The 72089-nt window shown below is 47.9% G+C and overlaps 1 pseudogene; it reads left to right on the top strand.

The window, feature by feature from the left end:
- The first annotated feature begins 11449 nt into the window (after window positions 1-11449).
- LOC125759975 (uncharacterized) lies at window positions 11450-48759 on the top strand (annotated as a pseudogene).
- Window positions 48760-72089: the final 23330 nt, after the last annotated feature.

The raw sequence follows: 72089 nt of genomic DNA on the forward strand, positions 1-72089 counted from the left end.
ACTTGCTAATTTCAGGAAACATTATTACTAATTATTACAGTTGCCTCTTAGTCTGTGCTTATCGTTGCGTTTTCCGCATATTAGGCACTTACAGCTTTTACACTTACGGCCGCTCCATAAGAAAAGCCCATCTAAATTCTCTTTGGCAAAAGAAGATTCGGCGCAGTTGGCTTTGTATTTTTTTCCACTTTGTAGTGCCCGCTGTCTCGTGAAGCTTTACGTAATATACTCATCGCAAAATAATGATTGCGCCAGCAAATATATTTGCCGAACGAACAGCCGCGATCACCAAATAAAACAATGCACCGACGATTACAATACTGCCTAATGTGAATTCCGAGCGCAGCTGTTTACGTGTTTTGATTTTGCGATAAATTGAAGCAAAGAATTTCTGAGAGACAATTATGTATGTACAGTTGCCTACCACGCCGTGAGTAGCGTGACTGGCGCGGACAATTTTGTGGAGCCTATTTCACATGAACCACCACAGACGGAGCGTAGCGCGACTGCCTCGCTAACCGACAGACAGCGGAAGGCAGCGCGTCGGCGCGTTCCACAGCAGCCACCACAGAGACGGCCTCCGTTAATGCAGCGCTTTGTTTTCATATATGGTATCGGTGGACGCCCTTACCGCGTACCTTATTGATGACGTCATCGGCAACCGCACGATGACGGCGCTGGCGGCCGCCGCTGAACCTGTCCTCTCGCCACTGTCGTTTCCTTGTCATCGCGCTCTCCGCTATCACAGTCTTTCATCCTCCGCTGCGCTCCGCGTTCCCTCTGCAGGTTACGATGCCGCTGACGCCGCTCAATGCAGAAACGGGCGCCTGCCTCAGAGCTGCGCTCTAAAAGAGGGGATGCACGTTTCATGCTGGGGCAACGCCAACTGTGTTTGATGCTTTGACTATCCGGAGTTATAGAAATGTAACATTCGCTACATATTGCCATGGAAACCGCCAGCGCTCGAGTGCTACATAAACCACTTTGTGCATTTCAGGTGTCGCGAACCAAGCGAAACGCGCACAGCCCCGTTACGACAAGCGAAGCCAGCCGCAGTGCATCTGCCAGCCCTGCATGCTCACGAGCTCTGGCCGAGAGGACAGCGCGCGTGTTAGAAGAAGCGAGGTTACAGACAGTCTCTCGTGATGTTGACAGACTCCGCGTTCGCTCTCTATCGTCCTCGTTCACTCTGCCGGTTACGACGACGCCAATGTCACTCAACGCAGGGACGGATGCCTAAGAGCTGCGCTCTGAAATGAAATGTGTACTACAACTTAACAAAACAAATAAACAATAAAAATATAGCCGTTTAACAGTCCATGCCACTTGCGTATTCACTATGCACTGACATAAATTAGCGTAGCTCGATCAGTCTACTCATCATCACACACCTCCTTACATTCATGCAGCAGGAGGCCACGGATGGTATTGCACGCCCAGGTGTCACGATGTGCGAACCAGCATTCGAGGAATTTTCTTTTTCCCTGTTTCGTTCAAGGGCCAGTGTCGTCACATTGTTCAGGTTGAAAGTATGCGCCATCTTCGAGCACTGTTCGTCAGAGAGAGAGACGTGTTTTATTCGGAAATACAGACAATACTTTCTGCAACTCTTGCGGGACTTAAAGGTGAAAATTTGGGCAGTGTAAATGTCTGGTCGGGGAGATAAGTTGAGATTGAATAATGCCTCCGACCAAAAAGAAAAAAAAGTTATTTTAGTAACACAACGTTTCGGGGCCTGTTGGGTATTTTTACGAGCACCCCACAATCCACAATGCATCTATAGTAGCCTATTTGTTTAAAAAAATGCCCAAACTCATTGTACTCCGGACGCAGAACAAAACAGAGAAGAATTCTCAATGAACTTAGGAAGAATGGTTATACAAATGTCATGCAAAGCTGTATACGACAGCAGAAACGAAAGAATAAACATTTGAAACACTGGACATCCACTTCCCCCAGCCCCGGAAAATAGTGACTATGCCGCATATCAAGCGTACATCCTAAACCATCAGCAGAATATTCAAAAAAGGAAGGCTTCATTCAAAGTCGCGCACAAACTGATCAACAGTTTGAATGTTCTTCTCCCTAAACCAAAAGGCCGTACACCAAACAAGAAAGTTTGAGGTGTCGTCTACAATGTCACATTCTCTGATTCTACTATGAAGTGTATTGGAAAAACCAAAAAACTAAGAGATAGCAAGTCATCATGAAAATTACTGCAGAACGTTCAACCGAATATGCAGCTGACCCAGAAACTGCCTTCAAGAAAGCTTCAAGCAGAGACGAGCCACTGGGAAAGATCACTACTTAACTCATGGCATATCTACAATAAAGCAAGTAATACAAACAGCGTGAAAGGAAACCTCCACCGCAATATAGGTCCACAGCCTTGGCAACAAGACGGAAAATAGAAAAAAATGCCGCAGCGCACTAGTATTTTGCCTACACAGCAGCAAGAAAAAGGCCTCTAATATCACAAGAAGGTGCCCTCTCCATCTTCTTTCACTACTCTTTTCCCTGCTAGCAACGACGCTGAGCCTTGTCCTCTAATGGATTGCGGAAATATTCGCCTTTATTATCACCATGTGTATAATTCCCGTATTGGCATCCCCGCTTTACCTCAACCTTATTATGAGGCAATATGAGTTGAGTCTAAGAAGCGCTGCTCCGTGCGCAGCAAAACAAGGCACCCGCATCCAGCCGCTGTGCATGCGCGGTGTGCCAAGATGCGCAGCGTGCAGCTGCGCAGGAATATGATCCGCGACATCACATGCTTCAATTATAGGGTCAGTTAGTTTCCTTTCCTTTTTTTTTATCTGCTAGCTGCAAGAATTGACCTACGAGATCTTTGAGTGGCGCCGACTCGCGTGTGACGTAAGAGAGGAGACTCGGGTGCCGCCCTTCGCGCGCGCGTTCGCTACGTGAAGGCTGGTCGACGCTACCGGCCAGTCTCTCCTGCTCGAGTTGTTAAAGCTTTAGTGTGCAAGTTCACAAAGGAATTTGTACTGAATGTTTAGGCAAAATGCCCAGCGAAATCGAGCGGAGTTGCCGTCAGGAGCACGTTCAGTGTCGATTACTCCTGTTATCGTCTGCTAGCCATCAATGTATACATCTGCATGTATGGTGACGACTTCTTATCGCGACTGTCCTATGGCTGTGGCTCACTCAAAATTGCTTTCCGGCCCATTTTCGATCACTGATTGCAGCTTTCGGGCTTCGGCTACCGTGTTGGCGTGAAAGCGCAACATACATACACCGCGTGCTGCGCGTGTTCGGTTGCCAAGCCTGCTCGTTCGATTTAATTGTTTTGTTAGGAGTATTAAGCGCATGACAAGCGACGTGTGATGTCATTCAAATAGATTAAATGGTCGTAACAGGCAAACCCTTTCAATATTCAAAGTTTTCAGCAGTTGCCGTGTAAGCCCGTCGGAAGTACTTGTAGTTTAAACAAGGGATATAGAGTGCCTCGATGCGCGCGCCCCCGCTTAGAGTGGTGTCAGCTTTTGAAAGCGCTGGTGCCGCCTCCTCGGCCTTGGCGGCAGTGTGGCCGCCATTTTGAATCCCTCGCCCGGTCACTTGTGCGTGGCGCGCGTGCTGTTTTTAGGTCGGTGCTCGTTTCCCTCCAGTTTTATGCGCTCGCTAACGTCACCACGGCCGGCTGTTGCGTGCCGCAGTGCACCAACCATTCCAGAAACGCTGGGAGGTGTATCGTTTTCGAAGATACGAAGTTTCTTTGGACAGTAAAAATCAAACGTGACAAGCGGCATCCGAAGAACATATTATGCACTTGCAGCGTAAGCTTCCGGCCGGTATTTCGAATGCACATGCAAGGATAACTTCTGCCGGTGTTAACTGTGCGTAATAAATGGACACACTGATATCAGCTACATGCTTGAAATGCTTTGATTCACGTGTGCATGAATCCTGCATTTTTCTTCGTAAACATTCTTTACTGCACTTGGTTGGTCCTGTATCTGCCTTTCATTTTTGCTTTCGCTATTTTTGTGATTTGAAATGTATCATGGAATATAGTATGCGTGTCTGTCTGCAGATCAGCTCCCTTTTTTATAATAATAATTATTTGTGAGAATTTACGTCCCAAGAACCCCGATATGATTATGAGAGGCGCCGTATATAGTGGAAGGCTCCCGATGTTTTGACCATCTGTTGTTCTTTAACGTACACCTAAATCTAAGTACACGGACCTCTGTCATTTCACCTCAATCGAAATGGGGCGGCTGCGGCCGGGATTCCATCCCGCAACCTTTGGGTCACCAGTCAAGCATAATAACTAAAACCACGGCAGGTTCTTATTTTTTATATTCCTTTCCGTGTTTTAAAGGGGTGGTGCCACCAAATTTGTGGCTTGCGCGTTCTTTGCTGTAAGCGTTTCCTATAGCTCAAGGAAGCATGATGCACACACCAAGATTCATGTATTCTCGCTAAATAATTTAATATCGCCTTTTGGTGTGAACAGCTTTCGGTTTCGGTTTCTGGGCGCCGAGGTTGGGCAGTGAAGTAGAAGTGTAGGAGGCGTGGTCACGTGACCGCACAAGGCTGTGACGCACTTAGCCAGGAAGCAATCGAAACTCGGCGAGTGATGTAGCAACCGATGCTTTGCCGGTACTATAGTGAACTAGAATATATTCTAGTTCACTACAGCCCGTACGTACGTTGCGGAAGTGGCGGAGGTCCGGAGGTCACTCACGTTACTACAGGAGATTTGGTGTGACGTCACTACAACTTTCGTTGCCCATCCTACAGATCTACGTCAGTGTTGGCGCGCTAGCGATGGGTTTCGATCGGGAGAATGGGCATTTAGGTACACTTTGGAAGTGAATTAAAATATATTCTAAACGTTTGCTCTGTCCGACGCTTCGTGTGGAATGTCCTTGCATACAGAGGAAACCGACAACAGGCTTGTTATAGCCTCAAAATTTGATCGCACCACCCCTTTAAGTACGCCTTCTGTGCTCGTCTGATGCCCATGTATGTATGTGTGCAGGTAAATGTTTTTTATCCTTCCCTATTTCTGTGTTTCAAGGTTACATTGCCTTCCTGTCCTAAATATTTACGCCGTTCCTGTTTTTTATTCATTTAAGATCACTGTGAATTAACTAGTGGCAGTTGTGTTTTATTGTGTAATTTGCTTTTTATTTGTGTAATTGCTTCTGTCAGCGCAGCATTAATTCGCACAAATAAATGGCCTGTACACTGGATATTAACGCGCGTGCGCACGCACGCACGCACGCACGCACGCACGCACGCACGCACGCACGCACGCACACACACACACACACACACACACACACACACACACACACACACACACACACACACACACACACACACACACACACACACACACACACACACACACACACATTCAGTATTTTATTTCTTTAAGCAAGCATAATTTATATATTAATCATGTAAGCCCTGAAGGCTCATATAGGAATGCACATACAAACAGTTCTCGCGAAGCGTCTATACAAAGAAGACGCATGAAAACAACAAGAAGACGGGGAAGCATTACGCACAGTAGACACGCTGTCAGTAAAAAAAATACAAGAAACAAAGTCAAGTTGTACAATGAGTACGTCATGCAAAACCAGTTAATGAAATAAAAACTCACAGGCTCCCTTATGCGTTCGATTAAGACGGCTCGAAAGGGAAAGCTATCTTCTTCTCAGTTTTTTTGCGCACAAAGCGCGGTTTTGCATTGCCTCCAAGAACGGAGGCACCTCACCTGGTTTTGCACTGCCTCCGTGATCTGCCCACTTTTGACCAAGCTGCGATGTCATGTGATAACGGCATCATATGACGTCACGCCAAAATTTGTGAAGGCATGATGACGTCATATGGTGACGTCATCACGTGACGACGATTTCTTGCATCCCTCGTCCCCGACGTCGTGGTACGCTGACGCCGTAGACGCGGGACGCCGACGGTCAAATGTCGCGTTTGATCAGGCATGTAAGGCTTTCACCTTGAAAAAATACGTCCGCCACGGTGGTATAGAGGTGACGGAGCTCGGCTGCTGACCCGAAAGTTACGGGTTCGATCCCGGCCGCGGCGGTCGCATTTATGTGGAAGCGAAATGCTAGAGGCCCGTGTACTGTGCGATGTCAGTGCAGGTTAAACAACACCAGATGGTCAAAATTCATGGAGCTCTGCACTACGGCGCGCCTCATAATCATATCAGGATTCTGGCAAGTAAAACCCCAGATATTAATAAAAGACACAAATAAACGGCGCCGTCCACATGCCGCACAAAGTGCAAAACAGTATTGGAAACACTCAATAATATGTGCGTGCAATTGGGCATGCGAGAAAACCCACAGTAAAAGAAACTGCAGATACAAGAAGACGGAAAAACGCACTGATACTGCGCGCATGCAAAGTTTTACGGCATTCTACTCAACAACGTATTCATCGTTTTGATAAGGACTCAAGGTGCAACTCGAGTGCCAATACAGTAGCGGCTACATATTGGGAGCAAGAAATGTCAGCAATAATAATGATAAAGAAGCTTTCGTTTCATTTTAGCAGGATATTTGCACCATACTGCCCCTTGACCCTTTATTCTGTGTACAATATGTATGATGCCATTTATAATAAACGAGGAAATTGTTTGCACACTTAGCAAAATGAGCCGCCTTAATCGCGCTTAGGTAGCTTCGCAACACTAAATTGTGTGTGTTCAGATACATACACTGCTGCTGCTGACATGTATACAAATACATTAAACGATTATTTGCGTATTTGGAATGCAGAGCTTACGAGAAAATTAAGTAAGGCTTCAGACTTTGTCGCTTCCGGCGTAAGGAAGATGATTCATTTTCAACATAACAGAGTCTACGTCTACCTCTATCGCATAACACATGCACAGGCCGTCAGCTTACATGAATTACATGCTTCCTTAATAAACATTTAGGCGACAACAGCAATAAAAGCTGTCCAAGCTTCAAAAAGAACATAAAAAGAGAAAGCTCACTAGCGTGCACTTATTTCCGGACGTATCCATGCAGCGCAAGCGCTTTGTGTAGCGCGTTTCGCATGCTGCCGAGCTGCGGCGGGATTCGCAATGGCGGATGTTGTAGCAGACGACGCGCCTGTCCTCACCCTCAGCGGAGCGCGCGGGCATCAAGGCACCCTAAAGGGATAAAAACCCTTCCGCCACCTTGCGGGATTGCGCAGAACTGATTTGCAAGGAATAAAAAGGTTGAGAGGACGTGTCAAAAGGGGATGCACTACGGTGAAATGAAATATTTCGTAGGCTTCGTGGAGTTGTTCATTTTATTTTATTTTTCTTGCAGCATATTTTATCCCATACCTTAATAAATCAACGTTGCTGGCTCGTCCCCGGTCGTTGGACAGTATGCTGAACAGAATTAGTGTAATCATACTAACGTAGATAAATACAAAGCTTTCGCATGAAAAGTCCTAGTAAGATGTATTGGCAATAAAATGTTGTAAATCGCTCTCACTCGTCGACTCCTGGTAGCGCGTGATGCGGTCACTGTACTAAGGAGACTCGCACGCTCCATTATGCGTTTGCCTAAGAAGACTCGAAGGCAAAATTTCTCTTCTTTTTCTTCATCGATGTGCATTCGATGTTCCCCGCCTTCTTCCGAATGCTTTTTGGACGTTACGTGGTTTTGCACTGCGTCCAGGATCGGAGGCATTCCAAGCTTTTACAAATCGCCTGGTTTTGCATTTCCTCCGTGATCGACCTACCGATCACAGAGGCAATTCAAACCGACAGTGTCATGTCATGACGTCATCATGTGACGTGACCTTATTACGTCACAAATATTGGCGGCCTGTGATGTCATGAGAACGTCATAGGGTGACGCGTTTTGACGCTGCCAACGTGGGACGCCGACAGTTAATTTTCGCGTTTGATCAGGAATCCATAGCTTTCACCGTAAAATATTCAATCTTGCTACAGCGCGGTAAAGAGTAGCAATAACAAGCCAAAGGGGACAATAGAATCGCCGGAATGAGCTCTCTTTCTCCTCTTCTTAGACGTATTCGCCGATTTTTCCTACTGTTTACCAAATGAAACACGAACAGCGGAGCGCGTTTCTCAAGCATTAGGAACTGTATGATACGCGCCGTCCTGTAATCACTATTGACATGCACGCACACCCGATTAGGCAGCACTGCGCAATCGAAAGCATGAATCTAGCTCTCGAGCGGCAAACCGCAAGAAGTATCTATCTCCAATCATAAGGGTGTGAACTCTACCACACGCACCACTTCTGGCGTTTCAATTGGAGCCGATAGTTTTAATGTGCATCCAACTCGCCCAATCAACGCTAGTTGTCCGCAATAGCCAGCTGGTCGATGAAGTTAGCAATTTTATTTTGTCGGTAAACGTTTTTTGTACGTGACTACAATTGGGAGTGGAGTGTGAACTTTCGTTCACGTCTGTTTACATAACGCTAACTTTTGCGAATAGGCCGTAAAATTGATCGCCCTTCGCTTCCAAATCACCGCATACTCTCTTGAACTCTCTTGGCTGAACATTCGCGCTTTAACGTAAGCTATTTCAACGCCATCCAGCCCAGTGAATGACACTACGAACTCGGTGGCTAGATCCTGACCGCGATAGCTCTGTGTATATGCAATATACGTGAAATGTTAACGTTTCTTAACCTCCTGTAATGCTAGAAGCCACCTTAGGAACTATCATTACAAGAAAATACAGCTAGTAGTCGACGAACGCTGCGCGAAGTGAGCGAATTATAAAGAACATGCTGTTGTTCTAACCACAGCCTAGCAGACATCAAAAGCCGAATCTCCGCCTTTGCGTCACCGGAGCGCCATTTGCAGCGCCGCCATAGGGGGCACACAAGGCCAATAGGGAAGGTGTTTGAAGTCCGAAGCCGGCGCACCTTGATGACTCGAGTGCTCAATGTCAGCACGAAGCAAGAGTATTTTTCCGGCGAAGAGGTGGTTTCTTACGCGACCGAGGCGTCTTTCCGGGTCCGACCCCAAGCTCCGCCCTCCTTCTCTTCCAAAGCACCCTATCTTAAACCCTTCCTTGCACAGAGAGCCACCAACTAGTCAATAATACATGGCGAAGCATGGCAGCTTGGACCACGGTCATATGGCGGTTCACACCATTGCTACGAAGAGCACCAACATTTTCATGACGGACATTGCAGTGGGGAAATGATTGTCACAGCAACACACGAGGGGGCACGTTCACGGCGGGACACATGTCATGTCACCTTCCGTTTGGTGGAAAGAACTCGTCGTAATATGGGACCGAGAGCGCTCGCCAAAAGAGACAATCGAGCCCCGAGTGCACTCACACAAACAAATATATTTACAGGTAAAAAATGAAGGACATAGCCTAATAATGCTTAAAAGCGGTCTTAAAAAACGCCAGGCCTGCACGGAAAACGCAGCTCAGTCACAGCGAAAGCTGGAAGAGTGGCATTTCTCGAGCCCGTTTTAAGCTTTCGTGGGGCTGCTAATACAAGTACGTACAGTTGAAACGTACCCACTACGCCATATATCACAACTTTTGTGAAGTTGGGAAGCACCGACTACGCCACTATTTGTCACTTTGCGGAGAAGCGAGGTACCCACTACACATCTGTAAGGCATACTGTGCCCTTTATTGATGCGGCGGCTGATGACGATGAAGATTTATGGCTTAGCCCTTTGTAATGGGTTGAAAGCTTTAAGCCACCCACTAGTTACGTGATTCTCATTGTGTGACGCCCGGTCGCTATTTCACTCTCCTGCCAGGCTATTTAGCATGTGTTAACGTGAGAAAGACAGGGATAGAGAGGGAGAGAACCTTATTAAGGCCCTGAGGAAATGAAACATGGGCGCATTATGGGCTTCCATACAAATAAACTTGCGAGGTACCCTCTACGCTAAAAATCATCATAATTTTTGTGAAGTAGGGAAGCAGCCACAGTGCCATCTTTCGTCATTCTGCGGAGAACCGTGGTACCCGCTATATATAATGGCTTACATCTGTAAGGCATTATGTGAACTCTGTTAGTGCTGTGCCTGATGACAATGATGAATTATGGCTGAGACCTCTGTAATGTGTCGGAAGCATTCAACGATCCACTCGTTGCACAATTCGCATTGTGTGACGCCTGGTTACAGAATTCGCGTCGTGTGACACCTGGCTGTTATTTTGCTCTCCTACTACGCTATATTACTCATCTTAATGCGGTACCTTACTGACATGAAGTCTCTATAGGGTCTTTTTGCAATGAAGTTTCAAGCAACGGCATGGCCTCGTGTTAGAATGCTGAGCTCCCACGCAGACGGCCCAAGCTCGAGCCCCGTTTCATCCTAGAATTTGAGATGCGAAGTATCTTAAGGCGGAGCTCAATCCGGTGGTGGTGGTGGAGTGCGGCGTGACCACCCTTACTGCGCATGCGCATACCCTCTGCACACACCTCCTCTCCACTCCTCACCATTCCCCATTTCCTCTACCCCTCTCCCCGTCCCCTCACCATTCACCCCATCCACTTTCCCTCTCCCCTCTCCACTTTCACTCTCCCCTTCCCCTCTCCCCTCCCCCTTTCCACTCTTCCTCTGAAACGCGGGCTAGACATGCCAAAATTCTCTCCTGCGCAACGTCACGATGAGCTCGAGCGCATGCGCGTCCCCTTCCCTTCTCTCTCCTCTCCTACGCTGCACCCTCTCGCCCGCCTGTCGACCGCGTTCCCCGCTCGCCCTGTGAGAATTAACGGCCAGGCTAGATGGAAGATACGACGCGCGTAGCGTCCCTCTTCGCGTTCCACGACGCGAGGTCGGTAGCATGCCCAACGAACGCCAACGGAACGCTATCGTGCAAGTGCTCTAGCTTCGCATCGCCTCATGGTCCCATTTAGCGGGAGGTGGTGTAATTTTTCTTTACATCATAACATCTGCTGCACTTTCTTTGGCATTCTTGTCTGTCACTTCTAATAAATGTAGTGTAACATCGAAAGCCTCAAATATACGGGTCGAAGGTCGAAACAAAAAAAATTACGCCATCTCCCACTCAAGGGAACCTTAAGGAGATGCGAGGCAGCATTGGGGGCGCACACCAAGTTTCCGTTACGTTCACTCGGCGTTTCCGTTAGTGTGTGAGTTTTTTTTTCTTATTGAATCCTTTTTTTCTTATTTCGCCCAATAGCGGTTACGGACACCGACGGTGGCGGCGGCGGACAACTATGCCGAGAAAAACTGTTGTGATCTCATAACATATTTCGCTGTAAAATGCAGTCCTATTAGCGGCAGCATCAGCGGTACAGGCCCCCCAGGTCACTCAAAGGCAGAGGAGCTTCAGCTACAACGCTCGTCCGGCAGCAGACTGGAGTCGGGCCCGCCCTATGAAATGGAAGCGGAAACAGCGGTCCACAGCACACCGGAACTGAATCATCTGTTATAAACGGCAGCCAGAACAGCGGCACTTCGGCAGATGGCTGGCCTAGTCACCCAGCCAGAATATAGGCCTCGTTCACCGGTTGGACAGCTATCAGGAACGGCAGACGGAACAGCGGCACATCGCCAGATCCCGGGTATAGTCACCCAGCCGGAGAATCTCTCGTTCGCCGCTTGGCGAGCTCGTCAGGAACGGCAGCCAGAACAGCGGCACTTGGCCTCTCCCTGGGTAAGTCACCAAGCAAAAGTCCAGGAACAGTGCAGCGCCAAGAGGACGGCACCTAGCTCCCCGGAGCGGACGTCAATCTGAACCATCTGCCCTCAAACGCTGCGCTGCCTCGAATACTGTCACGCGCTTCCCGCTACGACTGTGTAGGCTCTTGGTTGTCGTCTTTTCCGGTGATCACCCGGTTTCAGTTTCGCTCTTCTACCCTGTATCACACTCCCCTACATTAGACCCCGAGTATGACCACTCGGCACGTAAGGCCACACTCGAGCTCACATTTGTAACGTTTTTCTACACACAGGGCGGCGCACTATACATCTACAAGAAGCCGCCACACCGGTCCAAGGGTGCCTCTATGTGTGCTTTCATGGGCGCCATATTGGTTCAAACGTTCCCGTTCGCTCGCACTCCGTGCATGCATCGATAGAGCGCTTTCAATAAAGTGCGCGGAAATATGGCTCAGCTTATTCGTTCTGGCGGTAGAACTGACTCATATATTGTTATTAACCAATAGGATAGGCATTTATTATTCGGCGTGAAGCATTTCATGTCGAACCAACGTCGTTTTCAGCGTATCTATCTATCTACTGTCAGCCGATGTATTCGTGCTCTCGCGGCCTTCAATTATTTTGATGTATATCAATATTAACATGGCTTAACATGAGCGCATGACGAACATCACTGACTGGTCATAACATGGAAATCATGTCATGGCATACGTGACCCACTCATGATGCTCTGGCGCCGTTTTATTAACTTGATGTATACCAAAATGAGCATGGCATGACAAAAGCGTATGACGAGCATAAATGACAGGTCATAACATGCAAATCATATCATGCATTCCATGTATGTCATGACATACACCACCTGGTCATAGTGCTCTAGTGGTCGTCATGGTGCTATAGGCGTCGAACAGTTTTGGCGGGAAGATTTGGGACACATGGTGTCGTGGTTAGAATGCATGGCTGAGCTTCGCGTTGTTTTAGCGGGTTTGTCAGTGATACGTTGGTCGGGTCAATCCGGATGAGCCTAATTCGCACTAATCTGGATTGTCCTTATCTGGCTATAGTAAGTCAGAAATCTGGCTAAGCAACCTCAACTTGCTAAAATTTGACTTGTTCAGGACTAGATTATTTCGAATTAGCTTAATCCGGCCATTCTCAATCATCGAACTGCCTACGCAATCTCAACTTACTCAAAATTGACTTGTTCAAAATTAGACTAATCTGGATTAGCTCGATCTACCTTTATCTAGATGGGCCCAATGTGGCCATACTCAGTTATCGAACTGGCTATGTAATCTCAACTTTCTCAAAATAACTTGTTGAAGATTAGCTAATCTGGGCTAATCCAGATTGGCTTAGTCTGGTCATACCCAGTCAACTGGCTGGGCAATTTCGAGTTACTCAAAAATGACTTGTTCAAGATTACGGTAATCCATACTGAGTCATGCAACTGGCTAGGCAATCTTGACTTACTCAAAATTAACTTGTTTAGGATTAGATTAATTCAGTTTAGCTTAATCCGGACTGACCTAATGTGTCTATACTCTGTCATAGAACTGACTATGCAATCTCAGCTAACTAAAAACTTGTTGAAGATTAGCTTATTTGGATTAGTTTAATTTTAGCTAATCCGTATTGATCTAGCCTTTTTTTATTTGTAAATACTACAATCCCTGTTTGGGATTTTCGTAGGGCGGGAAGTTCAACAATACATGATATGTTACCACGAGATTCATGAAACAGGTGGTAGGTGCAACCGGCTCACATATTTCGCGCGACCAAAAACAGAAAATGGGTTGATAAGAAAGGAAACGCAGTTACACATCTGTACATATAAGTGCACATGCATATAAAGTATAATACATAGCAATCCTCAATTTAATTACATACACATAGCAACAAAATAGGAAATGTAAGTAAAATAAAATAATAGGTAAATAACAAGGCAAAATGCACACGTAGGCGCTTGAAGATTAAAATATATCGTCGAACTAAATACACATGAAAGCAGGTTCACAAACTAGAAGTAAAACTTTGCAACGAAGGCTGAGACACTTGTTCATTTGTTAGCAAATTCCAGTCATGCACCGTCCTTGGAAAAAAAGAGTATTTATATGAGTTATTTCGTGTGTGATGCGGCGTTAGCGTTCTATCATGCCGTTGCCTTGTGCTGCATCTTGAGGTGAGTGGCGTAACAGAATATGCGTCGACCTTAACATGCCCCATTAATATTTGGTAGAGAAACTTCAAACGTGGATGACGGTTTCTAGTGGAGAGAGGCTGCAGATCAGCTCTGATTAACAGGTCACTTACTGAAGTACGGTTGTAACGATTCTATATAAAACGAACTGCTCTTTTTTGAATCATTTCTAATTTATCAATATTCGTTTTAGTATATGGGTCCCAGATAACGGCAGCATAGTCTAACCTGGGCAGAATAACAGATTTATACGCAAGGATACGCAGAGTAGGGGTGGATAGTTTCAGTGCTCTGCGAAGAAAAAATAGTTTACGTTGTGCGTGTGCTGTGACTTGGTCGATGTGTTTATTACACCGGAGATCACTCGTTATCAAAAGTCCTAAGTATTTGTATTCAGTTACCTCGGTAAGGTAATTGTTGTTGTAGCCGTAATAATAAGTTAGAGGCGTTTTCTTGTGAGTAATTTTCATTGCTACTGTTTTTTCAAGATTAAGACACATCTGCCAACTCTCGCACCATGGCACAACCTTTTCAAAAGCTTGATTTAGAAGCAGTTGGTCAGTCGTGGTTTTGATCTCGCGGTGCAGAATGCAGTCATCGGCGTAAAGTTTAATTTTTACCGGGATGCCATCAACTATGTCATTTATAAAAATAAGGAAGAAAAGTGGTCCAAGGACCGAACCCTGCGGGACACCAGAAGACACGGAAACTCTTCCTGAACAATGTTGGTTAAAAGAAACAATTTGTTGCCGACCAGTTATATACGACGAAATCCAAGATAATAGTTTAGGGTTTTGAAGTACTGAATTTAATTTATACAGTAGTTTGTTATGAGAAACCGTGTCGAAGGCTTTACGAAAGTCTAGAAGGATAGCATCAGTTTGATTGCCGTTGTTAATAGATACTGCAAAATCATGTCAAGTTCCAATGGCTGAAGCCGATCACCAGAAGACTGCGTTTATTACACATGGTGTACTGTTCGAGTTTAGCATCATGCCCTTTGGGTTTGTAACGCGCCTGATACGTTTGAACGACTTATGGATAATACGCGACGTGCTCTAAAGTGGTCTATCTGGCTCTGTTACCTCGACAATGTCGTGGTTTTCTCACATGATTTCCCTACGCACCTCCTTCACCTCTGGCAAGTTCTGACTTGTCTGACCAACGCTGGCCTTCAGCCTACCTTCAAGAAATGCCGCTTCGCTGCCCGGAAGCTCGTCATCTTAGGCCAGATCGTGTCCAAACACGGCGTATTACTTGACCCTGCAAAACTGCCCGCAGTCGCGGAATTTCGCAAGCGCACGACCACGATGGAACTTGGAAGTTGTGTAGGCCTATGCTCATATTTCCGGCGCTTTGTTCGCAATTTTGCATCCAACTTGTCACCGTTAACCCAGCTTCTTCGCGGCGGCGTGAACCTCTCCTCCTGGTCCCCTGCATGTGACGTCGCCTTCGCTACACTGCGCCGCATGCTCACCTCCCAACTAATCTTCGCCACTTCGATCCGACGGCTCCGACCGAAATACGCACACACGCTAGCGGGGTCGGGCTTGGCGCTGTCCTTGCTCAACGAATGCCCGGCTATTCAGAATACGTCGTAGCCTCGCTTGTTGCACGCTGACGAAATCCGAAACTAATTACAGCGTGACTGAAAAATAGTGTTTGGTTCAGGTGTAAGCGCTTGGAAAGATCCGGCCGTAGTTATACGGCCGCCCGTTCGATCTAGTGACCGATCACCACGCAATTTACTCCCTCGCCACGTTGCAAGACCTTCCTGGCCGCCTAGCGCGATGGGCACTCCGCATCCAGGAGTGCCAAATTCGCGTCGTATACCGCTGCGGACGCAAGTACTCTGACGCTGACGCCCTTTCCCGCTCACCTTTACCTCCAGATCCAGCGTGCGGAACCACTTGCGTCTACCCCTTGTCATCTGTCGATCTCGACTCCATTGCCACCGAACAATGTCGTGACCCGTAGATCGCATCTCTTCTTGGTTATCTAACTGGCATATCCACCTTTCCTGTATCTCGATCCCTCCGAAGTCAAGCTTTCCATTTCACCATTCGCAATCAAGTGCTTCATCGCCGCAACTACACTGCCGATGGCCGCCGGTTTGTACTGGTCATTCCACGCAGATTGCGATAGCAAGTATGCGCCTCGCGTCACGACGATCTGCAATGTGGCCACGCCGGGGTGTTCAAGACATACGAACACCTTCGCCATCGCTACTACTGGTGCGACATGTACAATTACGTGCGGAAATTCGTGCAGTGCTGTCCCGACTGCCAACGATGCAAATCAACACATTTACGTGCGACTTGCGCATTGCAGACGCTTCCATGATCTGCCAAGCCATTTGATCGCGTCGGCGTCTACCTGTACGGTCGTCTTCCAATGACACCACATGGCAATCGGTGGATTATAGTGGCTGTCGACCACCTGACACACGACGCCGTAGTGCCGCTTTGCCGAGCGCTAGCGCTCTGGATATCGCCTCTTTCAATTTAAGGGCACTTCACCCTTCGACATGGCACCCCTCGAGAGCTCCTTAATGACAGATGCCGCGCTTTCCTCTCCGAGGTCGTCAAACCTCTGCTCTGGGAATGGCACGTCATTTACCGGACAACCACAGCATACCACCTGCAGACTAACGGGCTCACGGATTGGTTTACCCGCACGCTCGCAGATATGCTCTGAATGTACGTCGCATTTGACCATAGCAACTGGGACCGCGTTCTCCTCTATGTAACATTCGCATACAATACCGCGATACAAACAACTACCGAATTTTCGCCTTTCTTTCTCCTTTGCGGACGCGAGCATTCACATACTATCGACACTCTGCTTGCCCGCCGTCTTAATGCTTCCGAGTGCTCACCTGTCTCCGAAGCTGCTCGACAAGCCAAAGATTGCCGCCAGCTAGCCCGCACATTTACATCGCAAAAGCGGCAACGCCAGAAAGAAAACCGCAGCCACACTTCCAGACCCTAGGTATGCCCCAGGGTCTCTTGAATGGCTATATGTCTCATACCAAACTACGGGACTTTCCTCAAAGCTCGTTCCAAGGTACGTGGGGCCTTACACCGTCTTGGAGAAAAAGTCTCCATTTAGTTTTCTTATCGAGCCATTTTCTCGATCGGATGACATGCGCCGGCGTGGACGTGCCATCGTCCATGTTTCCCGCCTCAAGCAGTACCATGAGGCTCTGCCTGAAACTTAATAGGGTGCCAGGATGGCTCCTTTTTCTGCAGGGGCGAAGTGAAGAAGATGCTCCTCCATCTAGCAGCATCCCAAACTCCGCTCGTGTTTCAGGTCGCTGCCTTATATAACAATCTTTACTAACGTTTCGGCAGGAGGGCCTGCCTTCGTATATATTGTCACGTGGTGTCGTGACGTCGACGGAGGCAGCAGTCAACACGTCCGAGATGAAACTTTATTTGCCCGAACTTGTGGCCGAGAAACTGAAAGTCAAGCTACAGCAATACACTGAGAGCGGCGAACAGAGCGTCGACCGTCGATCAACTGACAAGTGGTGAAGCGCGTCGGCATTTATGCATGTGGCGTCGAATATTCCAGCATTATCGCTGGTTGGCGCGCAAGCGCTAGAATATGCTCGATTGTTCGCGTCTTGCGCGCAATCTTAAGTAAACGATCTACAATAATCGCGAAGCTTCTGGAACAATGAAGCGCGGTTTGCGCTGAGCGTTGCTGACAGTCTTTGTGGGGAAAACCGAATGCAGCAAAAGTGATAAGAAGAAGCGCACGTGGCAATATATACTACGGACATAGTGAGCGACGCCAGCCCCCCACTCGCGAACGAGTTGGCACGCCACTGCATGAGTTAGGTCAGAAGTAAAGGCCGTACGTCTGTCGGTGATGAGGACCTCTGGGGCGCCATGACGAAGGATTATGTTCTCAACTAAGAACTTGGCTACCTCGGCGGCACTGCCTCTAGGTAAGCCCCTTGATTCGGCTTAGGGGGTGGGGTAGTCGGTAGCTACGGTGATCCATTTATTTCCGCACGTCGACATATGGAGCGTCTCTAGTACGTCTATCCCAATTTCCTGGAACGGTCGCCGAGGTGGCTCGATCAGCTGAAGAAAGCCGGCTGGTCTTGTTGTCGGCGTCTTGCGTCGCTGACAGTGTCGGTATGTTTTTTCCTAGCGAGTGACGTCGGCGGCAAACCGCGGGCAGTAGTACTTTTCCTGTATTTTTGCGAGCATGCCGGATACACCGATGTGTCCTGCCGTGAGATCGTCGTGCAGGGCGTGGAGGACTTCTGGTCGCAATGCCGAAGGTATCACGATAAGGTACTTTGTGGCCGTGCTTGTATTCATTGCTTAAATTTGTAAGCATCTGCTCTTTTTTTGTACGCGGAGCTCGGCTACTCCTCGTGCAACGCAAATGTCGCCACTGACCGATACGTGCTGGTCGCCCTGGATGATTGCTTCAAGTCTGTGGTCTCTTCGGTGCCGACGCAAATGATGACACTGGAGAGAGGCGGAACAGTGACCTGCTCGTCAAGCGCATGCAAGGCGTGGTTTCCTGGCGTCGTGTGGGGTGACAGCGCTTCTTCTGAGGTTAGTGTTGTCTACTAAGATCTCAGGTCGATGGTGGCACCATGGTGACTTAGAAAGTCCATCCCAAGTATCACAGCCCTGGAGAAATGCTGCAGGATTACTAAACACACAGATAAGTCCGGTTATTAATGGTGACTCTTGCGGTGCAGATTCCAGTCGCTGTTATTAGATGGCGTCTAGTGGCCCAGATTACGGGGCCTCGCCAAGTTATCTTAACTATCTTCGACCTCGTGGCGAACGGTCCACTGACGACGAAATAGGCGGCTCTACTGTCGACGACGGCAGTGACGTTGTGGCCGTCCAATAGTATGTCGAGGCCACTAGTCCGTCGTCTTGCGTTGCGTTTAGGTCGCGGCGTCACAGTAAGGTCGGTTAGGTCGTGGAGTCACAGTTAGGTCGGATTGTGGGGGCGCCCATCCTGTCCTTGTGTACTCTGGATGATTTGGGTCCCGATGCCTGGGAAATGCTGCTCGTCCTTGAGGTCTGGACTCAATATCATTGATCCGTCACGTCCTTCCGCGGCTGCTCGAGCTTTTCCCATCATCTGCGCCTGACGACACATGGCACTAAGAAACTGGTCGTGCACTCCTTGTCTGCTCTGCGGTGCTGACCGTCGCACGACTTGCATATTGGCTCGCACTGGTGCTGCTCATCTGCGTTCTTCATCTTACAACCTCTGCAGAGGTTTCAGCTGGGCGTCAACAGTTGTCAGCTCAGTCTTCCAGCTTATCACAGACGTAATAAATGTCAACGTGTTGGCGGTAAAGGGAGCATTTCAAACACAAAGGACCATATCTCACGAACATCGGTATTTGTGTCCTTCGAATGCTATGATGATTGTCCCAGTGTCCTTGATTATCTTGGCCTGCAGTGCCAGCGGGTTGTTCGCGTTCACAGAGTTTCGTTACTCAATGTCGTGCGTATCGCTTATGGGGATGCCACGAATCACTCCTTTACAAGTGTCGTGGGGTGCCGTGGCGCACGCGCCATGGCACCAATGTCGGTTTTGCCGCCAATGTCGATATCCTTGACCTTGAGGTATACAACAACCCTTCTTGAAGCTCTATGTTGGCCGGGGTGCTTGCCACCATGATGTTCTCCTGCAAATTGGGACAGATGATATACTGCATGGCATCCTCCTCTTCGACGCCGCACGCCAGTTCTACTGCGTGAGCCGCGGCTCCAGCGCCAATTCTGGAGATGGCTATACTCGGCGACAACTTATCTTGGCATTGGAGCGAATGCTACAGAGGCGGGGCATCCGCACATTTGTGTAACTACGCAAGTAGTTCGGCATCTTCCAGCCGATTTCATTTGCACTTTCGGTTTCGCTTGCTGGCATTGCTAGAGCGTTTAGCACGATGTATACATGCAGAATGGGAACATAGTGACATTGTGATCAGTCTGCGTAGATGCGCCTACCTACAGTACTTTATGTTGTCACGGGGTTGTTACGTCGACGAAGGCAGCAGTGGGCGTGTCGAAGATGAAACACTTTATTTGGCCGAACTTGTGGGCGGGAAACGAGCAGTCACAGTGTCATCCGTCAGTATTTCTGACAAGTGGTAAAGCGCTTCGGCTTTTATACATGTTCTATCGAATGTTCAAGCGTTATCGCTGGTGGCCACGTAATCTCTAGACTAATCGCGTACCGCGCGCAATCTTAACGAAAAGATCTTAAACAATCGTGACGCTTGCGGAACATGCATCGCCGTCTGCGCGGAGCATTCCAAACAGTCCAAGACATCAGGGATAACACACATGGCAATATGATGAACGCCGCCAAGTGCACACTGCAGCCTGAATACGGTGTTTGCTCGATTGTAACGCGATCACGATTTTAACGCGAGGGGCGTCTTTAGTAGCAAAAATTTGAAAAAAAAGCTCGCATTGCATTCGAATAAATGTGAAATGGAAGTACAATGATGCCGCTGAGTTGGGTTTAGATTTAAAAAGAGACTGACGCACATTATTTTATCAAGCTTCGCTGGTCACACACCTTCACAGAGCGTAACGGCCACCAATGTTTTTCCATCTGTACATGCTGTATGTAACAGGTATTGTTCACAATACCCGCTGTCACTGGTAGAAAAAAATAAACCATAAAAACATTCATTTGTTTTAAAAAATAAACCATAAAAAACATTCATTTGTTTTATTAGATTGGATCCGGGCGTGATTTGAAAGAGCAAGAAAGCAAAAGGCAAGTAATTAAATTTTTGCAGCAGAAGGCACATTGCGAACAAAAAGACCAAAGGTTCTTGCTATAAATCAGGATTTTCCAATCGCTTCGTTACCAACTCAGTCTTGTCTAATTCACAAATCAGTTTATATTTTTCAAATTAACCATTGTATCCGACAGCAAAAGCATTTCCACATAGGTATTCAAGAGCAAATAAGAAAGCTTTTCTCCAGTGGGGAATACAATATTTTGGACACCCTATGTCAACATATTAGTTTGCATTTATGGTACAGAACTTCATAACCATAACAAAATTTTACTGACACTCATAACATTATTGCCCTTGTGACATAGAACATGATAACCATTAAAACCTTTTTCTGGCAGTCGATGTCAACATGACATTTTACACATGTGAGTCGTGACACAGAACATAAACATAACAACGTTCAGCTGGAAATCCATGGCAACTGATACATCGAACTTGTGACCATAGGTCGGCAAAAAACAAAAAAACTGGAGCTTACTTAATCAAGAATAATATTTTGCTCCGAGAGCTCACTGCGACTCAGACTCACCAAATTTTCGTCATACGGACTACCTAGACCTTTTCTCGACCAGACTCATTCGAGCTTAAACTTTTTTTATTTACGTAGAATAAACATAACATGAGAAGGTAGGCTACAATAGAGCCGGCTATCTATCCAAGAAGAAGAAAGATGTCACAACAAGAAAAATTTAAAGAAACAAAAAATAGAAAAAGAAAAACAATCAGCTCAACTATGCACATATACAACATACGTCGTAGAACTTACCACTGACGGAGTCCAAGGGCAGAGTCCAGCACATACAGGGTTGTGTCCCATAACACCTAGGATGCAGTCCACACAGCCAGTCTCCCATACAAGGACATATGACATGACCTAAGAGTATTCTCAATAATACAATCCTATGAAAGTAAAAAAAAATGACAATCGTAAGCAGTTCAATAAGTATGTACCAATTAAATATCCCAAAGAGCACTCATAGCTCGACTTTGATTGTCAGAATTTGCCCATGGTTCAAAATAAGAGTGGTCGCTTGTCAAGTCTCTTGAGTCGATCACTAAGTCGAACACGCTGTCCTTCATATTTCGGGCATTCTATAAGGAGATTCTCCACTGATGCATCAGAATTATCACAATGGTCGGTGGTATTGCTCAGCAGAATAACTATTTTTTATAAGCAAATCTAAACACGCAAGAGTAGGAACACATTGATAACAAGGAAAGCCAGGGTAGAATAACTAAGTAAATGAGTAAATAAAACACAAATCTGACAAGTGGTTTCACAATTTCAGGTCCCCATTGCGACACAAATGAAACAAGGCAGCAAGCGCCATTGACATGAGATCAAAAAGAAAAGGGAACCTTATTTTGAACATTGAAGTCTCAACTAAGCAATGTGGTTCTCGCTGATGCAGCAGATAATGTCAACGTTCACGACCAAGATAATCATATGTCAGCTACCATGACGGTACAGCGCTTACAGTAAACAACCCCAGAGGTTAAAATCTCTACAACCTCAAGCACAGCATGCCTCATAATCACAACGTGGTTTTGGCACACAAAATCCCAGCAGTCATTGTAACATCACGATAACGTAACCAGAACATGCAGGAAGTGCAACAAAAGAGATCAGCAGCGGAAATCACAAAGAAGTGAATGAGCGATAAAGATATAAAGAAACAGGATTTAACGATAGTCCTCAAAAACACAATGACAGTTTCTGGTTGGGTACATGTGCAATCATTTGCTCGAAGCATTGGCAAGGCACACATGGAGATGTCACGGCAGTTCATCAATTCCTCTCATATCGGAGCTGCTCGACTCATCTGAAAAACTTCAGTCTGTGCACAATGACATGATGAGACTTTCTGTTTGGCTGTGTATAATGTCATCACGCTCCCATGCCTCATCCTCAAGCCTCATCACGTGAGTGCAGTCATGAAGCCAGTTCTGTTAGGTCACACTTGCGATTACTTCCTGCAGCAGCTTCTCGACAGATTCAATCTTGAAACCTGTGTCCCTTGAAGCAACATAGCCTTTGACTTGGCACCATACAAGCTCTATAGGACTTAGCTCTTAGTGGTAAGGAGGCAAGCGCGCAACCTCATGCCCGGCAGCACTGGCAAGTTTGTCAACCTGCTAAGCAAGGAAAAGATGCTTAATCTGCTTAACGAGCTGCAGCAGTTGGACTGGATTTCCGCTTTTCTGGATGATAAGCTTGGTAGCTTCTCATCCTGCGCACTGTGATACGGCACATTATCCATCACGATCACACTGCGTGGCTTGATGTTCGGTAGCAGCTCTTCAACAAATCATTTCTGGAAACGCGAAGCATCTATTTCTGTGTTGTAATCACAAGCGCCCTTCTTGGCACGGCACACTAGGGCGGCTCCATCAACAAAGCCTTCTGCACTTACAGCATGCAAAAAGATAAGGCGTCCTCCTTTACCAATCGGTGCACGGAGGCCAGTTTAGAGCCCTTGACGAAATGCGTCTTGCCGAGTCATAGCGCTGGTGTCTGCCCAAACTCTCCCCCTTGTATGGCCGGCGTTTACCTAGGTCTCATCAAGGTAGTAGAGGGTCCTGCAAAAGAGACAGCAGTCTTATTGTTAATAGCGCACTTTCACTGCCAAGAGCCCATTAACAAAGCAGACAGCCTTAATCCGAGGTTATGCCTCTGTTTAAGGGCCAAACAAAGTACACTGACAAAACCTATGTGAATACATATGACATAAATAATCTGGCAAAACTCTCTGTGAAAGACTGAAACCAATGTTTAGGAAAGTTGTTTCAAGCTGCCAGAAGCGTAGACAGAGGGTGGCACTCCAGGCCTGTGCCTTCCTACCCCCCCCCCCCCCCCCGATTTTTTCCCCACGGAATACAGATCACAATACAGCACTCGACCACATAGTCCAGCCCGGTGCCAGCTCAGACGAAAGTGGTACCCCCCGCCGTAAAAAGTTTCTGCCTACACCCGTGCAGGCTGTACAAAAAAGCTGATGCAACCACGTCCCCAATCCCCAAATACGCGCGCAGCGTATTCGCTCAATAAAATCTACAATTCAGAGGGTCATCACTAGCTATTCCTTTCTCCAAGCCATTGAGATTCCTTGCCCGTACGCGAAAAAAAAACGGCAGCAAGTCTTCTCAAACGATGCAACGGGAAATGCTGCAATACACAACGCTCAGTTAAGCCTAGACCACATGCAACGGAATCCTCGGCGAATACTATTATTAATCGTACAAGCGCAAGCATGAACAGCCACCCTATCTTAATGGGGAATTTCGCTGCTACTTATCAGGATTATGTAAGGCTTTCGATCACTCACGTCAATAGCACAGGTTTGGCGATCAAAAATGCATAGCATACCTATCGTTTTCGCTAACCAGTAGGTACACACGCATGCTCACCATTCGCGTCAACCTTTTTACCAACAATCACACGTAGTGAACAGAACGTTTGCAGAAATAAAAAGCCGGCAGATCCCACGCATTGTGGCAATCGATGCAATGCGAAGCAGCCAGCAAAGACCTGCATAAATCGTCTTGTATGTCATTGAGGAAAATGAGTGTCAAGGTTTTCATGTTAACTCCTATTGTTTATGTTCTTCACACAGTAACGTCGCGCAATACCAACTTCGGGGTCGATCAAGCTAGAGAAACGGCCGCCAGCGCCCCATGAGCGTTTGCACGTAAGTCATGCTATACATGACATACGTGTCACGACTTTCATGTTAACTCGTGTTATTACGTTCGTCACATAGTCAAGTCGCGCAATACCAATTTCGGGGTAGATCAAGCTAGCGAACGGCCGCCAGCACCCCATGAACGTGGCACCTAAGTCATGCTGTACATGACATGCGTGTCATGATTTTCATGTTAACTTGTGTTTTTATGTTCGCCACACAGTCACGTCGCGCAATACCAATTTCGGGGTAGATCAAGCTAGCGAAACGGCCGCCAGCACCCCATGAACGTGGCACCTAAGTTATGCTGTACATGACATGCGTGTCATGATTTTCATGTTAACTTGTGTTTTTATGTTCGCCACACAGTCACGTCGCGCAATGCCAATTTCGGGGTAGATCAAGCTAGCGAAATGGCCGCCAGCGCTCCATGAGCGTGGCACGTAAGTCATGCTGTACATGACATGCGTGTCATGATTTTCATGTTAACGCGTGTTGTTATGTTCCTCACACAGTCACGTCACAAGATACCAATTTTGGTGTATATAAATCTAGCGAAACCGCCGCCAGCGCCCCATGAGCGTGGCACGTAAGTCATGCTGTACATGACATGTGTGTCATGATTGTCATATTAACTCGTGTTTTTATGTTCGTCACACAGTCACGTCGCGCAATACCAATTTCGGGGTAGATCAAGCTAGCGAAACGGCCGCCAGCGCTCCATGAGCGTAACACGGAAGTCATGCTGTACATGACATGCGTGTCATGATTTTCATGTTAACTCGTCTTCTTATGTTCTTCACACAGTCACGTCGCGCAATACCAATTTCGGGGTAGATCAACCTAGCGAAACTGCCGCCAGCGCTCCATGAGCGTGGCACGTAAGACATGCTGTACATAACATGCGTGTCATGACTTTCATGTTAACTTGTGTTATTTATGTTCGTCACACAGTCACGTCGCAAGATACCAATTTTGGTGTATATCAAGCTAGCGAACGGCCGCCAGCGCACCATGAGCGTAGCATGTAAATCATGCTGTACATGACATGCGTGTCATGATTTTCATGTTATGACTTGTCATTTATGTTCGTCATAGAGTCATGTTACGCCATACCAATTTTGGTGCACATTCGATGAACCAAGCGACCAGGAGAGCACAAAGTCGTAGGCGGCTAGATAGATAGATAGATAGATACGCTCAAAGTCGCAGAAGTTCGCTAAGAAATGCTTCGCATTTAAAAAGAACGTAAGAACTTACCGCCGCTGCCTCTGCATTTCTCGGATGGTCCGGAGGCACTCTCGACGCCAAGCAACGATGTTCTGTCTCTCAAGAAACGCGGAATTCCTTGTTCTGTTTCGGAAGGCGATTCCGAAGTCGTTCAGCATTCTTTGATTCGTACGAGTGCTGACGCTGGGCATGTTCATATCAGGATCGCTGATCACGTCGTTGCGTAGCTTCTCGGCCGTACGTATTTCAGTGCGCATGAAGTAGCTGTGCACTCTGCGCCGCAGTGCTGCCAACGAAAACGTGTCATAGCGCAGCGGCCGCGTCTTGCCGGTGATGCGCTTCTCAGCTTGGCCCGAGAAATTGAATTTCTTTTGACCTTTGGGGAGGCAAGTGGGGCCAGCAGAGCTTCACCCTTGATTCGCTTAACTGTTCCCTCGCTCACTTCGGTGAGCTCGGCGACATTCCGGCACGCTTCGTTTGTAGTCAAGTCAGGCTGATGGCCCCTCACTCCAGCGTAGACATTGCAGATAACTTGCTTGGTCTGTTTTGATTGCCACTTTCTATCACATTTAGAGCACAGCTTCTTTGGAGAACGAAACGGCGAGCTTGCGGCGGCACACGGTTCAGGCGGCAAAGCTTGGACGCCATGTTTACCGAGCGAGCAAGCGTGAGGGAAACGTGGTGCTGTCGAAGAAATAAAAAAGAGAGAAACAAAATTGAAGTTTAAAATACCTTTTCTTTACGAGTTTCGGAGCCGGCTGGGGAAACGCCAGAATCACTATCGCAGAAAGTGATTGATGATATATTTCGAGATACATTAGGAGTGAAGGTATCCTCTATAGAAAGAATTCATAGAGTTGGCCGTCCGCGTACTAACAAGCCGGGCCCTGTGATTTTAATGTTGTTTGACCATCGCGAAAAAAATTCCATTGTGAGCAACTGCTTCAAATTAAAGGGAAAGCACATATCAGTCTCTAAGGATTTCTCGACCGCCACTAGAGAAGTTGACTGATATCAGGCGAGATGGGACTAAGGTAAAACTAATCTACAATAAAATGAAAATAAGCAGTGAATTGTACGACTGGGATGAAACTAAAAAACACGACTACCGAGTAATTAACGCCGCGGTAACGGCGAACAACGGGCCGTCAGCTTCGGGCAGGCGTGAGAACCGCGGAATGAAATAAAGGCCTCAAAAATACTTTGCGATGTCTTAACCTAAATGCCCGAAGTATAATAAAGAAAACAGCTGACATAGAAAGCGTAGTTGCCGCTTACAGCCCCCATGTGATAGTTATTACGGAAACGTCGCTGCAAGGCGACATAAGTGACTCAGAAATCGTACCGCACGGATACCGTATCTACCGCAATGACCGTGACTCCCGCGGTGGCGGTGTTGCTATTTTGTACATGGACTCGTTGCGTGTTGCAAGACTGCCAGATATTACCAGCATTGAATGCGTATTGGTGAAAGTTCACTTCGAGGTCTTTCATTTGGTAATTGCCGGACTTTACCGCCCGCCGAACAGTGACGGCACATTTTTTGAGGCGCATAACGAATCCGTGAGCATGAACTGTGCTTCTAGCCTTGTACTAACTGGAGATTTTAACAGTCCACTAATTACTTTGACGGTGATTTTCCTGAAGCACTCTGTGCTTCCGCTAAGCCACTCGTAGACATTGTTTATTACACGGTGTATCACAGTTAGTAAAAAAAATTACACCATCTCCCGCTAAAGAGGACCATGAGGCGATGGGAAGCCGGAGCACTTGCACGATCGCGTTCCGTTGGCGTTCGCTGGGCAAGCTACCGACCTCGCGTCGTGGAACGCGAAGAGGAACACTACGCGCGTCGTGTCTTCCCTCTAGCCTGGCCGTTCATTCTCACAGGGCGTGCGGGGGACGTCGACAGGCGCGCGAGAGGGAGGCAGCGTAGGAGAGGAGAGAGAGGGGGAGGGGACGTGAATGCGCTGTCCCTCATCGCGGCGCTGCGCAGGAAAGAATTTCGGCATGTCGAGCCTGCATTTCAGAGGAGCCAACCGAGGCAAGCGCTGTACTGATCGCGCGCGGCGCCCTGCCCTTTGTAGGAGAGGAGACTAGAGGAGGAGAGTAGCGTATGCGCCGTGAGAGCAGAAGCGAGAACGCAGGAGAAGCGCAAGCAGGTGCTGGTACAGTAGTGGAGAGAGGAACGCGCAGCTGTTGGAGAGAGGGAAGGAGGAGAGTCGCGCATGCGTAGTGTGAGTGCGGACCACAACGCTGCGTGCGGATGACAAACCCCCGAGCAAGAGATGCTTCGCATCTAAAACGCCTACAAGAATAAAAGGTGATAGTTGATCAATTTTGGATCTCTTTATAATTAGTGACAGTGTTCTTGATCGTGACCAGAGTGTGGACATATTTAAAGGTATCTCAGACCACAAGCTGCTGTGCTTACATCTCGAGGTGAAATTCCGATCAAGGCTGGCAAAAAAAAGAGTCTATTCCGGTGTTTTCACGTGCTAGTGATGTTAATATTTTGGATGTTCTAGGTAGTTTTTTTTACCTCGTTTTAGGAATCAGATGCGTCTAGTGTTGAACATATGTGGTGCTTTTTTAAAAACCTAGTATTGACTTGTGTAAAAAAGTTTATCCCACCAAACGACACTTGCAGAGTACACCTAATCCATGGATGACGAAAGAGATTGCACGTCACCAACGTATGTTAAACAGAGCGGAAAGGCAATACAGACGGTATCCATGCTCAAGTGGTTCAGATAAGATATCGCAGTTACGCGAACAACCAAAGAACAGCAATAAAAAGGCGAAGGATTTTTACGGACACCTTCGTCCTAAAAACTTCCTTAAAACTTCACCAGAAATATTTTGGCGACACTTTTCGCCAAAGAAGAAAGACCCGGCTTCTCTATCGGTCGATGGTGTCCCTGCGACAGATAACGCATCAATTGCCGAAGCGCTTTATGCTTATTTTGTTTCCGTGTTTCTCGCTGACGACGGTCGTGCACCGAAATTTAGCAAATTTGATCACAGTGAACCTATTGATAATGTGTCTATATCTGAAGAAGGCATACTAGCACTACTGCTAAAATTAGATGACAAGAAATGACCAGGCATATACGGTATACCAAATGCATTTTTAAAGCGTTATGCGCAATGGTGTTCGAAATATCTATGTCTGTTATTCAAGAAATCATTGTCTAATGCGGATCTTTCGTGTGACTGGAAGTACGCAAAAATCACGCCAATCCCTAAAACAAGCGCACCATCAAATCCGTCATCATACAGACCGATCTCCTTATTATGGACATGCGCGAAGGTACTAGAGTACATAATTTTTAAACATATTTCACGTGTTCTTGAAAACAAATGCTTAATTTGTTCGTTCCAGCATGTCTTTCGCCGTGGTTACTCTACAGTCACCCAGCTCATCGAAACTGTCCATGACTTAGCTGCAGCCCTAGACAGACATAACCAGGTCGACATTATATTTCTCGACTTCAAAAGCATTTGACCTAGTCTCTCATCGAAAATTATTGCTTAAGTTAGAGCGACTACTCATATTACTAGCTTGTATAGAAGCCTACCTCTCATGTAGACGTCAAGTCGTGGCCATTGACAACGTAACTTCACGCGCCATTTCAGTCCTTTCAGGTATCCCACAAGGGTCTGTTCTTGGTCCCCTATATTTCTCGTATACATCAATGACATGGTTCGGATAATTCCCTTTAAAATCAGGCTTTTTGCGGATGACTGTATTATATACCGCGAAATTACCACACCCCATGACCAGGTTACATTAAATAAATCTTTGGACCTAATTCAAACACGGTGCAGAGACTGGCTAATGACCATAAACAAAAAACTGTGGTATTGACAATCAGTCGCAAAAAGAACCCTATAACGTTTTGCTTACTCTTTTGATAATGAACCTCTTGCAGTAGCATCTGGGAGTCATCATCTTTCACGATCTCAGATGGAACGACCACATTGACTAGATACTTCGGAAGGCGATGAAAAAACTCGGATATTTAAGGAGGCGTTTGAGTAAGTCTCCAACAGAAGCTAAGCTATTAGCCTATAAACATTTATTCGGGCACTTCTGGAATACTGTGCAGCTGTTTGGGATCCATACACAAAAAGAAACATTTCAATATAAAAACATACAGAGGGAATCAGTTAGGCTAATCTTTAACAAGTACAGCTGGGAGGCATCAGTAACATCTCTTCTAGAAACGGCTTAGCACGACAAATTCGCAATTAGGCGTTACCGTGAGCGAATGAAACTCCTTTATCTCCTTTATCATGGACAGCTAGGTATAAAAAAGGATACATATCTAAAAGACGCTCACTGGCGGCCTACTCCGTCCCATCATTCTAAAAAAGTGTCCGAGTTTTCTAGTCACATCAAAATGTTGCAATATTCTTTTTCCCGAGAACAGCAACCAATTGGAATTCCCTCCCCTTAACTGTGGTAGAATTTCCGTCGCTATCATCATATTACCACGCCCGCTTCTTCTTTTATTTTGATGTGTTCGAGTTTGACCAGCAAGGACGGTTATCAACGCTCGACGCTGGCCGCAAAGCAGTGTTCGAGAAGCTTCACGATTTTAGTAGATTGTTTTGTTAAGATTGCACGCCGCACGTGAATGTTCCAGCTTTGTCGAGAGATAACGCCGCCACCAGCGATATTGCTGGAAAGTTCCATAGCGCCTGTATAAAAGCCGACGCGCTTGACCGCTTGTCAGTTCATCGACGGACGACGCCCTGTTCGCCGCTATCTTTGTACAGCGTGTATTGCTGTAGTACTAGTTCTCATTTTCCGGCCACAAGTTCGGCCAAATAAACAGTTTCATCTTGCAAACGCCGACTGCTGTCTTCGTCGACGTCACGACCACGTGACATCTGGTGGAGGTGCTGCTTCTTCCATGATCCGGACGCCCCCGCGAAGCGCTGACCCAAGCCCAAGCCGCGAGGAGGACGACAGCAAAGAAAACCCGGACCGTCGAACAAGCCGCAGGCAGAAGGGACTGCAGCCAGAGCACGGGCTCCTTCCCGAACAAACCAGGCAGCCCAAGGTCCCAACACCCACCGCAGCGACGATGACCGACCCCGTGGAGCCTGCGCCGATCCTACTTCGGCAGATCCCCGTGGCAAAACATCGCATCATAACAGAGGGAAATGCCAGACCACTCCGTCAGAGCCCGTACAGAGTTTCGACGTGAGAACGGGAGGCCATGATGAAACAGGTCGACGAAATGCTACGCGACGACATCATCCAGCCGTCGAAGAGTCCGTGGGCATCCCCGGTGGTGCTAGTGACGAAGAAGGCTGGGACTCTACGTTTTTGCGTCGATTATCGTCGCCTGAACAAAGTCACGAAGAAGGACGTGTATCCCCTTCCCCGTATAGACGACACCCTGGATCGATTACACAACGCAAAGTACTTTTCGTCGATGGACCTCAAGACCGGTTACTGGCAAATAGAAGTCGACGAGAGAGACCGAGAGAAGACTGGCTTTATAACACCAGACGGCCTGTTCGAGTTCAAGGTCATGTCCTTTGGTCTTTGCTCGGCACCTGCGACTTTTCAACGGGTTATGGATACAGTACTGGCCGGCTTGAAGTGGCAGACATGCCTCGTGTACTTGGACGACGTCGTTGTGTTTTCCTCAAACTTCGACGAACACCTTCGGCGCCTTGAAGTTGTACTTCAAGCAATCAAGACCTCCAGACTCACTTTGAAGCCTGAAAAGTGCCGCTTCGCGTACGAGGAGCTCTTGTTCTTGGGTCACGTGATCAGCAAGGATGGTGTTCGCCCGGACCCGCGGAAAACAGCTGCCATCGCTGACTTCCCGACGCCCACCGACAAGAAGGCCGTACGCCATTTTCTCGGCTTGGTCGCCTATTACAGACGTTTCGTCAAGGAATTCTCACGGATCGCCGAGCCACTGACGCAACTCACGAAGGCCGACGTCGAATTCAGGTGGGAGACGTCGCAAGTTCAAGCATTTCAAGAATTGAAACGACGCCTGCAGCGCCTCCCATACTTGCGCATTTTGACGAATACGCCGATACGGAAATCCACACCGACGCAAGCAGCGTAGGACTCGGCGCCGTCCTTGTGCAAAAGACCGACGGATTCGAAAGGGTCATCAATTCTGCTAGCCGGTCGCTATCAAAGGCAGAAATCAACTACTCCACAACAGAAAAGGAGTGCCTGGCCATCATCTGGGCTACATCGAAGTTTCGCCCCTACCTCTACGGCCGGCACTTCAAAGTTGTGAGCGACCACCACGCCTTGTGTTGGCTAGCTAACTTGAAGGACCCTTCAGGTCGCCTCGCACGATGGAGCCTACAACGTCAAGAATTTGACATAACCGTCGTTTACAAGTCCGGAAGAAAACACTCCGACGCTGACTGCATGTCCCGCGCCCCCGTCGACCCACCGCCGCAGGACGACCAGGATGATGACTGTTTCTTGGGAACAATAAGCGCCGACGACTTCGCCGAACGACAGCGAGCACACCCAGGACTCAGGGGCCTTGTGGAATACCTTGAAGGCAGGACCACCGTTGTTCCGAAGGTATTCACGCGAGGGCTGACGTCGTTTTTCTTGCGCGACGGTGTTCTCCTTAAGAAGAACTTCTCGCCGCTTCGAGCCAATTCTCTTCTCGTAGTGCCCTCGACACTGCGACCAGAGGTCCTCCAGGCTCTGCACGACGACCCGACGTCGGGACACCTGGGTGTTTCTCGCACGCTCGCAAGAATACAGGAAAAGTACTACTGGCCGCGCCTTGCCGAAGACGTAACTCGCTACGTCAAGACCTGCCGGGACTCTCAGCGACGCAAGACACTGCCGACTAGGCCAGCCGGACTTCTGTAGCCTATTGAGCCACCTCAACGGCCGTTCCAGCAAATTGGGATGGACTTACTGGGGCCGTTCCCGACGTCCAATCCCGGAAACAAATGGATCGTCGTAGCTACTGACTACCTCACCCGCTACGCCGAGACAAGGGCCCTGCCTAGAGGCAGTGCCGCCGAGGTAGCGAAGTTCTTCGTTGAGAACATCGTACTGCGTCATGGCGCCCCAAAAGTCCTCATCACCGACAGAGGTACGGCGTTTACTGCTGACCTAACTCAGGCAATACTGAGATACAGCCAAACAAGCCACCGCCGGACCACAGCGTACCACCCACAGACCAATGGCCTCACCGAGCGGCTAAACAAGACCATCGCCGACATGCTGGCCATGTATGTCGACGTCGAACACAAGACGTGGGATGCCATCCTTCCGTATGTGACCTTCGCATACAACACGGCCATGCAAGAAACGACGCAAATGACGCCGTACAAGCTGGTATACGGAAGGAGCCCGGCAACGACGCTCGACGCAATACTACCAACCGCCACCGACGAAGACGATCTCGACGTTGCCGCCTATTTGCAACGCGCCGAAGAAGCTCGACAGCTCGCCCGCCTGCGCATCAAGAACCAGCAGAGGGTCGACAGCCGTCACTATAATCTTCGACGACGCCACATGGAGTACCAACCCGGTGACGGTGTGTGGGTCTGGACGCCGATACGCCGACGTGGGCTCAGTGAAAAACTTCTTCGACGATACTTCGGCCCATACAAGGTGCTTCGACGTCACGGCGCTCTTGACTACGAGGTCGTCCCGGACGGCATTACGAACTCCCAGCGACGCCGCGCACGACCTGAAGTCGTCCATGTCGTGCGCCTTAAGCTGTTTTTTGCGCGTTAGCGAACCTGGGGACTGTACTTTTTCCTTTGTTATTGTAATTTATTTGTGTATGCACTTGTTTTTTTTTCCTTTCCATGTTCTGTTGCAAGCATCGGGACGATGCTTTTTCAAAGGGGGGCAATGCCACGCGCGCTTCTTTTATTTTGATGTGTTCGAGTTTGACAAGCAAGGACGGTTATCAACGCTCGACACTGGCCGCAAAGCAGTGTTCGAGAAGCTTCACGATTTTAGTAGATCGTTTTGTTAAGATTGCACGCCGCACGCGAATGTTCCAGCTTTGTCGAGAGATAACGCCGCCACCAGCGATATTGCTGGAAAGTTCCATAGCGCCTGTATAAAAGCCGACGCGCTTGACCGCTTGTCAGTTGTTCGACGGACGACGCCCTGTTCGCCGCTATCTTTGTACAGCGTGTATTGCTGTAGTACTAGTTCTCATTTTCCGGCCACAAGTTCGGCCAAATAAACAGTTTCATCTTGCAAACGCCGACTGCTGTCTTCGTCGACGTCACGACCACGTGACAATATCTACAGGTTCTTCAATCCATAATAAATACCTCTGACGTAGTTTTACATGAACCCTGATGCTTTTTTTTCCAAATGTCTTTGCCTGACATCAAGCTTTTCCGTATGTTTTTGCATCCACGTTTTCCCAAGTTATTTCAACTTCAGTTGTTAGTAGTGTGCCGTTCCGTCCCCTTTGTTACTGTGTGTCGTGGTTTCGTTTTCGCGTTTTCCTTACCTATGAACTTAACTCCTGACTGTGTAACAGCATCTATACATTTGTGGTCAGTTTTTATTCATCCTCGTGGCATATCGTTTTCCTATTATTTTATTTCATTGTTTCTTTATTGATGTTCAGTTGTGGCATTTTCTCTACATGTATGCGCTAACACAGGTTTTTTTTTTATTATTGCCGCAATGTGTTTATATGTGTTTATTGTACCAATTTCTTTTTTTATTTACTTGTACTAACTCTTGCCTAATGTCTGAAGATCAGACCGACAGTATTGTAATAAATAAATAAATAAATAAATAAATAAATAAATAAAATACTACACAGCACGAAAAAATTACAAGAGTAAACAATGACACATCCACAGAAAGAGCATGAATATGACTAAATAAGCCAAGCACATTTTCAACTTCAGTTGTTAGTAGTGTGCCGTTCCGTCCCCTTTGTTACTGTGTGTCGTGGTTTCGTTTTCGCGTTTTCCTTACCTATGAACTTAACTCCTGACTGTTTAACAGCATCTATACATTTGTGGTCAGTTTTTATTCATCCCCGTGGCATATCGAGTCCTAGGATCCAATGTGCAAAGCGACCAGTCCCTATTTATAGGAATTTTTTTATTTAGCGCATGTGATTGCTTAATTCCAAGGTGCCGTTGCAGCCATGTGTTTAGAGTATTTTCAATGTGGTAATTATGCATAAGACATCAAGTGAGGAATTAAGGACGAGAACTGTTGAGTTACAGATGGCACTAGCTGGCATGAAAAGATTAAAACATAGCTTTACTGGTTATGCAAGTGAGAAGTATCGGTACATTGCAGTCACGTGATTTTGCCGAGAAGTTCCCAAGCACACTTCCAGATATTTGCGATGGCTTCCAGGTATCTATAAGAAAGACTATCGTCTTTAAAATCAAGGAAGCTACGGCGTGGGGACACCTTTGTTGCGCGCTGGTTCGGGAGTGTTTTTTTTTTAAAAACGATAGTCTCTCTTGGGGAACTTAGACCCAGAAATTTTGGTCTGTCTGTCTGTCTTTCTGTTTGTCTGTGGAAACGATGGGAGTTTCTGGTAGAACGGAGTTCTGGACGAGTGGTCAGTGCTGAAATGGCGACGGCGCAGCGTGAACAAATTTCGCATCTGAAACCAATCAAGGGTTTCGCGGGCCAAAGTAGGAAAGTTTTTGGCGCTTGCGGCATAAGCGGCCGAACTATGCAAGAAGTCCGTACCCTCGTTCCGGAAGCGAAGTTGACGAAGGCTTGCCACTTTCCTCGTGTCTTTTTGTTTTTACTTGCTGAAATGACATAATCTCCCCTCAAGTAAACAAACGCTTGTTGTTGAACCAGGAAATCGGGGAAAGTTTTAACCAAAGACCACTGTAACGACGTTAGCGTTAGTTTTAGCCAGCCCACCTTCACCAAATTGCACCATTGGTCTTTGTCACGTTTTCGATATTCGTCCTGTCGAATTATTCGAACGTTCGAATACTAGCTATTCGAAAGTCGAATCGAATTATACGATTAGGCAGTATTCGATTCGAATTCGCAACTCGAATATTCACACACTCCTACTGTTTAAAGATACACCTCAACGGAGCGCAGTCCGTTATATAGTCACTGAATTATGGCGGACCATGGTGGCACAAGAGATGCGTCATTTTTTAACCCTTTACCATTTCATGGTTGCATTGCAATATACGCAGATATTATGAAATTGTACAAATGGCCTAGCCAAGCGCAGCAGTTATTCTAAAGCCACATAACAATGAACGATATATTTACAGGGTTGTTTAAGTTAATGCAAAAACGACCATATCGAGAACCGTTCACACCATTCCGACAACATTTTCAAGTAGCGCCATCTTTCGACAGCGGCCACAGATATAATGTTCCTCTCCGATTTCTTTATTTTTTATAGTTACTGTGGGAGGGCGCAGCCTGCAGGCCAGATTCTCTCGCCTTCGTCGCGTCGCCTTTCTTGAGTGGTTTGGCGTTAACCCCAGTTCACATTGTATTTAAGCGTTGACCACAGGTATGACGATGAGCCTGAATTCGTTCAACTGCTAGCCCTTCAGTGAGAATGCTTTTGATGCGGTATCGGGCGTCTCGGTTCTGTATACTTACGTTACAATTCAGGTCGTGCGAAGAAGAGAAGATGGCCTCGCACCTCACTGTGGTCTTTCCACAGCGATGTCAGTGGCTCTTGGCGTCTCGTCAGCTCCATTATGAGTAGAGAAACTAGCGCTACACCGTGGGAACTATGAAACTGAACGCTACCCACACAACGTGCTCTGCAATATTTTAGTACGCTGTACCTACATACTACTCTGGTACAGTTACGTCACAGTATTCGCCTGGCGTGTCAAATTGTGGCCGTTGTGCAACAACCGTCTGGGATCCTCACACCAACCACAATACTAACGCACTTGAAATGGTTCAGCGCACAGCTGTCAGATTTATTTTTTTAAATACAGTACGACCGAGTCGCCAACAGCGCTCATGCACACTCCTACAATACAAACATTGAAATCACGACGTAAAATACTCAGGCTTAAATTACTTTTTCTCCAGAAAAATATTAAAATCTGTTTTCATCCTCGTCCTTATCTACGCTCGTTATCAACAGGACTAACCAGACATCATCATCCTGAATCTTTAACTCGATATCCTACAAGAACTAAGACCTTCAAATTTTCTTTTTTTTTTCTCGCACTATTAACGAATGGAACACACTGTCATTATCATGATTCAGTTGAGTCGATTGACCTGATTGATTTCTGATAACCTAACATTGAAATTGAAATGTAAGCGTTTATTTGTTTGTTTTTCGCCTTTTGGAATGCTGTGTTTTCGTTTAGCATTTTACCCCTCCTGCCTGGGCCCATGTGGGTCCGCAGTATGTTGTAAATAAATAAATAAACTGGGTAGTTGTTGTTGTGGCGGTGGTTAGTCTTGCGTTCAATTTGGAATACTCTTTTCACAACGGTTAGTGAGAGTGTTAGTGATTACCTACTGTGCACAACTGTCATTGGAAGCGCATTTTGTGTTTGAGTAGCGCAAGCCAAAGCAAAATCTTGAGGAGGAGAGATACATACTGCACGCGTGCACAAGTCCGTCCTAATTCTCAGTGATGGCATGCGTAATCCAAAACGCATGTGATTGAGAATTTTGGCTTAATTGACAGAAGTCATTGACTTATTTTTCATTGAAAAGCCATTGACTTATTTTTCAGATATGTGCATTTATGATGCAGTTTAACGTTAAAATGCGGCCTCGGCGGTCGCATTTCGATGGGGTCGAAAGGCATAGATCACCAATGCGCTTATGTTCACGTGCACGTTAAAGAACCCCAGTTGATCGAAATTAATCCGTAGTCCCACACTACGGCGTGCCTCATAATCATATGGTGGTTTCGAGACGTAAAACTGCAGCAACTATATATTACCGTACTTTCACGCATGCGCTGTCCAGTGGTGTGGTGTTTCCTAAATTGTTCAAAAAAATTACCTTCCTTGCTTCTTTATATTGCTTGTTGTATGGATAAATGCTGTAAGTGCTGCGCAAAACTAAAAACGCGTGCGCTTTCCAAGTATGTTAACGCCGAAAAAAAATCAAATTATTGGTGTACAGTCTAAGGTGTTCAATAAAACAATACTGTTTTGTGAAGCAGGGCCTACTGTATTTATGACAAGCAGATTGTGAGCAAACTTGTACAAAGAACACAAGACACACGAAAGTATCCGGAACATCGCGCTCACGCCGAGCGAGAAAAAAACGGAAAAAGAGAAAACAAGCGCCACAGACGTTACTCAACACAGAGAACAACAATGAACGTCAATCGTGTATTGCTCGCATCAATCCTATGTACAAGTAATCGCACGCGATTGGTCAAGGTCCGGTAGTGTTGGATGGTCTCAGGCAGCCGAGTGAGCGAGAAAGGGCAGCCGCTCTCCTTAGCATGGAATCACGGAATCACGCCGTAACTCGACGTGCGCGTTCGCGCGCGCGCAAGACCACGTGGTGGAGGAGTAAAGTTTCTCCGCCGACGATTGCCGCAAAAGGGCGCGACGAGTAAGGCGTCCGCAAAGGAGCAAGTCGCTGCTTCGAAGGGGGAACGCAGCCCGTTGCTCCATTCTCGCTCCCGTTCTAGATTCGAAGCATCTTTCAGCGAAGCTCAAACCGGTGGTGGTGGACTGCGGCGTGACCACCATCACTGCGTATGCGCCAACCCTGTCTACATACCTCATCTCCACGCACTTCCACCCCGCCCCCTCTCCAATACCCCTCTCCCACTTTCCTCTCGCTACTTCCCTTCGCCACTTCGCTTCTCCACTTCCCCTCTCCCCTCCCTCTCCCAATGTACCCCTCTCCACGCCCACTCCCCCTCTGAAACGCGGGCTCGACATGCCGAGACGCTGCTTCGCATCGCCCCTCTCCTGCGCAACGCCGCGATGAGCGCCAGCGCATGCGCGTCCCCTCCCCCTCTCTCTCCTCTCCTACGATCCCCCCTCGCGCGATGATGACCGCGTTCTCCGCTCGCCTTGTGAGAATTACCGGCAAGGCTAGAGGGAAGACACGACGCGCGTAGCATTCCTCTTCGCGTTCGACGACGCGAGGTCGGTAGCATGCCCAACGAAAGCCAACAGAACGCGATCGTGCAAGTGCTCCGGTTTCGCAGCGCCTCATGGTCCCATTTAGCGGGAGATGGTGTAATGTTTTTTAGAGTGTTCTAGTAGTGAAAGTTCGCATCAAGGAATGTTGATTTTAACAGCGAGACAGAGGAAGCGTGTCTTCGATTGACATAGCTAACTATTCTCATGGGACGACTGCGACCGACCATTTACGCCTACTGATATTGTAGTTTCTTGCTGGAAATCATTGAAAGCGGGTGCGTGGAGACCTTATGCGAGTGTTGCTGTAGCCAGTAATGCGGCAAATACTGTTTGCCTTCGCCATTTCTAGGAACTAGTGATGTGTATTCACAGCGGACGCCAAGCGAACAGCTTTTGCCAATTGCGTCCGCTTCGCCTTGCAGACAGCGTCTCCCGCCAAGTGTGCGTTAGTGGCCGCTAAAGTTCTTCGATCAATGGACAAATTACGTCCACTGCGGACCCATACAACGTCATACTCTTCGTGTAAAAACTGCTCGTTCATATTTATCAAGACATAAATAACTGGTAACGCAGATAATAGAGATATATTGCATTTTTCGGCTATTATAGGCATTGCTGCGCGCTTTGATGAATCGTAAGACTTTTTTTACTCGAGCAACAGTGTTATCCAGGGACGTTCGACAAATAAACGACATGATGAAATGTCGCTTGGAAAAATACGCTTGAAATTCTCGAACTTCACATTAGATTTGATGAAGAAATCATTTGCTGCGAAATACTGAAGCGGTGTGAAAGTGCTTTCATTGCTCTTCCACGCAGGATCTCATTATACCTGCCCTTATTGTGATGGACATAGGCGCGTACGCCGTATACGAAGGAATCTATTCTGGTTCTGATCCGTAAGTGTCACGTTTTTCTTCATTATGGAAAATGCGCTGAAAGTGGTGAATAACTGACAAAAAAATACTTAGCAGCGTAAAAATCAATCAGTGATCTATGGTTTGGAAGTTACTTTATTTAGAAAAAAATCACGGCCCAAACACTCTCTACTGATGGTTAACGAGCGAAGCTGAAACGCTCGGCGCAAGTATTTATCGCTGGGTTAATGCCGACAGCTCAATTAAATCTTTCTCAATTAATGGTTGCATCTTGCCAGAAACCCTACTTGGTGTTGGCCGGCCTTTTGCTCCCTTCTTCATTCTTAGTGGGGCAGGGGCTAGTGTAGAATGAATTACCGAATTTCTCTGGCACATGCGTTTTGGCCCGTCCAAGACTTGCTCATTTCTAATAGATCGGTGGTAATTAGTGGAGCTTGCCCAATTTGTGTGGAACATACACGCTAGTATTTTTTGCGTACAGAGTATGCACGAATTGGGCTTTCGCCTAGCCATATACAGCTTATCTGTAAAAGGTTGCCCAAGAAAACATCAGAAAGGTAAGAAAGCCTTACAGGGCGCCCGCCTTCCGAAAAGCCCAAACCCACCCCTCAAATTATGACACAAATCTTAGTGTTTGCAACAGTTACAATGGTCGCTACGTTAACGCTTTTATACGTAAGTATAAAAGTATTATAGAAAACGTATGCAAATGAAAACCAAGCAGATGGCAATGATAATTCAGGCAGCTGGCAGCGAGAGCTGAAGTTTCGCTGTCCACTCTGTGTGCCTGGTCTCCAAATGACAACGAGAAGGCATTGTAGTATCACTGTGGCACCAACTACACGCGTACACACATCCACGGTTGAGCCTGCACCACGCTATACACCGTACAAATAAGTTGTAGTTGTATGAATACCCTTAGTGCTAAAGAACCTGGTTGATCCCTCCGTCATAGCAATCGGCATATATAACATGAAAGTGAGCCGTGTCTTCACAGGAGTATAGTTGATTGTTTATTATACATTCATGTATGGGAGCTTGCGCAATATGTAGTGCTGTTTTGCAGCTATAGCGCCATTCGGCGCAGATGAAACCATGCTCACGCCTAGTGGTGCATATCTGTCTTAGCGACTAACGCAAAAAATCATTATTTAACCTGGTGGTAGTTGAAGTAGTTAACATACGGCTGGACACAGCACATGCTGAATTTCGCGCAAGGATAGCATCATCAAGCACAAAACATTGATACTCGATATCATGGAGGCTGTCATTCAAGGTGTCGTCATTTGAGGGTATAAACGATAAGGTGCGTGCTCCTTAGTAATAGGGTAACCTACGCCTGTGCTAATGCATATACCACACAGCTTTTCAGGCACTCGAGCGGCAGAGTTGGTAGCTTGAGCCGTGAAAGCGAAAGGGCGTTCCGCTTTCTGAGTTTTAGGGTGAGGACATGAGCGGCGTCTACTACTGCGCCGCTATGGTGGCTTGAGGGGGAGGTGTCAGCCATAGAGTTTCATAAAATTAACTGGAGGGGACTCTGGCCTTGCAATTGTTCAGCAACCATTGGAATGATGGGTAGTACGCGGATTTGCCTAGTCTTCGTGCTTACAGCTTCGAATGCACTTGTGGCCTTGTTTGTTCACCGTTGTGAACTTCGTGGCCAGATTTCAATTAGTGAGCCTAAATAGGATAAAGTGGTGAAGTCGAACTGCTGACTTTTGCTGAACTTCGTTTTGCGACAATGCGGATGCAGGTGACGAGGAACCAAACGGAGCCGAAAGAACGAACTTTATACAAATCCGTGTACTACCCATCATTCCCATGCTGGCTGAAGCACCATGCGTTGCAACTCTCATAACCACTAGCACCAGAGTTTCTTCTAGTAAGTATTGTAGGAAACTCTATGGTGTCGGCATGGCCTCCGAGATGGCGGGCGCGCGACGTGTTTCTCTCCGGCCGTGTCAATCGCCGCGCTCCCCAGCATAACCAACGTGTTCGCCTCGCGCGCCTGGCTACGGCGAGAGGGCGCATTCGCTGTGCATTCCGGCTTTTGTCAAGCAAGTAAAACTCGTTGAACAGTCATTACCAGCATTAATGTATGCAGATGATATAGTATAAGTGGTCCACAATAAAGAATATTTGCAGGGATTGATATCCATCTGCGGTAATGAGGGAGATAAGTTAAATTTCAAGTTCAGTAAGGAAAAATCGGCAGTCATGGTTTTTAATGATAACCAAGGCAGTGATAATAGTGTCACGTGGTCGTGACGTCGACGAAGACAGCAGTCGGCGTTGGCAGAATGAAACTGTTTATTTGGGCCGAACTTGTGGCCGGGAAAATGAGAACTAGAACTACAGCAATACACGCTGTACAATGATAGCGGCGAACAGGGCGTCGTCCGTCGATCAACTGACAAGCGGTCACGCGCGTCGGCTTTTATACAGGCGCTATCGAACTTTCCAGCAATATCGCTGGTGGCGGCGTAATCTCTAGACAAAGCTGGAACATTCGCGTGCGGGGCGCAATCTTAACAAACCGATCTACTACAATCGCGACGCTTCTAGAACACTACTTCGCGGACAGCGTCGAGCGTTGGTAACCGTCCCTGCCGGTCAAACCCGAATACATCAAAACAAGACAAGAAGTGGGCGTGGCATTGCCCCCCTCTGAAAAGCATCGTCCCAATGCTTGTGAAAGAACATAGAAGAGAAAAAAAAACAAGTGCATACACAAATAAATTACAATAACAAAGGGAAAAAAAATAGAGTCCCCAGGCTCGCTAACGCGCAAAAAACGGCTTAAGGCGCACGACATGGACGACTTCAGGTCGCACACGGCGCCGCTGAGAGTTCGTAATGCCGTCAGGGACAACCTCATAGTCGAGTGCGCCGAGGCGTCGAAGTACCCTGTACGGTCCGAAGTAAAGTCGAAGAAGCTTCTCACTAAGTCCTCGTCGGCGTATTGGCGTCCATACCCACACACGGTCACCGGGTTGGTATTCCATGTGGCGTCGGCGAAGGTTGTAGCGGCGGCTGTCAGTCGTCTGCTGGTTCTTGATCCGTAAGCGGGCGAGCTGTCGTGCTTCTTCGGCGCGCAGTAGGTAGGTGGTCACGTCGATGTTTTCCTCGTCGGTCACGTTTGGTAGCATGGCGTCGAGCGTCGTTGCCGGGCTCCGTCCGTAGACCAGCTTGTATGGCGTCATCTGCGTCGTTTCCTGTACGGCCGTGTTGTACGCGAAGGTCACGTACGGAAGGATGGCGTCCCACGTCTTGTGTTCGACGTCGACGTACATGGCCAGCATGTCGGCGATGGTCTTATTTAGACGCTCGGTGAGGCCGTTGGTCTGTGGGTGGTACGCGGTGGTGCGGCGGTGGCATGTGTGGCTGTATTCCAAGATCGCCTGAGTCAGGTCAGCCGTGAACGCCGTACCTCTGTCGGTGATGAGAACCTCTGGGGCGCCGTGTCGAAGGACGATGTTCTCAACGAAGAACTTCGCTACCTCAGCGGCACTGCCTTTGGGCAGGGCTTTTGTTTCGGCGTAGCGGGTGAGGTAGTCGGTAGCCACGACGATCCATTTATTTCCACAAGTCGACGTTGGGAACGGCCCCAGGAGGTCCATCCCGATCTGCTGGAATGGTCGCCGAGGAGGCTCGATCGGCTGAAGGAAGCCTGCTGGTCTTGTGGGCGGTGTCTTCCGTCGCTGACAGTCTCGGCACGTCCTTACGTAGCGAGTGACGTCGGCGGCAAGGCGCGGCCAGTAGTACTTTTCTTGTACTCGTGCGAGCGTTCGGGAAAGTCCAAGGCGTCCAGCCGTTGGATCGTCGTGCAGGGCATGCAAAATTTCTGGTCGCAGTCCCGAAGGTACAACGATAAGGTAGCTGGCTCGGGCCGGAGTGAAGTTCTTCTTTACGAGGACGTTGTTTTTCATGGAAAATGATGCCAATCCTCGCCTGAATACTTTTGGGACAACGATGGTCCTGCCCTCCAGGTATTCTACTAGACCCTTCAGTTCCGGGTCGGCTCGCTGTCGTTCGGCGAAGTCTTCGGTACTTATGGCTCCCAAGAAGCTGTCATCATCCTGGACGTCGGGCGTTGGTGGGTCGACGGGGGCACGAGACAAGCAGTCGGCGTCGGAGTGTTTCCTTCCGGACTTGTACACGACAGTAATGTCAAATTCTTGAAGTCTTAGGCTCCACCGTGCGAGGCGACCAGAAGGGTCCTTCAAGTTAGCTAGCCAACACAAGGCGTGATGGTCGCTCACAACTTTGAAGGGCCTGCCGTAGAGGTAGGGGCGAAACTTTGACGTAGCCCAGATGATGGCGAGGCACTCCTTTTCTGTTGTGGAATAGTTCACCTCTGCTTTAGACAGCGACCGGCTAGCATAACTGATAACCCTTTCCAGTCCGCCCGTCCGCTGCACAAGGACGGCGCCGAGTCCTATGCTGCTTGCATCGGTGTGAATCTCCGTATCGGCGTATTCATCGAAATGCGCAAGTATCGGTGGTGTCTGCAGGCGTCGTTTCAGTTCATGAAATGCGTCGACTTGCGCTGTTTGCCACCGGAATTCGACGTCGGTCTTCGTGAGCTGCGTTAGTGGCTCGGCGATACGTGAAAAATCTTTGACAAAGCGTCTGTAATAGGCGCACAAGCCGAGAAATCGGCGCACGGCCTTCTTGTCGGTGGGTGGCGGGAAAGCGGCGATGGCAGCTGTTTTCTGCGGGTCTGGGAGCACTCCAGTCTTGCTGATCACGTGACCCAAAAACAAGAGCTCCTCGTACGCGAAGCGGCACTTTTCTGGCTTCAGGGTGAGCCCGGAGTTCTTGATTGCTTGAAGTACGGATTGAAGTCGCTGGAGGTGTTCGTCGAAGTTCGAGGAATACACAACGACGTCGTCCAAGTAAACAAGGCAAGTCTGCCACTTCAAGCCAGCTAATACAGTATCCATGACTCGTTGGAAAGTCGCAGGTGCCGAGCAAAGACCGAAAGGCATGACCTTGAACTCGAACAGGCCGTCCGGTGTTATAAAGGCGGTCTTTTCTCGGTCTCTCTCGTCGACTTCAATTTGCCAGTAGCCGGTCTTGAGGTCCATCGACGAAAAGTAATTCGCGTTGTGGAGTCGATCCAGGGTGTCGTCTATCCGTGGGAGAGGGTACACGTCCTTCTTTGTGATTTTGTTCAGGCGACGATAATCGACGCAGAAACGTAGGGTCCCATCCTTCTTCTTCACTAACACCACGGGAGACGCCCACGGGCTGTTGGACGGCTGGATGATGTCGTCGTGCAGCATTTCATCGACTTGTTTCTTAACGGCCTCCCGTTCCCGCGTCGAAACCCGGTAGGGACTCTGACGGAGTGGTCGAGCATTTTCTTCTGTTATGATGCGGTGCTTAGCAAGGGGCGTTTGTCGGACCCGCGATGACGACGAGAAACAGTCCCTGTATTCCTGCAGAAGGCGTCGAAGCTGTTGCTGTTGGCGAGCGGGAAGACTTGGGTTTACGTCGAAGGGTGGCTCAGGGATCGTCGTCGTAGCTTCGTCAGAATCTGAAAATGCAAACGCATCGCTGACGGCCGAGATTTCTTCGATGTATGCAATCGTCGTGCCCCTGCTCAGGTGTCTGTATTCCTGGCTGAAGTTCGTTAGCATCACGCTTCCTTTTCCTTCATGCAACGCTTATCGCTCTCGATGACACCTTCGATGTCTTCAGCTTTTTCGGTGCCGACGGAAATAATGACGCTGGAACGCGGCGGAATGGTCACCTGCTCTTCTATCACATTCAATGCATGGTTCCCTGGCGTCACGCGGGGCGGGAGCGCTTTATCTGAGGTTAGTGTTATCGACTCGGACCTCAGGTCGATGACGGCGCCGTGTTCACTTAGGAAGTCCATTCCAAGTATTGCATGCCTGGAGCAGTTTTGTAGGATTACAAAGCTCGTAGGATAAGTCCGGTTATTGATGGTGACTCTCGCCGTGCAGACACCAATCGGCGTTATCAGATGGCCTCCAGCGGTGCGGATTTCTGGGCCTTCCCAAGCGGTCTTAACCTTCTTCAGCTTCGCGGCGAACGGTCCACTGATGACAGAATAGTCGGCTCCGGTGTCGACGAGAGCTGTGACGTTGTGGCAGTCGATAAGGACGTCGAGGTCGCTAGTTCGTCGTCTTGCATTGCAGTTAGGTCGTGGCGTCGGGTCACGGCTACGTCGGTTTGTTCCGCTGCTTCCCCGTTGCGTTGTCAGGTCCACTTCGGTCCGCGAGGCTTGGTCGTCAGGGCTCTGTCTGGTTCGCGTCGGGTCTTCAAGGTTTCGTCGTGGCGTCGTCGTCGGCGGCGGAGGATCTTCGATGTTTCGTCGTACAGCAACCGCACCTCCATCGGTTGCTGCCCTTAGTTTTCCGGATACGGGCTAGGTGACCGGCCCCGGAACGGGCCAGTGTACTGGCGGCGTTGGGGAGAGGCGTAGCGGCCTGGCGACGGCGATCGGGAAGATCCTCGGGGGGTCCAATGCGCTCCTGCCAGATAGTCGGCGATGTCACGTGGTCGTTCACCCTGCTGTGGACGCGGCGCGTCGATGGCGAACCCACGCAGTCCCATCCGTCGATACTGGCAGCGGCGGTAGGTGTGGCCAGCTTCTCCGCAGTGGTAGCAGAGTGGACGATGGTCTGGTGCGCGCCAAACGTCGGTCTTCCTCGGCGTGTATCGCTGGCCGGTTGGCGGGCGGTATGGCGTCGGTGGTGGCGGCGGTGGTGCCTGGCGGCGGAACTGCTGGGGCGGCGCGGCGTCATGACGCGGGCGAGGAGAGGGGGCGTTGCGTCGGGCTGCAGCAGCATAACTCATTGCTTGAAGCTGCGGCGGTGCCGGCTGAGGAACACCCAGTGACTCTTTGATTTCCTCGCGGACAATGTCTGCGATGGAATCCACTTGAGGCTGCGGCGAAGGTAACAGCTTGCGCAACTCCTCCCGCACGATCGCTCGGATGGTTTCGCGCAAGTCGTCGGTGGCTAGTGAGTGCACTTCGGAATATGTTGCAGACAGCGGCGAGCGGTTGTACTGTTTCGTCCGCATGTCCAATGTCTTCTCGATTGTTGTAGCCTCGATGAGGAATTCGGCGACCGTCGAGGGCGGGTTGCGGACAAGTCCCGCGAAAAGTTCTTGTTTGACACCCCGCATGAGCAGACGAACTTTTTTGTCTTCCGCCATCGCAGCGTCGGCCTGACGGAAAAGCCGAGTCATCTCTTCCGTGAAGATGGTGACGTTTTCGTTTGGCAGCTGCACCCGGGTCTCCAGCAAAGCAGCGGCCTTTTCCTTGCGGACGATGCTCGCGAAGGTATTGAGGAACGTCGTCCGAAAGAGGTCCCAGGATTGAAGGCTCGATTCATCGTTCTCGAACCACGTCTTCGCGGCGTCTTCTAAGTAGAAGTAGACGTGGTGCAGCTTCTCTTCAGTGTCCCAGTGGTTGAAGGCGGCGACTCGCTCGTACGTCTCCAGCCAGCTCTCCGGGTCTTCAAAAGAAGATCCACGGAAAGTTGGTGGCTCCCTTGGCTGTTGCATCACTACCGTTGTAGGTGGCAGTTGGTCTGTCATCGTCTCGGCGGTAGATGTGACGGTCTTCGGCTGCCTGGCGTTTTCGGGAAGGAGCCCGTACTCTGGTTGTAGTCCCTTCTGCCGGCGGCTGGTTCGAGGATCCGGGTTGACCTTAGAGTCGTCTTCTTCGCGGCTTGGGCTTGGGTCAGCGCTCCGCGGTGGCGTCCGGATCATGAAGCAGCACCTCCACCAGATGTCACGTGGTCGTGACGTCGACGAAGACAGCAGTCGGCGTTGGCAGAATGAAACTGTTTATTTGGGCCGAACTTGTGGCCGGGAAAATGAGAACTAGAACTACAGCAATACACGCTGTACAATGATAGCGGCGAACAGGGCGTCGTCCGTCGATCAACTGACAAGCGGTCACGCGCGTCGGCTTTTATACAGGCGCTATCGAACTTTCCAGCAATATCGCTGGTGGCGGCGTAATCTCTAGACAAAGCTGGAACATTCGCGTGCGGGGCGCAATCTTAACAAACCGATCTACTACAATCGCGACGCTACTAGAACACTACTTCGCGGACAGCGTCGAGCGTTGATAACCGTCCCTGCCGGTCAAACCCGAATACATCAAAACAAGACAAGAAGTGGGCTTGGCAATAGAATAGATGTGATCACGCTGGAAATAGTGGATAAGTACAAATATCTTGGTGTATGGATAAGCAACAGGGCTCAGTATCTATGGGAGCAGGAAAGATACGTGGCGATTAAAGGTAACAGGAATACAGCTGTAATGTAAAGTAGGACACTGTGGCATTACAGTAGGTACGACATTGTGAGAGAGATCTGGAAAGAGGTCATGGTTCCTGGTCTGACGTTTGGCAATGCGGTCTCGCGTATGAGATCCGAGGTTCACGCAAGATTAGAAGTTAAGCAAAGTGGCATAGGTAGGCTTACTTTGGGAGAACAGGGGAATACACCAAATCAGGGGGTACAAGGTGACATGGGATGGACATCATTTGAAGGCAGGGAGGCTAGCAGCAAGATAAAATTTGAGGAGCGATTGAGAGAAATTGGAGAGGATCGTTGGGCTACGAAAGTTTTCAGCTACTTCTATATGAGGAATGTCGATACAAAATGGAGGAAGCGGACCAGAAAAGTGACCAGTAAATACTTAGAAAACGGCAGGAGACCGAACCAAAGGGAACTATCGGTTAAGAAGGTGAAGGAAACGGAGACGAACATGCACATATTAGGGATGAGTACGAAATCAGCACTGCAGACCTACTAAACTTTCAAGCAGGAAATTTCCAAGGAAAATATCTACGAAAATTCTCGGGGTAGTTCTCTGCTGTTTTAGGCCAGGACGGGAAATTTCGGAACAATACTTACCGAGCCAAATACGAAGGAACAGACACGTTATGTAGTGCGTGTGGAGAGGAGGAGGTAAACTGGTCGGTCTGTAAAGGGCTTCTGGCGCTGAGCCGTGCTCCCAATTAGGGTTGCAGAAGTTGCGCCTTTTCCTTTCCTCAACCTCTCCTCCTCAAAGGGTTTCACCCTATAGTTCAAGAAAATGGCAAAGAATTGTTCAAAGGATTGGGGTTTAAGGACAGTGAAGGTGAAGTAGACTTTAGGTGGGAAGAAATAACCAAGAGGAGGTTATCTGATTGGTGGCTACAATCAAGGCACGAGTGAAAATTCGTTCACCTACGTGGTGCTAGTACCCAACTGTAATACGGCTAGATGGTGTTAGCCGCCGCCCGATCTAAAGGGCACAGCCTTCATCCATCAATCCATCCAATCATCCGACGGCGACGTAGACCGCGGCAGAAAGCACAGCGCACGGGATCCCAGCGTGCGCATGCTTTTTTTTCGCGTACGAGCAAGAATCACCGCCTGAATCTTTTCGCTGCACTGAAGGCAATATTTTATTTTCTGTTACTGCATTTATTTTGGTCCAATTTACGAAGAAAAGCATGGCAACTGCTGAATTTTCCTGATATAGATCATTGTTAAGAGGTAATCAATTCGTCTGTGGCAGAATTACTTTTTTTCATTACGGTCCGTTTTGTCTCGGTGCTAAATACCTCGATTTGAGAAATATAAAGGCATTCTAGCATTCCTCCTTTCTGGAGACGTGTATGGGTGAAAACTGGGGTAATTATCGTCGTTGAACTATATGGCCCTCCTACAGTGACACATCGTTTTACTATTTTATCGTGTACGGATATTTATGAGGTGGTCAACCAAAGCACAGTTACGCTCTAGATAACTGAGTGTCCTAGTCATGTCGCTCTGGTAAGGTTATAAGTAATTTTACCGGAGTATTGAGAAGGCTTCGATTAGACGACCTACATTTACTCCCCACGTCTTTCAAAGTGAAAGTGCCTGAGTTGTCGTCTCATTTTTCGTCATCTGTATTTTGATTAAGTTTTGGTAGCACAATGACAATATCACTATTTTGTTAATTTACTGTACTCTCGACTGCATCCAAATCAAAGGGTCGCACATGCAGCAGAACGGCGTCTTTCTGAAGAAAACTAAGTATTCGTCGAGGTAGGCTACGGAAGAAAGAAAAAGTGCAAATCGCCACTGCTATGCAAGCGCAGTGTTTCACACCAGCTACAGCAAACGCTGAACGCGTGTTGCGTTCGTCTTGAACAAGCACAAGATTTCAATGTTCGTTCTTACATAGCCCAACATATCCACTGAACACTGTAAAACTCACAGTGCGAACGTGTGACCCTAAATGACCAAAACGCGCTTGGAACCATCCCGTGGTCGTCGCAGAACCGGCGACGTTCAGTCTAGACGTATGGCGACCGCGTGCACCCTCCTCCCCGTCTCCTGCTTCTACAGCGCGACGGGAGGTAGTTGGAAAGGGAAACTGGGGAAGCCTAGCATAGATAAGGTACGTTCAGTGGGATTGCCCAACGCACGAGGGATAAATGAAAACTTACCGCCCAATCCGCAAGCGAAATCAGAATGCCACATTCTACGTCCACGGGTTATACCCCTGTCACACGAGGCAACCTAAGTGCACTTTGCGGGAGTGCACTTGGCCGCTAGTGTCATTCACATGATGTCACACAGGAACGCTCAGTGGCACTCGCTGCAAAGCGCATTTGCCGGCGAGTGCGTTGGCCAAACTTACATCGCCAAGACGGAGTGTGTAGCCTCGGTACCAGTGGCTCGAGAATAAATAAGTTATCATCCGAAGTCGAGTTCATAGCTTTTTTTAACCTATTGTTTTCGTTATTAGCGATATTATTATGCGTTAAAACATACTTTACCACAAAAAACCACTCTGCTATTCTCGCTCTGAGGTGGTTTACAGCCACGGCCACCAGGGGCATGCCCAGCCCATCGCTGTTCAATGGCCGCAGCCGCCGCGTTTCTACGTAAAGTTTATTTTAATGGCTGCCTATAGCTCCAAGACATTATTACTTAGGAAACATTGCCTGCAATAACAAATATCTGTTGTTCTACTTAAGTGCCCATCACCATAACCATCATTTCCAAAGTACGCACTTCCCTTTCTCGTGTAGGAGCGCGCCGCTAGAGTGACATTCTAGTGACATTCTAGAGGCGCAGAACCGGCGACGTTCAGTCTAGACGTATGGCGACCGCCTGCACCCTCCTCCCTGTCTCCTGCTTCTGCGGCGCGACGGGAGGTAGTCACTAGAATGTCACTAGAATGTCATTCGCTCAAAATGACACTAAATTTGCCAGTGTGACCGGGGTACTACACACGATTAAACGGGTTCCTTTCTCTTTACTTTCGTGGAACTGCCCCTGATTTACATTAAAACGCTCTTTCGAGAATTATTACAGGCGCGCTCACGTAATCACAGCTGCAAGGCGCAGCGCGACACGGTTTTATTGCTTTTTTATTTGTCCCTCGCGCGCCGAGCAGCATTTTGCTCCTCATTGAGCAATCCCACATAACGCGCCTTAGAACGCGGCACTCTTCTCACTTCACTTGCGGATCGGCTGTCATATTTTGGGAGGCAATGGCTGTCTTTGATAGTGCCCCCCATACTATACAGCCCGCAAACTTCGAATGAATGAATGAATGCACTACATTATTTGTCCCTGATTAATGGGAAGGGGGAAATGGGACAGAGGGAGGGGGAGGACCTACTTGAAGTAAGCCCCCTCTACCCTCTCAGACCACGCCAGGATGGCCTCCTGAATGTCCGGCCTCGAGCTGCGCAAGGCAGCCTCCCGCTGTTCCTCACTAGAAATTAGGCGTGCCAGGAAAGGGGGAAGAGGGTTCTTAGGGCAGCGCCACATGATGTGGTTTAATGGCTCATTCACACCTGCGACTAGCAGCGGTCGCGCGACTGTTTGCGACTGGCGGTCAAAAAGTGACTCAAAGCGACCAATGTTCACACCTGCGTGCGACCTATGTGCGTCGCCACAGAGAATTTATGTCTGCTCGTATACAGCTCGCAGTTCCGTTGCCCCGTAAAATAGGCTGACGTCCTGTTCTTGCGCATCTGATTGGTTCAGAGGTTTGCGACTGCAGTCGCGCGACCGAAAAATGGAGCAGCGAGCGACTGAGCCAAAGTAGTCGCTTTGCGACTAAAACAGCCATTTGCGACCATTTGCGACCAGTCTCTTTGCGACTAGCTTAGTCGCACGACCGTTGCTAGTCGCCGGTGTGAACGAGCCTTAAGTCTGCTGTAGAAGCGGCGCAGGATTTGCAAGAGGGAGAAGGGGAACTGGAGGGATAAACGCGGTGAAGGAGGTAAGAGGGAGGAAAGGTGCGAGTCTGAAGCTGTCGCCACACAATTTCTCACCTGCGCGGAGATTTGCGAATCAGTGGCGGAAAGGTTAAACGTTCTAATCGCTGTAGTGTGCAGATGTCGTGGAATGAAACAAGCCGATCCCGCGCAGTAAACGGTGCCTCCTCCGTGGTAAACGGTGCCTCCTCCGTGGTAAACGGTGCCTCCTCCGCAGTAAACGGTGCCGCCTGCGACATGTCGGATGCTTGTGCCCAGACTGTAAATCCTCGGGCACTGGCATGAGCCGCCACGTTTCCGGCAAGGCCCGCATGCGCGGGAGTCCAGATTAGTGCTACAATTTGATCGAGGGGATGGGCCAAGCGCAGGGAGAGGGCTGGCTTAGACACCCTGCCCGCTCCGAAATTATATATGGCTGTTTTGGAGCCCCTTGCTACAACAGATGTATTAGGGATTGTGAGGGCCAGAGCTATGGCCGCCTTTTCGGCCTCCTCCGACGAAAAGGCAGGAATGGAGGCGGCCGCAGCGACGTGGCCGTGAGAGCGCATGACTGGTATTGCATAATAATTCCTGTTCCCGTAATCGGCGGCATCCACATCGAGCACATCATGTGTGGAGGAAAACTGTTTTTTGAGGGCCTTTGGCGCTGCCGCCTGCGCTGTTTGCGGTGCACATGGTGCATGTTTCTGGGAAGTGGGGAAATGCAGAGGTTCTCGTGTATGTGGCGTGGAATGGTGTACTTGGCCTTGGTGATGGGTACCGGACTGAGAAAAAGTGTTTGTAAAATGTGTCGGCCTGTCACGGTGTCCGAAAGTCTGTTATGTTGCGATGCAAGATGTGCTTCTGTATATTCAGCAAGGGTCTTGAAAGTATAGTAAGTTTACAACACATGCGGATCTCTTGCAGAGGCATCGCAATGAAAAGTGCTCTAATATGGGCGGCGCAAATCTATAGCAAAAAAGAAGCCTATTTGAGAATACATACGCCCCAGCAGTGACTTTGCCTGTGGTAAATCTTGACCCGACATTTCCAAATGAGCGCGAGGTTATATAAAAGCGCAAAGTCACTTTTTTCTCGCCACATGCTAGCTGCGCCAACAGCCCTGCAGCCTTTTCGATCCTCTGTGGGAGCGCTGCGGTGCGGAGAAAAGAGTGGGCGACGGCCACCTCCGGAAACACGCTCTCTCCGTGCGATTGGGGCGGCGGGAAAGAAACACGCCGCGCCCGCCATCTCGGAGGCCATGGTGTCAGCAACAGCGCGCCAGAGACGCAGCATTTTTTCTTGACGATGCAATGACGCGTGCGGCATCTCGGAGCCGACAGCAGCACCACCACATCGGCGCGTCTTTGCGCGCGTCTGTCGGCTCCAAGATTCAATCCCCGCGCTGGCTTATGCTCGCGGGGGTGTTTGGTACCGACGCGAGGCGCTTTTCCTGGCCACGACCTCTTACGGCACACACTAACCTTATAAAAAAGTAATTGTAGAGATTAGACAAACATATCAATGAAGCTGGCCCAACAAGGGCGTTGGTAATTGCTTCGTACTGCTGTACCTTTGTGTGCAGCGTAACGATTGGAAAACACTGCAACTCTAATTGTGCAGTGGGTGGTCGTTCACGGGGGGCGATTTCCCCCGTCTCGTGGCAACTTCTTGGAAAGGTACACAGCGATGTTGGGGAACAAAGCTGGAACCGCACCTGGTGTATCCATCGTCGCCCTTCCCTAGGGCGACCACGGGGAATTTCCACTGTTTCACTGTTGATCACGTGTGCAGCTGCGAACTATAACCCTCTCGTCAAAGTGACGTTCACAGACAACGCATTTCTTGCCCAGCGGCTTATAAGCTCGTGGAACGGAACTTTCCCAAGCCTTGCGATGTTCATCATCGGCGGGACCAGCGAAGAGAGAGATATTTCTATCTTTTTAACACGAAAGTGTTTTATGCCGGGGTCCACCAAGTACATCGTTACGAATATGACGGTAATATTATGGGCGTCAACGGGTGAGAAAGAAAAAAAACCCGGAAAAAGATCCGCCGCAGGTAATCGAACCCATGACCTTGCGGCCGGGACGGTAAGCTCTCGGTGCTAAACCAACCAAGCTACCTTAGCAGGGACTGGGCGCTTCACAAACACGCCTCATATCTTTCACACGTTCTCTCTCGCACGCTGCTCTCTGTTGGCAGTGTAGGTAGGCTGGGCGGTCTAATAAACATGACATTTGTACTCCTATGATTCAACAAGCTATATTGAAGCATTGCTTGACCCCGGAGGAATACATTAACGAAAGTTGCGTATGATATAAACATCACTGCACCATAAATCGCACTTAGTTTCGATAATACTGATGTATGTACTGTAACGCGAGGGCTACGTCGTACCATAAGTTCCCTTTAAACGCCAGCGCTGTCGACGGGCCTGGTAAGCCCACAATGTGCACACTGCTACTACACTTACAAAAACACGTCAATCAACCTAGTAACGCTTCGCTCAACGCGATAAAATACAGCATAGAAGTACTCGCTCACTGCTTCTCATGGAAGCGATTCCCACAACGCGTGGGATCTGCCGAATTTCGTTGCTTACTGTCTGTGAAACAGACCATGTTGCCTACACCATGTGCTACTTCTCAGATTCCACTCAGACTTCTTGCAGACTATAGTCGAAGGCCAGCGGCTCATTCCAACTAACTTCATACCAGCTGGTTGGCACAAACGCAGCATTTTGATACCATGGTTACACAGGCACGCTAATCTCAGTTACAACAAACCTCAGTTTCTCTAAACCGCAGTTACATTCAGACAGAAAGCCTAATCGCAGTTATCCCACTAACCGTGGCCACTACGGACCGGGGTCGAACAGCTCACTTAAGGAAGCTAACTAACAAAACGGTAGCACCCATGTTGGCAGTCGAAGGCAGCGTGGCTGCAACGGAGGCTGAAACGACTTCCTAAAAGCGAGTCAACTGGCCTTTCTCAACAACAGAAATGCTCACATGTGAAACAGTCCGCCAAAACAAACCAAACGAAACATGATACCAAACGTATCAAGCAACGGATTGTCTTGGCTTTCGCAGCAACCTCTAGGTGCCTTCACCCATGGTTAGAGACCAACCTTTCCTTTTTCAGGACCAATCAACTTTGGGCAATGCATGTTCTCTTCAGATGTTGCACGTTTCTCAGCTATTTGAACTTGCTTTATGCCAACCACTGAACACGCTTTTCTCCTGCCTGCACAGTATGAAAGGTATTTTAATTCCAGTTACATGCAGGAACACATATGTGAGGCACACAGGCAGCAACTTAAGTGAACAGCTATGTGAGCACTTCAACAATGCGTACAATGCCGTGCAGGGCCATCGTGGCATCCATTGTTGTGATTGTGGGTGTTGCCTTTTCCGTGATCAGTGTTGCACTTTGGCCAACCATAGGTACTGATTGCAATATAACTGAGGCTGAAACATTCTGTAATCACACCTCCATACTGCGAGCGTGGTTAGCTGGCTGGAATTTAGGGCACTATAGTCGGATACAACTTAAGAAGACAGGAGAGGCCCCGCCCACACGACCTAAGCGCGGCAACTAGTAGCCATAGCGATTTACTAAATAGTCCCGCTCATGCACGCGCTGATGTTCTCCGGAGGCGGAGTCACCGACCGTCCCGCTAATGATGTCAGTCCGGCGTGCGCGCCCATTGGTGCAGGCTTGTGTTCATCCGCTTTGAGGAGCAAATGCTGCTAAAGTTACTGCCTTCTAAAGTTGTATCCAACTATAGTAGGCACATGCTTGTTTCTGTATGATTGTGGTGTCTTACCAATGTGGTGCTGCATGATTGTGCTGCAATTGGTGCTGCAAATGTAAATATAAGATAAGCTCTCAGTACAACGAACAGGCATACAACAGACTTTCAGATATAAGCGACTGTATACTTCAACCTCAGTTTGGTCAGCCTACTTTCTTCATGCAAATTAATTCACTCTGAAAAAACCACACTAGGATGAACTATCAACTATAGCAAACAAAATTACATATTTTTTTGTCTTTAGGTTTTAAAACGTACTTTCTCTGCAGCGACAAGAGCTGTCAATAAACTTGACCCTGCCAACATCTGCCCCCTTTGCCCTTTGATGGTCCTTTTTTTGCCAAATGTGAAACCACAGTCACATTATCTTTTATTGCAGATTTACAATCTGCGCATTCCGACTTCTTTTGAAATAAACTAGCCTTAGTTTTGAAAATGACCACAACGTGAGAAAAAATATTTTTCATTGGTACAGATGCAATGTTTATTCACAAACATGTTCCACGGCCTTCGAATAATTACCAGACTACTGTCACCTATAGATCAGTCAGAATCATCATTTCCTGGACACCTCTGAGAAGATGCTCCTTGGTCAGATTTCAATTTTGAACTGGTTAATCAATACTGGTCCCTACGGCTAACATCCAATGAATATGATTGTAATTTGGCAGTAGCCTGAATGAAACGAATTAGTGCTTGACTCGTTTGCAGCAGAGCAACCATTGTGCACATTCACATTGTAATCGCAGGGTATGTGAGCATACGCAAAAAAGCGCTATGGTCATGCGCCTGTCAGTAAAATCAAATGAGTGAGGAAATTCTGGTAACTATTCACCTTGTTGCTACCGGAAGGCAATCGATTTTTATGCATCTTAAAGAAAATTCACAACCATGGCAGCACTGTCGTTGTGCATACCAGCGTTTGGCTGTGAGCTGCGTAAATCACAACCCGATGAACCAAAATTCCGACAGATCCCTCAAACTCTGGGAGTTGATGTCATGCGAAGCAGTAGGCGAGTCGCAGCCTATATCACTTTTTTATGCTTTGCGCCAAATGTTGCGAGGTGGACGACATCTTTGTGGACTTTCATTAGTTATCAGTATATTGGGGGCTTACCAGTCACGTCGGCTACGCTGGCACCCAGTCGTCATGTCAGTACTCACGTTAAAGCACAGATGTCAATTTTGTCGAAATGAACTTCATGCTATGGTGCGGTGATGTACTCATCATAAGCAGCAGCTGTTCGCAAAGACCTCCGGGGTCGAGCAACTGTTGACTATGGCCTCCAGGGTCATAGGTCTTCGTATGTAATGTTTATTCCATTGTTATGAAAACGGATAGCCAACACTGCAACCACTATTAATTTTTTCGATGCAGCTCTAAGCACTGGCATAGCTCTATGGTAGAATACTTGACTGCCACACAGAATTCCAGGGGTCGATTCCGTTTTGAAACATGATTTTTATTCATTGTGCACGTCTATTTTTTCGCTCGCTGGCTTAGCTGTCCACGCCGCCACCAGATTTCCTGCAACACAGGTTCTTCAACACTATCACATTAAGATTTCCAGAATGCGTCATTGCCATTATTGGGTTGATGCAGACTGTGAATAGCTTGTGACTCATAACGACATCCTATGGGCTGTGGTATACGAGTTTGCGCAACACATGACTGAGGAAAAGGGTTTCATGACGCATGCGACAAGCATATCACGCTATTCATGTCACGACCTCTTAATAGTGTTCGTCATACACTGGCCTCCCATGCAAATTTTGGTTTGTGTCAAGCATAGCTTGGCAAAAAGTGGACCTCACTCAGACTCACTCAAGAAATATATCTTGTCTTTTGGGCTCACTCTGACTCAAACTCACCAACAATTTACGCAGGCGCACTCGCTCCGGCTCAGACTTGCCAAAATATTACTCGCCCATACTCAATCAGACTCTAGGCTTGATCGGAGTGTGATCCAGTCTGACTGAGTCGGCTTATGGCTGAGTTCATAGCTAAACAGATATGGTCAAAGTGCTTTTGGTTCGCTAAAAATGATCCGCATTTAAAAAGGAAGCAACTATTGAGGGCTCAACCTTTCAGGGAACCATCACTTGGACACAGTCACATGGCCAGTGGGGGCGGCACACCGAGCCCGCCCCCGAATTTTTTTTTGGCCATGGCGGTTAAACCATAGCAAGGTTAAATCACTGCTGGCAACTGGGCAACTTTTAGCCGAGCCTCTAGCCAAGCCAGGTTTCATGCGATGTGTTGCAGCTTAACGCCATTGCGGTATTATTTTTCTGTGGCCTCCAGAAAATGAGCAAGTTTCGCTGAGCGACAGGATCGAGATCCTTAAAAGAGCTGTGTGCCAAGGAAAGCAGGCGGATGTCGCAGAAACGATGGGACTGTCGAAGCAGGCCGAGAATTCAACTGTGAAGAGCAAAGGAATTGCCACAGGCAAGTCTCGCAGAAAATTCGTCCAATGCGATCAGGCTCCATGACGCAGCATTCCCAAAGTTTGAGTCAGGACTTCTGATGTGGCTCCAAGATGCATAAGCTTACAACATTCCATTGAATGGAGAATTGTTGAGGGAGTAAGAGGAATAACTAGCTAATGTCCCTTGACACAAATGCTTGACAATCATCCAAAGATTGCTGTATCTATTGCCACCCCCACTTCTTGTTTTATTTTGATGTATTTGGGTTTGACCAGCAAACGCTTAACAACGCTCCACGCTGTCCGCGAAGCAGTGTTCGAGAAGCTTCGCGATTGCATTGGATTGTTTTGTTGTTTTGTGCAAGCGAATGTTCCCGCTTTGTCGAGAGATAAGGCCGCCACCAGCGATATTGCTAGAAAGTTCGATAGCGCCTGTATAAATGCCGACGCGCTTGACCGCTTGTCAGTTTTGTCGACGGCTGACGCCCAATCCGCCGCTATCAGTGTACAGCGTATTGCTGTAGTTTGAATTTCATTTCCCGGCCACAAGTTCGGCCAAATAAACGGTTTTATCTTGAACTCGCCGGCTGGTGTCTTCGTCGACGTCACGACCACGTGACAGTATGCCAGGCGAGGCATAGAGTGAAATTCTTGCAAACCTGAGGTGATTGTGACATAACCAGTGTGGATGCTGTGTCAGAGTGGAAAGAAAATTAGCTTCTGATACTTCTTGCGAGGCACAAGAATCAGGGTGTGCTTAGTGCCGATGAAAGTGTACTTCTTTTTAGGTGAAACCTCGCACACTCCTTCAGGCAACCGATGTAACAGAAATGCTCCAAGAAGGGTTCGACCAGGTACTTCGTTGCCTTATGGACTGCACATGAAAAAAAAAATACTGCTGTTTACTGGGAAGTACAAGCAGCCTCCCACCTATGCTCCGTTTCACACATCAGGTGCGACGCTGTGGAAGCTATGCAAGAAGTTTGGCCAGCAAAATGTGCAAATCCGCTTGTCTTGTGCTTGACCCCCGCGATTAGTTCCAGCTGCGCGCTGCCAGTACTAATCGCGGAGGCCACAATATAAAAAAGAAAGGGATGTTAAGCTATCCAGAACTATCGACAGCACTGTAAATAACGGGCTACGTTTAATTCTTGGGCACAAATGGCCTTCTTTTATTATACAGTCTGAGGAAGAAAAAAGATCACATTACGGGTGAGTGAGTGAGTGAGTGAGTGAAACAACTTTATTCGGTCCACAATAGACGCGAGTAAACTCAACGTCACCTACGGGTGGTCACATTACAACGTCACATTACGGGTGGTAAATTCATTGAAATATTTTTTTGGTGCGAACGCATCTACTGCAAGAAGTCTCGCTAGCTTCCATAGCGTTGCACCTGATATATGAAACGGAGTATAGCAGCACATAAATGTGACAGTTGACTGCACTGCCAACGCAAAGGCATGGATGAACGAAAACGTTTCAAATACCTGGCTGCTGTACTTTGGCGGGCAAAAGATCAGGCCGAAGCTGGCGCTCCTCTTCTTGAACAGGTACTGAAGTCACAGGAATCTAGCCCATCTAGAAGCAATTGAGCTGGCTTACTTTCCCCCAAGTACGACATCCGTACTCCTGCCAAATGATCAAGCTATCGGGCCCTTTGTGAATGCTACTCACCGCACACACCTTGTTGAATGCCTGTAGCCAAACTCCTCTAAATGCAGAGGAATGGGGAATCCAAAATGGACATCGAATTCCTATCACAATGTTGACAGGCACATTGGAAAAGCTGATAACATGTGCTAAAGAACCCCTGACAGCAAAACTTTTGTTTGAGACTATTTTACAGCAATTTGTATCTTTGTGTCTGGTAATCCTGATATTCAATCATAAGTGATATAACGTACCATATAATTAATGCTGGCATTGTTAATTGTGACTATTTTAGCGTCGCTTTCAAACGGCTGCCTAAAATTGTAAGCAACTATAGTTGGATACAACGTGAGAAGTCAGGACAAACCCCGCCCAGACGACCGAAGCGCGGCAGCCGATCGCCTCCGCGAATAAAGAAATAGTCCTGCTCATGCACGCGCCGATGTTCTCCGAAGGCGGAGCCACTGGCCGTCCCCGCTCATGACGTCATTCCAAGTGCGCGCCCACTGGTGCAGGCTTGTGTTCATCCGCATTTGAGGAGGAAAGGCCGCTGACTTCTAAAGTTGTATCCGACTCTAGTGCCTGACTGGGGGGAGCACTTAAGGACACGTCCGCCCAAGCTGCGGTGACATTGCAGGTGCAGTTTTGAAATCGGGGCTTCGCACACGGTAGGGAATGAATCGATGTGGTTTCTTCAGTATGAGTTATGCGTGTTAAGTGCGTGTCCTCTCACGAAAAAGAAAATGATTCCTGGCCTAAGCAGCCCGACAACCGAGCGCGAGGGGTGAGTAAAAATAGCCCGTGCCGGCCGCCAGTCATGGTATTGTGTACGACCCGCAAATATCCTGTGGCATCGACTATACTCACTGCACTCGTGGGACGTCAAAAAGAGTGGCAATGTTGGGAGGCGCTGCAAAGTAATATGAGCACTCACGCTTACACTAAAACGAAGTTAAAATATCTTAAAGGCAATGTACACCACTAATAAAAGGTCAGAAGTGCCCATATATACAGGACAATCAAATTACACAAACATGTCGAAGTTTCAATTTTGATGTCAGGGGTTCTTTGATAAGAACTGCTTGAAAGGCTGGTCTCAGGAAAAACAACAACCCTGACAGTGAGGAATTGTTCGACCTGAATGGTGAGCCGTAGGACCTGTCAGTGTGGCTCTATTTCAAGGAGGCATTCAAGCAGATAGCTTCCCTGACTTAGTCACAATTGACAATCGTGTTCTCGACTCTGAGCAGCAGACAGACAAGGAGGCGAGAGCCATTGCTGAAGACCGTGCTGAGCTTTCATCCAATGGCTATCAAGAAAATGATCCGCCTGCAGTCAAGGTAACTTCACTGCAAGTAATAGACCATAATAAAGAAGGGAAGGAGTACTTTCAGCAGCAGTGAGACGGCTGTCACGTTTTTAGTGTTGCCACTGGGAAATACAGCGCAGCGAGTGCATCTGCTTTGAAAATGACCCGCAATCTCTTATCACGAAGTCCAGGACTTCAAATCACTCTCAGACCAATTATCTTTGGTCGTGTTTTGCCATTTGACGCTGAATCATTGCAACCCACACAGGTTATGATCCTGTAAATTTATTGTGCCCATGATGGCGTGGGTACAAGCAGCAGCACACCACATGAACTTCTTCCACCAAACTTGGAAGTCGCATGCATCACTTGGTGGACCTTTACTTTTTTTAAAGCACAAACTTTAGCACTGCTCTGGTAAAACACAACTGCTAATTGTGAATGAGGAACTGAGGGTCTTGGTTTTTGTTATTAAAGCCACATGAAGCTGACAGACAAAGCAAACGTAAGCATTTGGGAAAAGCGTAACTGGTAATTTTATATTTTTTTCCTCACATTTGACACCAGTGAATTTTTGGAACGGACTGTAAAGAAGTGTTGTACTTACAAAGCAACGAAAAAAAAGTGTTAGTAAGCCCACCTTTCGTAGCGAAGTAATTGATTGATACATATGTTAGGTGCCACTTTTATTTACTCGTATTGATGCAAGCCGCCTCATTACTTGTGACAAAGCTATTGAACGTCGCTGCACATTATATCTGATGCAGCTGGCAGGTCACGTAAACCCTGTCTAGCGTACTGACCTACAACACAGAACTGCCACACGCTACAATGGGGCGTGCTGCACATAATTACTGTGCTGGGGTCACGGCAGATTCCAGTAGTTGGCCGAGTCTTAGATGTGCAGAAAAGATGTAGTTTTGCAAAAGGGTGCTTCACGTGCTCTGCTATGTGCATGCACCATTTGGCTCACACTGTCGATCCACTGCCCAAGTTTGACATGTAAGCAGATAAAATTAGCCTTAGTAACACGCATGTATATTGTAGCACGTCGCTCGTACTACTAGTCTCACTTAGAGGGAAAACTTAGCACAAGTTGGTAAGCTTCATCAGAATTGAAAATACCAGGCCACCGCGGATTATCTTTGAACGAAATGGCTGACTAATGAGCCACAATCGCCGTGAGTGGACCCCTCATCCCAATTTTACCAGATACGGCTTACGCGACGGCATTGAGATTCAGAAATGCTTGTTTGCAAAGCGAAATAGGCAAAATCTCATTGGATAAATTTAAAGACTTCGCACATCTAAGATATGGCTGGAATAAACAATGGTGTTTATCTCGCCAATTAGAAGTTTCATACACCAGATTACATTGTAGAATTCCGCAATTGAATTATTACCTACATAAAGCTGGCCTCATGGCGTCCTCGTTATGAATGTCTTGCAATGAAATGGAAACAATAGATCATTTCTTTTTATTTTGTCGCCGCTACTCTAATCAGAGGAAAAGATACCTTGTAGCGCCATTTAAGAAGTTAGGATTAGCATTGAATGTTCCAGAAATTTTATCATTTGGCGGCACTTTGTTAGGGCATAGCCACAGGGATGTCTGCTCTGCTGTGTTCGGTTGCATCAATGAAACAAAACAAAGTACCATGTTAGTCTATTTATCTCTGTCCATAATCTCGATTCGAACTCTGTTAATATTTATCTTAGAAACTACCGAAACGATAGTCTGTCTGCTTGCTGCTTCAACAATTAATTTTTTTAACCTAAATTTAACGATTTTTAGCATAATTGGGGATTACCTTAAGCATCCTGCCGCCCGGTTCTTGGCACATCCCCCTTAGTGAGTGAGCGCCATCAAGACGAGGACATCATCATCATTAAGGCAGCAGCACAGGGTAGATTGTGACACAAGAATGAATGCCAGCTTACTGCCGGGGAAGATGTGACTAAAGAAAGAAGAACAGCATAAAAAGCATTCTCCTCGTTCTTGTGTACTCAGGTTTACTGTGCTACTCCAGTGTAGGGCAAATTTTTAAAAAGATTACAATTTTTTCCTTTGCTATTTGGGCAGTGTATCCATTTGTGGATATTTTGTGTACTCGTTCTTTTCTGAGAAAGTCGCGTTTTCTGGCTGAAGAACATTTTTAGAAAAATAGCGCTTTTGTGTGTATCATTTTTAGAAAATTATGCACACATTAAGTTGATACCTCTTTTCTTTACTTAGAAAACGGTTGGTCAACTTGTTAAAAAATGCACAGGAAGTATAGAGCTTACCCTGCGCCCTTAATATGAGAACCCAGCCAGCCCATGAACTCATGATCACTAAAATTTGAAGAACGCTAGGTTGAAGCGTGGTGGTGCATTGTGACACCACTTTCTCGCACCAATCGCGCAGGACGAAATGTACCGTTTGACCAGAGTGAACACCAAAACAGCCTATTACGTTTCTTTTTCAGGTTTGTTACTGTTCACGTCGAATTCACACGGCATTCTTCACTGCACTGTCGAAAGCGTGACACCGAAATTTGTTGCGCGAGAGGCTCACTAATTTTGTGGTTATTTTGTAAACAATGCCCGAGACACCGGCAGGCACATAGGCTGTTGTCATCTAACTGTGCGTTCACGGAAGTAGCAAGTTACGAGTACGCTAGTTGCACACGAAATCCCTCAATAGAGCGCCCTACAGTGTACCCTCCGCTCAACATAACAAAGGTCGATCACTCGGATCGCACGTACGTGACTGATGGCCTAGGCGGAACTGTTCGCCCTACTAACTAGCCAAACTCTGGCACACGATGGTGACCAGTTCATTAAGATACACGTGACAGGTGTGAACAACAAGAAAACACTCGTAGGGAAGAATAATAACTTACACTCACAAGTTAACGCCAGCGGACTTGCTGTTGCTGATGCGCCGGACGATTCCCAGATGACAAAAGCAGGGTTGTCAGGTCTTCGTGCAGAAAGGTCACCGAAATATCTGAAATATCCCGAAATATAGCCAGAGGAGTGTCCACACATAACAAAAGCAAAGAGGCCTTCAAGCCTCTCTAACAAAAGTGCTATTTAGCCATATTTAGCAGTCTGCTCTACTCTACTCTAAATGCCAAACCCGCTTGTCGCTCAGCTGGGCGAGTTGGTATGATGCCACAGAGCGGCAACAGAACGGCGCTCTGACTCTCAAATGGACTTTTATAAAAAATAACACGAAATTGAAACGTTTCATACAGCGTCAGCTGAAAAAACAAGCGAACCACGACTGTGCTAAATACAGGTGTCACACGGGCTCTTTTGATAGCGGTGGCATGAAGACGGTCGCGATTATTGATTACCAGATTGTGATTTGGCTGGCGTCTGGCACGAGACACAACCTGAATTATTTTGAACCGTGTAGCAGCGACCATTGTCGATCGCAATAAAGAAATGCGTTCCGGATAGGCCCGATCACGATCAAAAGACACTGTAACAAAGAATGTTCAACAAAAAGAAAACGCAGGCGATCGACGCAGTCACGTGCAAATCAAGATCAGGTGGCGTGAGAATGCAGCATATATTTTGTTTCATCATGCTGAAGCTCTGGATGGTTGACTTATGCAGCTGCAGTCATCTTGAACTCGATGTGTGTTAAAAGTAACGAGAATGACGGTCGTATAAAAAGGCTAACAAGCGCACCTAATTGCAATGATCTGCTAAGGCGTTGCATCAGGTGGGGTTGGACACCTCAACCCGGAATAATTCTGGCCGCGCCCTTCACAAAGCGACCTAGTTGGTCACATGGCGGGTGTACGTACTTTTAATATCACATTAATACACCTCGCCCTTCGTACAAACGATAAGGTAGCTTGTAAACAACAACGACCAAGCATCCACGGTTTAAGGAACGCGCATGTCCATAACAGCCTACCTACCCACGCCCGCAGCCTCCTCTGTTAGCTTAGCCCTAACAAGATTACGTTTTTTTGACAGCCTAACCGATTAGTAAGACCGTGGATCTGTGCAAGATATGTTAGATTGCTACTGTGTTTTCAGGCTTGACAACCTGCTCCATTTCGTTGCAACGTTCTTGCGCACTACATCATCACCGTTTTACCATTTTACCGCGGAGTCAAATTGTCATTACCAAATCAAACCTTCATATAAAATATTGTCCCCGAGAAAGAGATCAACAAAGGAAAATAAAAATTTTGACGGCTTGGCGCGACCACAGAACTGATACATATATTGTACTGGAAGGAGGGTCTTGGGCTGGAGTTCAAAATAATTTTTGAGGCAGCCATCTCAAATATATAGCTTTTCAGATTTTTCACTGAGTTTCACCTGCAGCCTAATGTGTTCTGTTTGTTGGTGTTGTTCTGCAAATGGTTGTGAAGTCTAAACCAGGAGGCTGATGGCCTGGCAGTAATTGCCAATTGAGCCATATCCATGCCCGATCATTACTCAGCACCTCACAATCTCGTGATGTGACAACCAACCTACATGGTACAACAATGTTCTCCCAAATTGGCCTCGTACGGTCCTACCATCAAATCCTTGTGGCTCCAGCAGACATCCTCAACATGCTGATAGTTACACCCTTCTGTCTGTTTGAGTTCCTTCATGCCATTCGGCACGCGAAACTCCAGATGGAGATTTCAGCGTTTTACACAGCCTCGACTTCTTTCATGCTTACCTTAACTTACTCGTCGCTAGCAGTTCATCAAATGCACCCAATTCACATCTGCAATCTGTGATCAAGCACCTAGCCAAGCCTGGAACATTTGTCAATATAGATCTGTATTTGGCGCCCGCAAGCTCGCCTTTCCTGGCCATGCCATCTCCTCTCCAGTATTAAACCACACCCAGACAGAGTGAAGAAGTTCTCATTTCTTAATATTAAATGTCAGCTCTGCGAGTCCCTTTGTCTTGTGAACTACTACCACCATTTTGTACCTTGGCACTGGGCCATTCTACATCCTCTCCACTTCCGGCTGTTGATACCAGAAGTGCTGCTATTGAGCTCCCCTGGAACAAGAACGCCCGAGCAGCCTTTTGGGGATCGAAGACGCCTTGGCGACACCATCGATCCCCTAACATCAAATCAGAGTTCCGCGTACTATGCATCATCATTGACATCTTGCATGCATCATTGACATCTTGGAAGTCTGGGTCGAAGATCGCTTATGTCCGTCAAAATGCGCTTTCAACCTTATGTGTCATCATTTGCTTTGTTCACTAAATTTCATGGACTAAAGTGGCGTATTCTGAGCGTGCTTGCTTCAGTTCCGTTGCTGGTTAAAATCTGCTTGCATTGTCCGTAAATCTTTCGTTTTATTGATTTTGCTGCAGTAGACCTACGCTCTGGCGCCATGTCTTCAACAAAATCAATTCTCATATTTTATTCGCGTCTAGCTTATACGGGCGTGGGCTGCTGCCGCCCTCTAAAGGGCTAACGGCTAGCGCGTACACAGTTTGCAGCCTACAACCTCTGCTCACTCCTCCGTTATTCGCTAGTCAAGATCATGAGGTGCCATGAGGGGTTACCAGGCGGAAATTGAAGAGCTTGCAACTGGCGGTAAGTTGGGCGAGGTGGGAATTTGTATTGCGCTGAAAATGATCCATTCCCTTTTTCTTCGCCTAGGGACTACGCGGCCACGTGGCTTGCGATCTTCTTGTCTTAAGGCTTAGAGCGCTTGTTTCCCTCCCTGAAGTTACTGGGCGCCATGAAACCGTGCAATGAAATGTCTGAGTGGTTTTTGTACTTCTTTTTTAGATACGAAGCAGCTTTTGCTCGGCTCTGTGTCCGGCGGTGGCGTCCGCGCTCCACTGCGTGCGCCTACTGGCCTTGTTCCTCCAGTTCTTTGACCGCCTTGATGATGTTACGTGGCGCATGTGCCTACTGGCGCGCGCTCGCGCCGAGGAGAAGTCTTCTTCCTCTTGTTCTTCGATTGCCTCAATGATAATACGAGCAGAGCACTTAAGGGGCGCTCCCCCCCCCCTCTCGAGCGCATGTCGACCGCATTCCCCGCTCGCCCTGTAAGAATTAACGGACAGGCTAGAGCAAAGACACGACGCGCGTAGCGTTCCTCTTTGCGTTCCGCGACGGTTTGAATGAATGGATTAAAAGCGTCTGGCTCCTCAGCTTAACAACATCTGGCTCCTCAGCTTAAATACCTGAGGAGCCAGACGCTGTGGCCTCTCCCCCTTACACTCTCTCAGCAATCACGTGATGGCGTCGGGGAACGAGGTTCTGCAGACGCGCGATAAATCCCCGGGGCGTGCTGCAGCAAGAGTTCGGGACGAGTAACATCAAGAGCAACTTCAGTGAATTCATGGTGTGCTCCACTTGCAAGGACGCGCTAACATCGGGCAGGGTGCCCATGATGAAGGGAACACTAAGTCAACCCATGCGCTGCTTCGTATCCCCACATGGTTCCCCTTAGTGGGAGATGGTGTAATTTTTTTTGCTATATATGTTTTGAAGAGCATGACCTTCTGCTCTTGCTGGATTTCGAGAATACTCGCACATTGCTTCACAAGTGGGACTTCGATAAACTTCGAAGAGCCCAACGGCGTTTTCGATTGCTTCTCCTCATCACCCTCCCTTTTGATCTTCGCGTGCACAGAAGCAGAGGTGGGCGCAGAAATTTCCGAGAACGATGCAAAAAAGTAAGATGTGAGAAAAGCCTGCTGCGTCAAGGACGCAGGTGATTTCGACATGGTGGACGCCACAGCAGCAGGCAATGCAGCTGACAGGAGCCGCAATGCAGGCGTCAGCTCTGGCATTGTCGGCAGGACGCAGCAGCTTCACAGCACCCCAGCGTTTTTAGAGTGCAGCTCTTAGGCACTCATTCCTGCGTTGAGCGGCGTCGCCGTCGCCCACGGTGGCGTTAGCGATAGACATGAAAAAATAAAATGAGAAAAAATACCATGATCGAATGGGATTTGAACCCAGGCCCGCTGCGTGGCAATCGGGTATTCTACCACAGAGCAACGCTGGTTCTTTTTTTCTTTATTGCCTTGCAAATCAAGACTATTTACATACAAAAAAAAACAAGGGTAGAGCTATACAATTACAAGGTGCAACTATGCGCATGCCAAAGTTTTGATTGTAGTCAGCTCAGTGCAGAGCAACGCTGGTGATTGAGACTCATTTGCAAAAAGGCCCTATACAGGCGTCATGTCGGGCAAGGAATCGCGTTTACCTATGTAATAAGCGTGGCAGAAGAGTAAAATAACCACCAGTCATGTTAATCACACTATGCTAATTGCGCGACAAATCTGTGCTTTAATGCTCTCCACCCACTCCAAAGTGCTTAGCCATAATTATTCATCGTTATCAGCCACATGCAGCATGAACAAAGTGCGCAGAATAGCTTAGAGATGTGTAGCGGGTACCTCGCTTATCCACAGAAAGACTAAGAAAGGCATAGTGGGTGCTGTCCTACTTCACAAAAAAATTCTGTTTTATGGCGTAGTGGATCCCTTTCATGTGTACATGCATTAGTTGCCCCAAGAGAGTTTAGAACCGGCTGCAGAAAGGTCGCTCTTCCAGCTTTCGATGGGACTGTGCTGCGGGTTCGGCGCAGGCCTGGCGTTTTAAAGCGCAGCTCTTAGGCGCCCGTTCCTGCGTTGATCAGCGTCGCCGTTGGCGTCGGCGTAACCGATAGAGCCAACGAGGTCGAAAGAGAGCGACCGCGTAGCACTCGCGTGCTGGCAGTTTCTGTGGCAATGTGTAACGAATGTGAGATGGCTACGACTGCGGAAAGCCAAAACTTCAAACATAGTGGCGTTGCCCCAACACGAAGCTGCGCTCAGATTTGCATTAATCCGTATAGTAATCATCAGTTCATTTTTTCGCTGGGCAGAACACAAGGCAGTGCGCCCGTGGGGCCACTGAATGGTACCTTGCAGATGTTGGCTAGCTGCCATGTCTTTGGGATGTTGGCAGATATGTGGAAGGTCACCTATGTAGACTCAGGTACCGGGTGCGTATCAGCTGACGGCAATGTCTGCAGATGTGTTTCTTTTACTTGCGGAGCTAGTGGGATGCTAGAAAACAGCACTGCAGTCGATAGTGAAGTCGTGGCACGTAGTGGTGTCGAAGGGAACGACACGTCATTGGGCCTAGCGGTGGAGGCGGAGGGCTCAATGACGTTCGAAAGACGCGGCTTTATTGCGAGGTGTGCGCTCATCTTCATGAAAGTTATCTTTTCCTTGTACTCGATTGCTGTGGTTATGTCTTCCTCCAAGGCGGCGTCATTGAGGGTGTACAGGATAGCACTGTCGAGGGCGCTGAGATGTGCCTGCTTCGCCGAGACGAGGTTGGTGTGCTGTAAGAGCGTGCACATTAGTGTGTACCCATCTGCTACCAAGGTGTCCAGTGTACACAGACATTTCGTTATGACTGTTCGGATGAAGCGGCGCTTGGTGTGAAGGTGCTCCGTTGCCGAAGGCCGAAGGCGGGATGTCCGGGATTGTTTCGCCACCAAAACTAATGTAACGAAAAGATGGGTATGCGACCCGAATCCGGACTTCTGGCTGAATCGCAGAAATGGAAGCAAGTGAAGGAGTCGGCGCCCGTGGCTGATGCTCGTGCTCCGCCACCTTCGTTTTCTGTATTTGCAACAAGCATGACAGCAACAATCGATACAACGCATCTCGACCAGCCCTGAGCGCAGGAGCTCGCGCTTAAGCTCCGTCTTTCACAAGTCCGATATTCCGAACGTAGAGCTTCCTCTGTCAAAAACGCGCAGGTACCGTGCGCCATCTTTAGCACCGAAACGAAGTCAGTCCCATGTTGCTGCTGCTCGCCTTCTCTCTGCTTCGTGCACAGTGGGGGCAGAAATGAAACTGCTAAAATTTCCGGAATAATGCACACCACTTTTAATCGAAACTACTCTTCCTTTGAGCGAAGAAAGAGGCTATCGACGCGAACCGTTCGTAACATTTGCCTACAAGTCATTTGGCTGCAAGTAGGCATAGGCAAGCTGGGCCAAGTTTCTGCAGATTCACACAAAGCAGCTTCACGCAATGAGTAAGCTGTGCAGCTATAGTTAGACAAGTCTGATTCGTGCATGAATTTCTTCTACAGCGTGTTCACGGCCAGCGACCGAAAATGCACTTTTATATGCTACGACGAGCCAGCAACTAATGTCGCATATCTTCGTTCCGTCTGTCGTATGCCAGCGGTCGCGTTTCACTCGAGCCTCCCATTTTATTCTTTGCTCGCTGTTACGAGAGAAGCGAAACATCCGTTGGCCTTTCGCACGTTAACCAGTACACAGTGGCACACAGCAGCTCGCCATACCGGTCAAAGAATTGATCTAGTAGCTCAAACACCAACGCGTTAGCAGCACCGTCCCCGCGTTAGCCAATGCACTCCGCCTGACATTTTAGGACCACTATGTCTCCCGCAAAGAAACGGCAGCTCAGAGTGCGTCGAAAGGTGTCTGTGCACGGGCGCTCATGGTTTTGTGCGATTATGTGCATGTTACGCACTCGCATACAGTACTGCTAGTGCGGGTTTGGCCCATACGACAGAGTGCCAGCTGATAATTGGTATTCGCTGTCTGAAAAGACATTGAAACCCACCTTTAAGTGGGTGTACAATAATAGACGCGCGTTGTTCACGGCTCTGTAAGCCTACCATAAATGTACACATAGGTCATGAATGTTCATTGCTTGAATGCGCGGAGCATAATTGTCGCACTGGCGCTACATGCGACGCCGACATACGGTGCCTGGCAGTGAGTATGTGGGTTGTGATACGTAGCAAATGTATGCATATTTGTGTAATGTGTTAGATGTTGTGCGATTCGATGTCTAATTCAATGAAACAGTCCCTAGCGCATGGTGCAACACCATGTTACTCTATGTTATGATGGTGTGTTTATTTGTTGTCATCAACATTGAGCTTGTGTCCAATGCCTGTTCCTTGTTGTACTTGATACATTATTGTGCTTCCTTATTGCACTTCATACCTGTAAACATGAGATAACCAATCATGCACTGTGTAACCCCCCTCTGTAATGCCCTATGGCGCTAAGGGTACTGTGGTAAAAAAGAAATAAATAAAAAAGCGTTTATTATTTTTCGATTGATATAATCATATACTCCTACATCATATACACCTGCAAAAGTTGCCCGATTAATGTGAACAAATGCTGCCGCATGTCCACCGAAAAGCTCAGTGCAATATGGGACTAAACCTTTCACACCAACTGACGGGAGTATGTGAAATTCATCGGGGAATGCGTTGGAGGACAACTTGTTTTACTCTCATCTCGGTTAATATTTGCTTACAATGATGAATTATTTCCACACTTGTTTTGTACGCTCTTCGGCAAGGCCGGATTTTTGGCGAAAGAATATGGATCCATTAATAATGTAGTGTAGTAACATCACTACAGTTTAAGCTACTATGACCCGATCCCTGTTTAGCAAAGGCTTATTTATGTTAACTAGTGTTGGCTCGCCGATGACTGATGTTCAATAGTGCTATCTAACGTAGGCTAAATAGTCTGGAACGCTGGCTAGTATCGGCTTTCATGGCAGAATATGGCTTGGTATACAATAAGAAACCGGCTATTGTTTCTAAAAGAGCGCTTGTGATGGATCGCGCAGCTTCTCTTCACAATTAGATTTGCTCATTTGTGTATCCGCTGGTCTAACACCGCCACAATCTTCACTGTCTTCGTTGCATGTCAATCCAGCCATTCATATGTATGCTCGAGCTTTGCCCAGTGTCGCAGATAGCAAATTGTCATCATGATAAACGGGCACGCGCTCAATGACCGCCCAAGCATTCTCTACAGAGGGTTCACACCAGAAGCTGAAACGTGCACACCAGCTCTGCTGTGACCTCAACTTGCACGACTTAGTGCAAGCTGCATTAATGTTCATTCATGCATTATCAAACTAACTACTTCGTTTGCAAATACGATGACGAACAGCCATCACCTTCAAAATCGCAGTCACCTACAAGTTGTTTTTACATATCAAACGACATGTGTTAAAGCGACACTAAAGAGAAAACCAATCTTTCTCTTATTAATAAATTACTCTTTCACAATACCAAAATCACAACGCTGACGGCG

The sequence above is a fragment of the Rhipicephalus sanguineus genome, chromosome 9 (assembly GCF_013339695.2).
Source record: "Rhipicephalus sanguineus isolate Rsan-2018 chromosome 9, BIME_Rsan_1.4, whole genome shotgun sequence".
NCBI classification, from domain to species: Eukaryota; Metazoa; Arthropoda; class Arachnida; order Ixodida; family Ixodidae; genus Rhipicephalus; species Rhipicephalus sanguineus.